Raw genomic sequence first — 72089 nt, 5'->3', positions numbered from 1 at the left:
TAGCCTATTCTGTCTGGCAGTTCTAGAGGTAGCCTCCACTTGTTCAGCCATATCTGTGAGTGCAGTGTGGGTGTAATTAACAAAACTTTGCTGATTGTAATAGATATAATTGATCCAGGCAGTTTGTTTAGCATCAACAATGGCTGGGCCAATAATGGGCAATAAGTACCACAAGCCATCATTCCGGTTTAATGCCTGGAATTCGTGAGGGACCCCTATTGGGACCCTCAACAGGTTTGTGTGAATGTTATCTGTATGCACATCCAACCTTCCCCGCAGCCTAGAGCAAAAGGGTGTGATGCCAGATTTTCCCTCCCCTCATAACCAGTTTCAGTGCCTAATTGGTCACTGTCTGTGATATATCCTTTACATTTATTACCTGTACCGGGTTCAATATTTTAGTTGGTGGATTTAGAGTTGGACCTGGTGTGGTGGAGTAGTTCGACTGTCCCTGTCCAGTGGGAGCTGGTGGCGGTTTTGGCAGCACGGTTATGGTTAACATTCCCATCGTATCCGCCCCGTTTCTTTCCAATCCCAGGGTATAGGTACCTGCATCGGAGAGCTTAATAGACTTGATGGTTAGTAGGATTTCATCACCTTTACAAACATCAGACTGCCCCTCACTCCTTCCCCAGATAATGGAAAACCTGTCCACTTTTGTCGGGTCCCCTATGCTGTACGGGTAACCCCTCCTCCATTCCCAATAAGGACCCGTATTTGTAATCATGTAATCCCAATAAGCACACCCATGCCCATTACACAGGTACACTGGCACCCTCCTATACACAGGTGTTAAAACCAAACATTTTGGCTCAATTCTCCTGGTTCCACAAATATCTCAATTTCTTCCCTGCTTATCCAGATTAAGTGATCCTTCATGCTTGGTTAATACAAAATCCTCATCGTCTAAACTATGGGTCAGGTTACCCTCTTTAGCCTTCTCGGGGGCTCATGGTGTATCAGGAATATGGCTCATATTGTATGATCTAGAATAGAGTACGAGGCCATTTAAATTGGGCACGATTTTTTCCAAAGTGAAAATAGCGCCCCCCTATTGACAAGAAGTTGAGTTTGGGTGATGCAACAAGACAATGATCCAAAGCACACAAGTAAATAAACTAAAGAATGGCTGAAAAGGAAAAAGATTTGTGTTTTGGAATGGCCAAGTCAGAGTCCGGACCTTAACCCAATTGAGATGTTGTGCCATGACCTGAAGAGGGCTGTGCAATCAAGACAACCCAGAAATATTGATGAACTGAAACAGATTTGTAGGGAGGAATGGTTCAAAATTCCTCCTCAACATTGTGCAAGTCTTACAAGCAGCTACAGGAAACATTTGGTGGAGGTTGGTTGCTGCTAAATGAGAATCTAAGTTACTAAATTCAAGGGTTCACTTACTTTTTCCGGCCTGCACTGTGAATGATTACGCAATGTATTCAATAAAAATTTGAAAAGTACAACTGTTTGTGTGTTATTAGTTTAGTCAGATTGTGTTTGTCTGTTATTGTGACTTAGATGAAGATCAGACTACATTTTAATCAATAAAGAAATCCAGGTCATTCCAAAGGGTTCACAAACTTTTTCTTGCAAATGTATATCACATGGATTTATTAAACTTTTTTAAAATGTAGATGTCCAAAGGTCTGCATCAGTGGCTTGTAGGCTGGAAGCCAGGAGATGCTAAATCTGTTTATGTTAATTAACGATCAATTACCGTGAGACCGACAGTTATTTGCTTGACAATCACTGGCTGACAACATTTTGTGACCGCCACAGCCCTACTCATACCTACTGTAAAATATGGTGGTGGATCTTTGATGTTATGGGGCTATTTTGCTTACACTGGTTTTGTGCACTGTGAACACCCCAAAGGAACTCAGACCCCTCATAAGATCCCCTGAATTCTGCGTTCTGTAAGCCTTTTTTAGGGCAATTTCAACGCAAAGCTTCCCAGGTTTGCTCGTCCTTATTCCCGCACCACACACTAGAATAATGCAACATCATTTCCCCTGCCATAACCCTCACATTGATGACACGAGAGAGGATGATGATATGCAGTTTCGCAGAAAAAACATTGTTTTTGGATACTGAGTAGCAATTGTCAAGGATGCACAGAAATGCCAAAATATGTGTGTAGTTTTTAGTTCAGATTATTTGTATGCATTATGTGATCTATAGGTGTCACGCCCTGACCTTAGTTTTCTTTGTTTTCTTTATTATTTTGGTTAGGTCAGGGTGTGACATGGGGGATGTATGTGTTTTGTCTTGTCTAGGGGTTTTGTATGTTTATGGGGTGTTTACTAGTCTAGGTGTTTGTATGTCTATGGTTGCCTAGATTGGTTCTCAATTAGAGGCAGCTGTTTATCGTTGTCTCTGATTGGGAACCATATTTAGGCAGCCATATTCCTTTGGGTATTTCGTGGGTTATTGTCTATATGTAAGTTGCCTGTGTATGCACTTGTTTAGTATATAGCTTCACGTTCGTTTGTTGTTTTGCATAGTTTGTTTAAGTGTTCTTCGTTTCGTTAAATAAATAGAAGAATGCATTCTTATCACGCTGCGCCTTGGTCCTCCTCTCTTCATCCAAACGACGAACGTGACAATAGGCTAAGGGAACTGTCACGCCCTGACCTTAGAGAGCCTTTTTATGTCTCTATTTGGTTTGGTCAGGGTGTGATTTGGGGTGGGCATTCTATGTTTTGTTTTTCTATGATTTTGTATTTCTATGTTTTGGCCGGGTATGGTTCTCAATCAGGGACAGCTGTCTATCGTTGTCTCTGATTGAGAACCATACGTAGGTAGCCCTTTTCCCTCCTTTCTTGGTGGGAAGTTGTCTTTGTTTGTTGGCACTATAGCCTTTAGCTTCACGGTTGTTTTGGATTGTTTTTTGTCGGCGTCATATAATAAAGGAATATAAACGCCCACAACGCTGCACAACGGTCCACTTCATTCGACGGCCGTGACAAGAACTTCAAGCTGTTTATTTGATTGTGGAGTTTGAATAGTGTGAGAAGACAATATATTGGGTGAGAATAACATAGGGTTCAAAATATAATTTCCCTAATTGTTCAAGCATACAATATAGCCCAGTATTTAAATGATTTATTTTATAGTCTTTTTTGCTCATCTTTATCAAGGGTGCCACATTTTTTGGGGAACAAGGCCTCCCTGGTGGCGCAGTGGTGTAAGGCACTGCATCACAGTGCTAGCTGTGCCACCAGAGATTATTTTGAGTCCAGGCTCATGGGGCGGCGCACAATTGTCTCAGCGTTGTCCGGGTTTGGGAGGGTTTGGCTGGCAGGGATGTCCTTGTCTCATCACGCACTAGCGACTCCTGTGGCGGGCCGGGCGCAGTGCACGCTGACCATGTCGCCAGGATGTACAGTGTTTCCTCCGACACATTGGTGCGGCTGGCTTCTGGGTTGGGATGTGCATTATCAAGAAGCAGTGCGGCTTGGTTGGGTTGTGTTTCGGAGGACGCAAGGCTCTCGACCTTCGCCTCTCCTGAGTCCATATGGGAGTTGCAGCGATGAGACAAGACTGTAACTACTACCAATTGGATACCACGAAATTGGGGAGATAAGAATGGGGAACAGGTGTGCGCAATGTGGGTTGCCAGGACCGGTGGTTAGTAGCCCGGCGACGTCTAGCGCCGGAGGGAGGGAGCAGGAGTGACAGAACCCACCACACTTGTCTGTAGATCTGTAACTCATATTGACAGTGAGTTATTGAACATTAGACGTATCACAGGAAATATTCATGTAAAATCAGATAAATTAAAAAGGGCATTTCTAATCAGTTTATTATGGAGGAGGGAAGTCAGTGAAAAAGTCATTTGTTTAAATATTAGAGGTCAGGGAACACACGTGTCTGTAGATCTCTAGCACATGTGGATTGGAAAAAAACATTAAATTACAATTAATATTCTGGGATCTTTAAAATGGAAATGGGTGTATATTATGGATTAGGGACATCAGTAACTTTGTTTCAAGTTATTTTAGCTATCTAGGTCATGCAAGTTGGCTACAGTAGGTTGCGTATGAATTCATAGGCCAATTTGTTTTTTCAGCTCATATTTTTACATAAAACCCATAAGCAAGTAACAATTTTTTTAAATGTAGTTGTCGGAAAAAACTAAGTTGGTTTAAGATCTCTAGATTATTTAATTGAGACAAATTGTGTCTTTCTGTAAACACCAGGTTTGGCTGATTGCACTTTTAAGACCGCCAGTGCATAATATTCCCCCATTGAAAACAACTTAGTCACTTTTAAAAAAACGGAACGTAGAAATAAAGGCTGTACCTTGATCTCTATCGTCATCTGATTGTAGAGATATCACCCTAAGCATCCTAGGGCCTTCCATCAAAGAGGTATTGACGAGCCAACTCCGAATAGCAAACCAATATCAAAACTGAAAACAAATTTACTGCAGCAGGTCCAAGGACCATACATATACTGACTGGCTCTGGCAGCCAAATACTCTATCTAAACGTGAATCGATTCTCAATTGCAATATGGTTCTAGAAACATAAAGCCCTTTAATTCTCAATTGCGATACAGTTCTCGAAACATAAAGCCCTTTACTTTCATATCACATCAAAATAATTTCACAAATGAAAAATATAACACTTGTACACTGTTTTAACCTGCTTTTTCACAGTTGCAGCCTTCATTTGTCAGTGACATCACTTTCTGGCGGCCTTCTTCCGTTACACACAGGTGTTCGGAGCATGCTAGATAGCTAATTAGCACAGGTGGTCTCTGTCTTCCGCCTGTCTTCCGTAAACATGCACTGTAGCAAGGAGATATGGCCGTGTGGGAATCCTAACCCTATAAAGGTGTGTGTATCAATGTAACCTTTTTTTATTTGCATTATTTCTCGCTGATATGAAAAATAAGTTCCTTATGTTTACACAACAGTACCGCAAGCGATGCGTGTTAATGTTGAGACCGAGCATCGGGGCACTTAACAAAAGTCCCCCGTACAGAAGACCCCTTCGTCCAATGACTCTCATGTGTAATGTAATGGAACTGGAGACATGATCAAGGGATAGAAGTAGGCCTAGCTAGCAGTAGTCGACATAGCTAGGCCATAAATGACTATAAATTATTATTGGCATTGGCCAACATAATAATCCACATCTTTAGCCAGATATATGGCTCTTGTGTTAAACAACAGCAGCAGCAACAACAACTTGCTAGCAGTGTGCAGCTCTTGAGCAATGGAGTAATGGAAAATGAATCTTACCAGTTTCAACACTAGGTGCCACTAGTGTTTACAAAGTTATTACTAGATGGTCAGAGAACAATACAATCAAACTTGTGTTGGCCTCAGGCAGAATGTGGTACGGGGAACAGCTGGAAAGCAATTTAGCTCTCCTGAAGGAAGAAGAATGTCAAGTGAAGACAAAGTACGCCTAAGCCATATCATGTGGTCTCTGAAAAAGTGCACCATTATGTAATAGCAAGGCCTTCTGTTTCTAGTTGTATATATGCTACATTTAAAGGCACAATGTTTAATTTGTTCTTCAGACAAATGACAGTCCCCACCACTTTCTATGTTTGATAAATCTCTCACTTTTGGGAGAGTAGGCTACTTTCTAATACATAGCCTAGTGCTTGGTGACAGGCTTCGACTCGGCCTGGCCTAAGCTTTAAAGGGATGAGCCACTAAAGCAAGTTATATCCCCCGGCTCTGCCTTTTTAAAATGCATTCCTCTCATGTGATGCAAATTTTATGAATCAATGGAGCATTGCACACATCCTGCAAGTATGCTCCAAAACAAGATACAAACTAACTCTAGGGCCAGCTGTCTGACTGTGTCCGGATTAATAGACTTGTCTCCCTGCCAAGTGGTTTCATAAGCACAGCCAAACACCTGTGAGTCTACAGACTCACAGTTAGGAACCTTCTATGAATGAGAAAGTACAGGTCTGTGTCCTTAGGAGCCCCTTGACTCTTGTGTGAGTGCAGAGTCAGTGTGCCTCGTGAGCCAACCCATACACTGTGTTATTGCCATGACGTAGCTGCACTGCCTTGAATCCAGACCAGTAAAAAAACAGTGGAATGAACAAGCGCCACAGAAATAAACCACGGGGAAACTCAGACAGTTCCAAAGCATCGGGAAAATAGCAAGATACACAAAATTATAGACCTGTTAAGTAATGACATACAATTTAGGATGCCTTTAGATGAATTGAAATATATTGCACATGGCAGAATTCAAGTCATGCCTTCTTATTAAAATGTTAGAGAAGACAATGTGACTGAGCCTAATATAGTCCAGTGTCCCAAAAATGAATCTGTAGACAGACCAACTGAAAGCAAGTAATATGAGCAACCACGTTGCTAACATTCTATGTGATTTGCACAGTGGGGTCAGCTAGGACAAAGGGAAGGGAGCCCATTTTTTGGATTGGAATGCAGCCTATGTCTTTTTTTTCCCAGTGACACAGAGCACCAGCAGGCAGACTGGGTACAGATCCATGAGAAGATCTTCCAGCTGCTCATCCCCATCCGCAGCCCAATGCCCTTCCACAGCCTGCAGGTGGACAGAGACCACCACCGCGCCCAGATACTGCACAGACAAGTGAGGAACAGACACTCACCAGGGTCTTATTCATTACGGCACTCCGCAGCAATAATTATTTTGTTGTTGTTGAGAAAACGAAAACCAACGGGTCTTATTGGACAAGTCCAGTTTGTCGGAGTCTCCCTGTTTCAGTAATTTTCTACTGTTTGTTGTCTAATATGAACCTGGAGATAGTTGGCCCCTTAATCAACGTTTTGTCAGAAGAAAGAAAATCAGTGTCCATCGATCTCAAATGATGTTTGAAAAAATGGCTGACAATTTGATTTTGGGTGGGAACAACTCAAAGAGAATCTGTTTGAAGGGAAGTACAAGGAGTACCAGACTGTCCGCCACCAGCATCACCGCAACCTGGGTCGCCTCTACACCGCCAAGGACAACCTGGAGGGAGCGCTGTTGCACTTTGCCAACGACATGAGTGTCAAATCAAATCAAATCCAAGTTTGTCACAAAGCCCTAACCAACAGTGCAATTTTTAAGTAATGCAATGCAAATAGTCCGGGTAGCCATTTGAGTACCTGTTCAGGAGTCTTATGGCTTGGGGGTAAAAGCTGTTGAGAAGCCTTTTAGTCCTAGACTTGACGCTCCGGTACCGCTTGCAATGTGGTAGCAGAGAGAACAGTCTATGACTAGAGTGGCTGGGGTCTTTGACAATTTCTAGGGCCTTCCTTTGTCACTGGGCTGTACGCACTACCCTCTGTAGTGCCTTGCGGTTTGAGGCCGAGCAGTTGCCATACCAGGCAGTGATGCAACCTGTCACGATGCTCTCAATGGTGCAGCTGTAGAACCTTTTGAGGATCTGAGGACCATGCCAAATCTTTTCAGTCTCCTGAGGGGGAATAGGTTTTGTCGTGCTCTCTTCATGACCTTCTTGGTGTCCTTAGACCATGTTAGTTTGTTGGTGATGTGGACACCAAGGAACTTGAACCTCTCAACCTGCTCCACTACAGCCCCGTCGATGAGAATGGGGGCGTGCTCGGTCCTCCTTTTTCTGTAGTCCACAATCGTCTCCTTTGTCTTGATCACATTGAGGGAGAGGTTGTTGTCCTGGCACAACACGGCCAGGTCTCTGACCTCCTCCCTATAGGCTGCCTCGTCGTTGTCGGTGATCAGGCCTACCACTGTTGTGTCATCGGCAAACTTAATGATGGTGTTGGAGTCGTGCCTGGCCGTGCAGTCATGAGTGAACAGGGATGACAGTAGGGGACTGAGCACGCACCCCTGAGGGGCCCCTGTGTTGAGGATCAGCGTGGCAGATGTGTTGTTACCTACCCTTACCACCTGGGGGCGGCCGGTCAGGAAGTCCAGGATCCAGTTGCAGAGGGAGGTGTTTAGTCCCAGGGTCCTTAGCTTATTGATGAGCTTTGAGGGCACTGGTTTTGAACTCTTAGCTGTAGTCAATGAATAGCATTCTCACATAGGTGTTCCTTTTATCCAGATGGGGAAGGGCAGTGTGGAGTGCAATAGAGATTGCGTCATCTGTGGATCTGTTAGGGCGGTATGCAAATTGGAGTGGGTCTAGGGTTTCTTGGATAATGGTGTTGATGTGAGCCATGACCAGCCTTTCAAAGCACTTCATGGCTACAGACGTGAGTTCTACGGGTCAGTAGTCATTTAGGCAGGTTACCTTAGTGTTCTTGGTACAGGGACTATGGTGGTCTGCTTAAAACATGTTGGTATTACAGACTCGGACAGGGAGAGGTTGAAAATGTCAGTGAAGACATTTGCCCGCAGCGCATGCCCGCAGTACACATCCTGGTAAGACGTCTGGCCCTGCGGCCTTGTGAATGTTGACTTGTTTAAAGGTCTTACTCACATCAGCTGCGGAGAGTGTGATCACACAGTCGTCAAGAACAGCTGGTGCTCTTATGCATGTTTCAGTGTTATTTGGCTCGATGCAAGCATAGAAGTAGTTTAGCTGATCTGGTAGGCTCGTGTCACTGGGCAGCTCTCAGCTGTGCTTCCCTTTGTAGTCTGTAATGGTTTGCAATCCCATCGGAGGATGAACCATCAAAGCTTCTGGGTTTTATAAGCTTCTGGGTTAGAGTCCCACTCCTTGAAAGCGGTAGCTCTAGCCGTTAGCTCAGTGCGGATGTTTTCTATAATCCATGGCTTCTAGTTGGGGTATGTACGTACGGTTACGATGGGTACAACTTCATCGATGCACTTATTGACGAAGCCAATGACTGATGTGGTGTACTCCTCAATGCCATCGGAAGAATCCCGGAACATATTCCAGTCTGTGCTAGCAAAACAGTCCTGTAGCTTAGCATCTGCTTCATCTGACCACTTTTTTATTGACCGAGTCACTGGTGCTTCCTGCTTTAATTTTTGCTTGTAAGCGGGAATCAGGAGGATAGAATTATGGTCAGATTTGCCAAATGGAGGGCGAGGGAGAGCTTTGTATGCGTCTCGTGTGTGGAGTAAAGGTGGTCTAGAGTGTTTTTCCCTCTGGTTGCACATTTAACATGCTGATAGAAATTTGTTAAAACGGATTTAAGTTTCCCTGAATTAAAGTCCCCGGCCACTAGGATTGCCGCCTCTGGATGAGTGTTTTCCTGTTTGTTTATGGCGGAATACAGCTCATTGAGTGTGGTCTTAGTGCCAGCATCGGTCTGTGGTGGTATGTAGACAGCTACGAAAAGTACAGATGAAAGCTCTCTAGGTAAATAGTGTGGTCTACAGCTTATCATGAGATATTCTACTTCAGGTGAGAAAAACCTTGAGCTGTTGTTTACAAATATACATAGACCGCCACCCCTTGTCTTACCAGACGCCGCTGTTCTATCCTGCCGGTACAGCGTATAACCAGCCAGCTGTATGTTGATAATGTCGTTGTTCAGCCACGACTCCTTGAAACATAAGATATTACAGTATTTAATGTCCCATTGGTAGTTTAATCTTTCTCGTAGGTCATCGATTTTATTTTCCTATGATTGCATGTTAGCTAGTAGAATGGAAGGCAGTGGGGGTTTATTTGATCGCCTACGAATTCTCAGAACGCAGCCCAACCTCCGTCGTCTCTTCACGCAAATGACGGGGATTCGGGTCTTTCCCGGGAAAGCAGTATGTCCTTCACATCGGGCTCGTCAGATTCGTTAAAGGGAAAAAAAGCTTCTGCCAGTTCGTGGTGAGTAATCGCTGTCTTAATGTCCAGAAGTTATTTTCAGTCATAAGAGACGGTAGCAGCAACATTATGTACAGAATAATAAAGAAATAAGTTGCAAACAACGCAAGAAAACGCATAAAACGTCAGCCATGATACAGTGAGTGTGCATGTGCTAGTGTGTGGTTTGTATTGACCCCCATGCAGATGAAGCTCAGCATATGAAGCGGACCAGATACTTGGGGCAATGCTGGAGGTTCAGGAGAGCAGACTCAGGCAGGATATGGCCCAGAACGCCCTAGTGGCCCACTCTCTGGCAATGCTGTGGTTCCTGGGTTGATCCCCAGACAAGGTGAGGTGTGATGACGACAAGTGCCCTGGATCTGGTGGTAACTGGTGACACCCTGACATTTCCCTGTTTCCCTCCACCGTGTGCTACCAATGAAGCGCTGTCTAGAGACGGGATTAGCTTCTAATTGGTAAAGCCTTAAACACTATAGCTCTTGCGGGATTTATCAGGACTTGATGCCACTGCCCTGATACTCTAACTCCCCTCCCCGGGCTTCCTGCCAGGGGAAATTCTCTCTGATCTCGCATAATAGTAGGGGAATTTGTAATTTTGGGCAGGCCTGGCCATGTAGTGCCCATATCTATGAGAAAGGGCATACGAATGGAGAGAATTATTTGCAAGGTGGAGTTTAATAGGTGACCTAGTGAAGGTGTGTGTGTGTGCGTGTAAACCCTCCTAGGGTTTACGAACGCCAACGGCCATTCTCTTTCATGTTGGCAAAGCGATCTATGGCTCTGTCATACAGTACACTTTTAGTTTTTGTTGTCATAGGCTATTTAGCTATTTAGCCTACTAGGCTCCATCTAGGCTACTTGAACTTCAATTGTCTCATATTCGTTGATGGTTAGATCAGAATCGCCGTCATAATCATTGGACTGTACAGAGAATTAAGACAAAACCACAAGTCCAAATCCCTGTCTCCATCCATGGTTTAGGAAAGGACTGATTTAAGCAAGATAGCTACTGCAGGACATCAACACAAGCAGACCATAAACAGACAGGTTTTCTGAAAATTATGTTTTGGAAAAGAAGTGATTTGATTGGTCTGAAGCCAAATCCAAACAGGCCTCCCTTGGGGGATGTTTTGCTGCACCAGGACAACCCACAGTTGAGCTCAGATCAACATTGATTGTTCAGTTATTTTATAAAAAAATACTTAAGGGGGGCCAAATGCTTGCTGACATCAATCAATCAAACGCTACGACGGCAACATGTTTGGACTCTTTTGGTCCAGACAGCATCAGATACATGGGCTACACATACAGTGCATTCAGAAAGTATTCAAACCTCTTGACTTTTTCCACATTTTGTTACGTTACAGCCTTATTCTAAAATTGATTAAATAGTTTTTTTTCTTCATCAATCTAAACACAATACCCCATAATAACAAAGCAAAAACTATTTTTTTTTATTTTGCAAATGTATAAAAAATAATCAACTGAAATAATACATTTGCACAAGTATTCAGACCCTCTACTCAGTACTTTCTTGAAGCACCTGTGGCGCACAGAAGGTCAGCCACCAGGGGGAGACTCGTCAAGGCCTGGTGACAGACGGAGTCGACATCACGAGGCGATGGCTCCCTCTGCTGGACGTGCCTGGTCTCGACCGGCTCTCCGGCCAGGACTAATTGGGGCTGATTGTAGTTAGTGAGTAATCAAGGGGCTGATTGCTCACCAGCTGGACGAGTCCCATAAAGCTGCCAGAAGGGCAGCACACAGAGAGGGGACTGGGGGAAGAGAGGTTACTCCCGTATAGTTGTGCTCAGTCCCAGGGATAACGGAGGGAGCTCAGTTTTGTTCCCCACAGGATACAGCAAGACCCGGAGCCAAGAAGATTATTTTTGTTTGTTATTTAAATAAACATCCTTGAAACTGAGCTAATCCAACCCTGTCCGTGTCTGATGTGTCTGTGTAAAACGTTTTGACCAAACCCTCTGGTCTGCCACACAGCTTTGGAGCACCTTTGCCTCGAGTCTTCTTGGGTATGACGATACAAGTTTCTCCCATTCCTCTCTGCAGATCCTCTAAAGCTCTGTCAGGTTGAATAGGGAGCATTGTTGCACAGCTATTTTCAGGTCTCTCCAAAAATGTTCGAATGGGTTCAAGTCTGGGCTCTGGCTGGGCCACTCAAGGACATTCAGAGACTTGTCCCAAAGCCACTCCTGCGTTGTCTTGGCTGTGTGCTTAGGGTTGTTGTCCTGTTGGAAGGTGAACCTTGGCCCAGTCTGAGGTCCTGAGCGCTCTGGAGCAGGTTTTCATCATGGATCTCTCTGTACTTTACTACGTTCACTTTTGCCTCGATCCTGACTAGTCTCCCAGTCCCTGCCGCTGAAAAACATCCCCACATGATGCTGCCCCCACCATGCTTCATCTTAGGGATGGTGCTAGGTTTCCTCCAGGTGTGACGCTAGATTTCATCACTTTCATGGTCAGAGAGCCCTTTAGGTGCTTTAGGTTTACCAAGGAGTGGCTTCCGTCTGGCCACTCTACCATAAAGGCCTGATTGGTGGAGTGCTGCATTGATGGTTGTCATTCTGGAAGGTTCTCCCATCTCCACAGAGGAACTCTGGAGCTCTGTCAGAGTGACCATTGCGTTCTTGGTCACCTCCCTGACCAAGGCCCTTCTCCCCTGATTGCTCAGTTTGGCCGGGAGGCCAGCTCTAGGAAGCGTCTTGGTGGTTCCAAACTTCTTCCATTTAAGAATGATGGAGGCCACTGGGTTTTTGGGGACCTTCAATGCTGCAGAAATGTTTTGGTACCTTTCCACAGATCTGTGCCACAATCCTATCTTGGAGCTCTATGGACAATTACTTCGACCTCATGGCTTGGTTTTTGCTCTGACATGCACTGTCAACTGTGGGACCTTATATAGACAAGTGTGTGCCTTTCCAAATCATGTCCAATCAATTGAATTTACCACAGGTGGACACCAATCAAGTTGTAGAAACATCTCGAGGATGATCAATGGAGACAGGATGCACCTGAGCTCAATTTCAAGTCTCATAGCGAAGGGTCTGAACATTTATGTAAATAGGGTATTTCAGTTTTTTTAGTTTTGTACATTTGCTAAAAAAATCTAAAACCTGTTTTCGCTTTGTCATTATAGGGTATTATGGGTAGATTGCGATTTTAAAAAATTTAATCAATTTTAGAATTAGGCTGTAACGTAACAAAATGTGGAAAAAGTCAAAGGTTCTGAATACTTTCTGAATGCACTATAGCGTAATATAATATTAACTCCTGCAGAATTATACAAACATTTTAATTTTGTCTCGGGAAGAGGAGTAGAGAAATATGATTTCTTTCTTTTAGCATTTTTTTTTGAAAATGTGAAGGTTCAGTGTAATGTGTTATCTTTGACACTGTTCTGCAAGCAGACAGTATTTCAACCACATAAAATATGCACCTAAGATGAACTGAAGTCTTCGCGCTTTCAAACCTCAATAGCTTTCAAACCACTTGAGCCACAGACTCCAAATAAGTGTCATTATGTTGGAAAAATTGCACACAACATTGCACAGGTCTTATTTTCACGATTTGGACATGAATTCGCTTTCCAGATCTAATAAACATGTGGAAATGTGAGCAGCATTTTGCATTCCTAGATGAATTAGTTAGGCCAGCTCTAGTACAAACTTTTTTTACATTTGAATTTCAATAGCTCATTGGTCATGTGACCTACTTGTCTCAAACAAGGTCCAGAATGTCCACTGACTACCCTACTATATTGCACACCCTTTAGTTTGTCCATTTTCATCTCACAAGATTTTACATGAATTTTTCAAAATGTAAAATTTCAATAGCTCCTTGGTCATGTGACTTAGGGACTTCAAACAAGGTTCAGAATGTCCACTGAGTAGGCCTACACATTGCAAACCCTTTAGTTTGTCTACTTTCATATCATGCTATTATACTTAAATCTGTAAGCTTTGCAGGCCTTCATTTCACATGGGTGTTAAAAAATGTTTTGGAATTTAACAAATGTTCCAGCCTCGCAATAACTATCTTTCACATGAACACTGAAAAGATCCGCAAATGGCTGTATATGGTATGGATCAAGGACAGGAGAGGTGTTCGAACAGAGGTGCTTAAAGGAAGGTGCACAGGTAGGCCTCATGAAAAACAGTGTTTCATATGCTCTTTTTAATCACAGTAATAGGCAGGGATTTGTCAGTCAGAATGAGCTTGATAAGGTGAAAGCATCCTTTTCATAGCATCACTTTCATATACTGTACATTAAGACAAATCCTTCTACGTTGAGTATTAGAACTAAGTTTCCATAACCTGATAATGATTTGATATTTGAGTGCATTCACAACAAGCCATGAACGGGGACATAGGGCTATAGTTTTTAATCTAAACCAGCCCTTTTTTACTGGAGTACACTAGCCCCTAATTGGGTCTCTTTTCTTGACACATAGTAGCAGTTTACCAGATAAGAGGTCAAGAAGATCAAAAAGTAGATTTTTGTAAGGGTGTAGTACGTCCTGTGCTGGCCACATTGTCATATCCATTCTGGATTCTGAGTGGTAAAATCATAGCTGAAAAATGCCTCTATGTACAGTATGTGTATACATTTTCCCCCAAGACAGAACTGCCAAAGGGGGTGGAGTTGCAATCTACTGCAGAGTTCTGTCATGCTATCCAGGTCTGAGCCCAAACAGTTTGAGCATCTACTTTTAAAAATCCACCTTTCCAGAAATAAGTCTCTCACTGTTGCCGCTTGTTACAGACCCCCCTCAGCCCCCAGCTGCACCCCGGACACCATATGTGTCACGACTCCCACCGAAGGGAGTAGATCGGCGGTCGTCGTCGCCGGTCTACTAGCTGCCACCGATCCCCTTTTCCTTTTCTGTTTGTTTTGTCTTATTGGTTGCACTTGTCTCTTATTTTGTTTTTGATTCAGGACTATTTAAGCCTGTTAGGCCCGCCTGTTAGGCCCAGCCCGCCTGTTTTTGTGCGGGCTTGTTTTCTGTTGGTCGAGGTTGTGCGTGTAGTGTTCCTGTCCGTTTGTGCCCTGTGTTGGGTTGGACATTTTTGTGATTATTTCGCCTGTTGTTTTGGGCGTTCGCATTGGAAACCGAAATAAAGTCCGGTTTCCCCAGTATCCTCTGCTCTCTGCGTTTGACTCCACACCCACCACTCCAGGCTTTGTGATAATATGTGAATTAATTGCCCCCCATTTATCTTCAGAGTTTGTACTGTTAGCAGTGGCGGATCTGGGGGGGCAGTGCCCCTGTGACAACAATTTTGGACCCCCTTGTGGCCCCCCTAAATGTGGAGTATGAAATCATTTTTACATAACAAATTTTTGCTATCGTACTTTTTTTACATCCGTTATTAGACAGTGGCAACGATGGTGATTATGAACATGGTCAGTTGCCTGCTATGCAGTGAAGAAAACGATGACAACAATAACGTCTAATGTAACTGGCCCCTCTAACAGTACAACTGGCCCCAGCTTGGCCCCCCCCAGTTGAAATGGTCTAGAACCGCCACTGACTGTTAGGTGACCTAAACTGGGATACCCTGGCCATCCTACAATCTAAGCTAGATGCCCTCAATCTCAACCAAATTATCATGGAACCTACCAGGTACAACCCCAAATCCGTAAACTCGGGCACATCCTGACCAACCTGTCCTCAAAATACACCTCTGCTGTCTTCAACCAGGAGCTCAGCGATCACTGCCTCATTGCCTGCATCCGTAATGGGTCCGCGGTCAAACGACCACCCCTCATCAAAGTCAAACACTCCCTAAAACACTTCAGCGAGTAAGCCTTTCTAATCGACCTGGCCCGGATATCCTGGAAAGGTATTGACCTCGTTCCGTCAGTAGAGGATGCCTGGTTATTCTTTAAATAAGCATGCCCCATTCAAAAAAATGTAGAACCAGGAACAGATATAGCCCTTGGTTCACTCCAGACCTGACAGCCCTTGACCAGCACAAAAACATCCTGTGGCGTACTGCATTAGCATCGAATAGCCCCCGCGATATGCAACTTTTCAGGGAAGTTAGGAACTTATCGGCAGACTCAACAGCCTTGGTTTCTCAAATGACTGCCTCGCCTGGTTCACCAACTTCTTCTCAGAGTTCAGTGTGTCAAATCGGAAGGCCTGTTGTCTGGACCTCTGGCGGTCTCTATGGGGGTGCAACAGGGTTAAATTCTCGGGTCGACTCTTTTCTCTGTATACATCAATGATGTCGCTCTTGCGGCTGGTGATTCTCCGATCCACCTCTACGCAGACGACACCATTCTGTATACTTCTGGCCCTTCTTTGGACACTGTGTTAACTAACCATACAATTCTCCATCTGTGGCCTCCAACTGCTCTTAAATGCAAGTAAAACTAGATGCATACTCTTCAACCGATCGCTGCCCACACCGGCCTGGCCGCCTAGCATCACTACTCTGGACGGTTCTGACTTAGAATATGTGGACAACTACAAATACCTAGGTGTCTGGCTAGACTGTAAACTCTCCGTCCAGACTCATATTAAGCATCTCCAATCCAAAATGTTATCTAGAATTGGCTTCCTATTTCGCAACAAAGCATCCTTCACTCATGCTGACAAACTTACCCTAGTAAAACTGACTATCCTACCGATCCTTGACTTCGGCGATGTCATTTACAAAATAGCCTCTAACACTCTACTCAGCAAATTGGATGCAGTCTATCACAGTGCCATCCGTTTTGCCACCAAAGCCCCATATACTACCCACCACTGCGACCTGTATGCTCTCGTTGGCTGGCCCTCGCTTCATATTCGTCGCCAAACCCACTGGCTCCAGGTCATCTATAAGTCCTTGCTAGGTAAAGCCCCGCCTTATCTCAGCTCACTGGTCACCATAGCAGCACCCACCCGTAGTACGCGCTCCAGCAGGTATATTTCACTGGTCACCCCAAAGCCAATTCCTCTTTGGCCGCCTTTCCTTCCAGTTCTCTGCTGCCAATGACTGGAACAAATTGCAAAAATCACTGAAGCTATCTTTAAGCATCAGCTATCAGAGCAGCTTACAGATCATTGCACCTGTACACAGCCCATCTGTAAATAGCCCATCCAACTACCTCATCCCCATATTGTTATTTATTTTATTTATATTTTTTTTAAAATTGCTACTTTGCACATGAATCTTCTGCACATCTATCACTTTCATGGTCAGAGAGCCCTTTAGGTGCTTTAGGTTTACCAAGGAGTGGCTTCCGTCTGGCCACTCTACCATTAAGGCCTGATTGGTGGAGTGCTGCATTGATGGTTGTCATTCTGGAAGGTTCTCCCATCTCCACAGAGGAACTCTGGAGTGTTAATTTACGAAATTGTAATTATTTCGCCACTACGGCCTATTTATTGCCTTTCTATTGATCTTTCTATTGTGTTATTGACTGTACGTTTGTTTATTCCGTGTGTTACTCTGTGTTGTTGTTTGAGTCACACTGCTTTGCTTTATCTTGGCCAGGTCGCAGTTGTAAATGAGAACTTGTTCTCAACTGGCTTACCTGTTTGAATAAAGGTGAAATAAAATTAAAATTAAATAAATAAAAAATACTGTATGTGGGAATGTCTTATGTCCGTTCTACATGTAGTGTTGGTACATGGAATATTACTCAACTGCATATATCATAAATTGCTATTGCAAATAGAAGTATTATGTTCAACAACTGACATTTCCAGATATTATTTAGACAAACACACTTTGGTGCTTACAATTCATTTTCTATTGTCATAGATTTGGTGGGCACTGTCATCTGTGATCTTTGTGATATGACTTTCTTTAAGCACGTACTGATGAAACTGTCACTTAATATTTTTTTCTTAAAGTCTACAAATGCTTGACATTTATTCACTCTGTGATAGTGTTGGATCCTATATGCTACTTTTTTTATTGTCCTGTAAACGGTTCAGTGCCTATAATTTAGGCTGTGTGTAGAATGGGGCATAAGGAAATTACCTCTACTACTAAATTACTACTAGATTATAGTGATAAGGAAAACTGCATACAAATTTGGCTTGCGTATTCATTTGCCTATAACTAATCAGAATTCCATTATGTTTACATAAAAAAGAGAATACTTCAAAATGAGAAGATCCTGCCATGGAAAAGACGACTGGGTGGACATAAAGTGAAAAGGAGGGGAAATAACTCCCACCATGCAGCAGGACACCTTCAGCTGCGGGGTCTTTGTAATGCAGATTTGATAGTTATATTTTCAATAATGAATGGTTAGCTGTTATGTGACAATTTATTGTGACAAAATATTTTTTGGGTGTAGATGGCCAAGGCCATAGAACTTCCCCAATATCCCAAATTGATATGGAACCTTCAAAAACACATGGAGCAACTGCAAAAAGAAATGGCTGAGGATATACTAAAAAGGTCTGGTATGTAATGACATTTAATTCAAAGTAAATGTAAATTCTTTATTTTTATGTAGTTGTGTCGGACAGCCATATGTTCAGTTCATGCCTATGATTTCAGAGTTCAACAAAGCCAACAACTGGGTTAGTAACTTTATTTAACATGTTTATATTCTTTTGACAACAGTGACGCCATGCAAGACAATTTATGATATAACACAATGGGTGGCTAATTCGTCATTCGTCATACTGCATTGATATTTTATATTATTTATAACGTGTTACGCTTTGTTTTGTTTTAGATTGAATGTTTTGCATGCCAACGGTGGTTCCATGTGCTGTAAGACAAAATAACTCAACAGAGTAAAGAACACAAACTGGAAGTGCAGTCTTTGTTGTTGAAAATGTATGCTCTACCCCATCCACACTGAAGAGGCTCTGAAATGTACATCAACCAGGGATAAAGAGAAAGTTAACACTGTGAAATGTTTCATACTTATTTGAAAAGATTAAAGGTCTACAATTTCTGTTTAATTTGTCAATACTGAGTGGACATTCTGAACCTTGTTTGAAGTCATTAGGTCACATGACCAAGGAGCTATTGAAATTTTACATTTTGAAAGATTCATGTAAAATCTTGTGAGATGAAAATGGACAAACGAAAGGGTGTGCAATATAGACGGCTAGTCAGTGGACATGCTGAACCTTGTTTGAAGTCATTAGGTCACATGACCAAGGAGCTATTGAAATTCAAAAATGTAAATAAATAATTTAAAATAGTATGTAAATCGACAAAAAATAAATGTGTGCAATGTGTGTCTATGCCATGGTTAAATAGCTATTGAAATTTGAAAAATTTGATTTGTCACTATGTTGACGGTCCCTAACTGCTGTTGGTGGACGTAAGGAAGACTACAGGCGAATATCCGTCGAATTTCCAACCTGAAACTGTCTTTACCTCGGTGCGCAAACCACGAAAAATAACAGTAAACGGGATAAGATGTTTACATGCCACAGTATCCAGTCTAAGATCAGCATATCCCAGACATCTTATCCTGGTTTCATATAACCGGGATACATGCTTTTTCGGGTTATTGTAAACGGGATATGATGTTTATATGCCTCAACTCAAAAACAGAATACTTGAGTATCCCGAATAGTAACGGGATATTAGTGTGCATGTAAACGTGGTCACCGATTGACCCTGTTTCTTCAAACAAAATTCTTGCATGACTCGAGCCTGCAGACTAGGGGCATGACATTAGCATTCCAAAACGTCATATCCATTTAGATTTTTAATATTTCATCAAACACAGATGGTTTAAAGGGGACATTTCTTGTGTTATGGAATATATTTAATTAGTATTTTAACCCACAAAGTTGAATTAGATCATGAACAAATGTGGTATAACAGAAGCAGTTTTTTATTGATCAACTTAATATATCAATCAATATTGTAAACCTTAGCGCAAACGTCAGGTTCATTTCTGAACACATTGATGGATGAAATGATCTGAAGGACTCTTTCAAGTCCTACATGTGTCCAGGTCATTTCTGACATGTCTTTATATCAAAACACAAAGAATCAATGTTAAGAACTTCACTACTAGTATTATAAGGTCTTGATTTTTACATCCATGCTTGTTTTTGGCATTCAGATTAATTACCAAGTGTTGAGAGACTGATAAACTCAGAAACACATTGGATTCCTTAATTGAGCCAAATATACATTAGCAGCGATTCAGAAATAAATAGTAACTTTGAATTGTGTTGTTGTTGTGTATGGTCACAGACCCTTCACTCACCACAGGTGAACTAGGACACTCGGAAATGTCTGATTTGCTAACTGGTTTAACACGGCACATGTATAACTACAACCAGTTAGCAAGTCGGAAGTTTACGAGTTTCCTTGTTCCAAATAGCACGTTAACGCGGCATCAGTACAGAACAGGCTGGAGTGCTACATCATCAAACCAAGACCATGTCATTACTTACCAATTACTAGCTATGTCATATATAGAATAGGCAGTGTAACCTGTTCTCGTCAATTGGTTCTTTGTCTCCTTCCTATGGTGGGCACTGATCAGAAAAGACCGGATAGATTAAATTAATGGCTGGTTGGGCGTTTTGTCAGGCAAATTTGAATCATTCAGTGTTTCCCTATCAGTGCCCACAAAGTAAATGGGATAAGGCATTTAAAGTTTTTTTGAACGCACATACTAAACGATACAGAGGAAATTAACCTAGATATGCTTTGTAGGTTATATAAATGTAGTAATTAGAACTATTATTATTATTTCAACAATGCATATGTTGGAGAAAATGGTAATCCCTTCATTCTTTCCTATGGCTGGTATTAAGGTCTAGACCAGGGGTGGGCAAACTTTTTGGCTCGAGGGCCACATTGGGATTTTGAAATTCAATGGAGGGCCACATTTTTTGTGGGACCAGTTGTTTGTTAAAATCAGTTTGTGGGGGCCTCCCAAGAGTGTTGCAGCGGTCTAAGGCACTGCATTGCTGTGCATGAGGCGTCACTACAGACCCGGGTTCGATCCCAGGCTGTGTCACAGCTTGCCGTGACTGGGAGACCCATGGGGCGGAACACAATTGGCCCAGCGTCGTCCGGGTTAGGAGAGGGTTTGGCAGGCCGAGATTCCTTGTCCCATCGCGCTCTAGCGACTCCTATGGTGGGCCGGGCGCATGCACGTTGACGCGGTCGGCAGGTGTACGGCATTTCCTCTGACACATTGATGCAGCTGGCTTCCGGGTTAAGCGGGCATTGTGTCAAGAAGCAGTGCAGCTTGGCTGGGTCGTGTTTCGGAGGGCGCACGGCTCTCAACCTTCGCCACTCCCGAGTCTGTACGGGAGTTGCAGCGATGGGACAAGACTGTAACTACCAATTTGATACCACGAAATTGGGGAGAAAAAAGGGGTCTCGCGGGACGGATTGAAGTGCCCGGCGGGCCATACTTTGCCCCCTGGTCTAGACTCTAGGATGTCTTCTCTTTACATACATTTTTTAAAGTATGAATGTCTAATGACACAGGCTTGATATACAGGACAACACATCAAACGTAACCTTTGGGAAAATAAAAGGGACAACAACAATTGTAGACCAGTCACCCAGAAACTGTGGAAGCAGGGTGACTTATTGATGATCAGACCCCCTGGCCCTATTACAAGTACAGGGGATTCAGTTTACTCAAATAGATATTTCATAATGTTGGACAAATCACAGTACTGTAAATGGTGTTACCTCCCAGTGGAGCTGCTGAAATACTTGACAGCATTTTCCCTAAAACTTTCCCAAAAATTCTTTGCCGTGTTCGCATTTGGCATACTTGTGATATCTTCCTCATGGAGACCCATTACATTCCAGATGGTTAGTAAATCGCCCCCCACAAAAATCATGCTTCACAGCGGCCTCACTTTGAGACAAGATAAGTGCACACAAACCACATCCTTAAAAAATACCAGAAATGAATTAGTGGAAAAAACACTGAACATTATAAAACAAGTAAGGAAAAAAAGTGAGTGTTAACCTTAATGGTACAACGCATCTTTTAATAGTTACACATCCTTTTTTGTTTGTCATCAATACACATTTTAGGCAGATCTGTAGCTAGGATGGATATGTCAGATGCCTTAGGAGTGGGGATGAGATCAAGGCTGCTTCCCTGAGTTATGTTAGAGTCAACGGTTTGACATCGAAGCCTTCTACATATGGGCTATATGCCTCAACACTATGCTGTAGCTAGTCACTAAGTGGCACCAAGTAGAATGGCTTGTGCTTTGGATGATTACTGCGAATGCTTTTTGGTTGATGATGGATGCCGCAAAGTTAATACCTAGTGGATAGGTATTTTTTGAAGGCTGAGTGGTAGATTTACCGCAAGTAACCAAAAGCTCAAGAAAGAAGCTCTAGGCAACAGATATCCCTGGAGAAGTTTTCCTTTTGAGGAATAAAAAAGTAACATTCTATCAAACACACTGTAAAAAAAGTAAGTATTGTTTTGCATTTTATTTGTACAACAGGTTTATGAAGTTTACCTCACTTGAGTTGAATAAACAGTAATTCATCACCGGTCAAAACATTGGGCTGATTAAACACATTTAGCCAAATCCACAGAAACATTAGCACTCGTGTTTTTTGTAAAACATTTATTTTTGACATTGCAGTTCTGTACAAACCAATCTTTTCTACACAAGTTTACCAAAATGTTTAAGTTGAGAAAGTTAGCAGTTATTTCAGCCCTTATGGTTTTCATATCAGCCAGAGACTAGTAAGCATGAACACTTCTAAAATTATTATTTACAAAAAATGTACTTGACTACAGTATATCTACGCCCTATGTACCAAGGGAGGTAAATCTTGTAAAGTCAAGGCTCACTTGAAACCACAAGGATGCTGGCTGATATGTATGACTCAAAGTAGTTTATTCTATGGCAGTGAGAAGTTTTCTGTATTGAGGTATATTTTTCTTGTAGGTGTAGTGACAGCTTCCGCACTGTTTCTAGACGGATTCAACTCGCCTCCCAAGTCCCATGAATATTGTTCTGGAGGCAGCTCTGCAGAATGGTCACTAGCTATCATAGCCACAAAATCATAACATCTCTAATCCTAAATTGAGACCAAAAAGCACATTTTAGTTTTCATGAATTTTTACAATATAGACAAATTTGACTTTGCAGCTAGCCTATCTAAGGGGAAATCACTCAGTTCTGCCTCCAGGACAACCCTCATGACAATAAACGTCAACCTGCTCCCGAGTATGTGGTTCCACCATGCAATTCATCGGTTTATCTTAAAGTGCTTTATTTCAGATGAAGAGAAAGAGTCGCCGTTTAACTATTGTTCTTGTAAAAATCCTAATAAAAACGAGCCGCTAAAAACATTAACTTGATAGCCAAGTGACAGTAGCGCTCGATTCTAGAGTTTCAGGGTCAACTATGCTTATGCATTTCTAGATGGAATCTCTTGAGAGGGTATCGTGTAGTGTTGTTACCATACAAGGTGCCTCTAGGCAATGGTGCTAGGTCAGTTTTGTTATTCTAATGATCCCGTGTTTAGGGGCTCCTTGTCAGCATTGGGTGGTAAGTCCCATTTTGATTACAGACAATTTGTGAATTTAATGCAAATTAAATGTGACAGCGATTTTTTTTATTTGTCAATTTCAATCATCCCATTTCCAGATTTAACTGAGGAAGAAAATGGAATTGACCCCAATCTGCACTTAATAGTCCCTGTGACGGTGAACCCGGTCTGTCCTCTGCTACATGGAGCTGGTGGGCAGTCTAACTAGTCCTCTGTATGTACCCCTCTCCCAGTTATGGAGAAAATCACTTGAAAAACACTTCATTTCACCACCAGTGAATCAAGCCTGGTTACTTCCTCAGTGGTTGATCTATAACGACGACCACGCATCATTCTCATTCTCCAAAATACAGTTTTGTAGTGTGTGTTCAGTTCAATTGGGTGACAGACTGGCGTGATTTTCATATCAGGCCTTGGGCTTCCAACCACACCTGCGAACAGTTGTTTTAAATGTGTTTTTATCTGTATTGTTGTCCATCACTTGTTTTCTTTGGTGCAAATAAATAAAACTTCGGTTGACTATGTGCTGATGTATGCAATGCTCTTTAGGGTTCTCCCAAAAAACACTCTTACTCAACTCACACTCACAATGCAATTGAAAACAAAAAGATTCAGTAATTCAGCTAACCTTTTGGATCCCACTTCTGCCACCACCCGCGGTTGTAAAACTGGGTTGTTCGCAGTGGGGGAGAGGAGCAGTAGAGTCAGGGGAGCAGCCTCAGATCTCTATGTGTTTATGGGGAGAGTTAGTAAGAGAAGGCGTGTGCGTCTATGTCTGTTCGTAATGTCAGTTTCTGTGGTCATGGCATTTTTCATTTCATTTTTGTTTGTTCAGCTCATGCTTTTGCCTGTGTAACGTGTATAGGAGTTTGTGTTTGTGCTCTGTAACAGGAATGTCCGTCGCCATGTGTTCAGGTGTGTGTTTGTAAGTGTGTCTGTGTGTGTAAGTGTGCATGTGTGCCGTGGCTGTATTCAGCTCACTCAGTCAATAGTTTGATCTCGTTGGCGAGGAGGGTGTTGAAGTTGTAGGCCGGGTCAGGGAGGTTGGGCAGGACCGGGCTGGGGCCAACTTGGCGGCTCGTGGGCTGCGGGGTGGTATCGGCCAGCTCGGGGTCGCTCTCACTAGAAGTGGACCCCACGCTCATGTTGCACACGGCCTCGGGCAGTACGTTGCTGGGCGCCGGGCACACCTCAGGCTCACTGCTAGTCTCGCTGGCACTGGACACCACCGAGAGCAGCGACATCTTGCGTGTCAGGCGGCTAGGCAGCAGCGAGAGGGCGTAGTCAGCCACGATGCCCGCCACGTCCATGCCGCACGCCTGATCGAAGGCAATGAAGCCCACATTGGCGTTGGCCTCGCACACCACGAACGAGCCGTCGTTGAGCTGCAGCAGGTCAATGCCGCACACGTCCATGCCAAGGATGTTGGACACCTGCACCGCCAGCTGCTTGCCCTGCTCACTCAGCGGGCACATCATCCCCACGCCGCCTGCGGGAGAGGAGGGCACAATGGAAAGACCGGTACGTCAGTACCACAGACACGCCAGTAACTGCGATCTGTGGACTGTTCACTGTGTGCCTTACATTCACATTATTCACATTCTCTGAGGCCTCTATGGCAAGGAATGACAGGACAGAGAAAACACTGACTCCCAGGGCAACTGTTTCTTAATGTATTGTGAAATGTGGAATTATTTGTATTTATTTTAGAACAATAGATAGAAATAGGATGGACAAACAAATAAATCATATAAGTAAGCCAGAGCAACCGAGAATCTATGCTTGCGTAAGACAAACAACATTTTGTTTTAAAACACAATGTGACACTTGTCATGTAACTGTGGAACAATTGATGGCTGATGACCCCAAAATGTCACAAGACATGAGTGTGTTTGCTAGCCTAAAACTGAAGACGTTATGACAAGCATAATCATGTCTGTCATCAAAAGCAAAGTCACATTCAAGACAACTATATTGTCCTTCTTTGGCCAAATTCAAGTGCAATGCTCCTCTCACTGTCCCCTGTGCTCTGGTGTGGTTTCCTAACATACATGAAGTAGCATGTTCAGGGTCAGTTCCATATGTTTCTTAAGAAATGATCTCATTCACTGAAAATAACATCAGTATATAAAAAAACTGATTTGGCCCTGACCTTGGTTCTCTTTAGCAATAACCAGTCTATAGACCTAACCACTGGAGACAAACTTTGCAGAGGACCCACCAGTGGGCTTCCTAGTGGACCTGCCTGTCCATTTCACTTAAGACTCCTTTCATTTTCTGTCTGTAAAACCCTGACAAAGGCTACAAGCCGAAACGTGTACATTTTGTAAATAAAGAAGCTTTAAAAAAAATGTCAATCCTATTGTCCTCCAAGAGTGACCAAATATCCTCCTCTCCTCTTTCCAGCATCACTCACCCAGGGAGCAGTTGCTTTGCATGCGTCCATCGGTGGAGCAGCGCAGCATGGAGCCGATGACGCGGTCGCCCACCAGCACCACCCGGACGTCGCGGCCGTGAGACTCCTTCACGTACTCCTGGAAGAGGTAGGGAGCGTCGTGGCGAATCAGGTGGCTCAGGTCGGCCAGGTGGTGCTTGTCCCTGGCCAGGAACACTGCCTTTCCTGTGGGTGAGACAGAGTGAAGGGGAGCAAGAGAGAATTATTTAATTTATATATAACTTTTCATTACATGAAGAAGACGCTTTAAAAAGAAAAAGAAACTTTGGCTATTGATGGTTCGTGGCCTGGACAGTGAATGAGAAAAGCAGAATGAGAAAGAGAGAGCGAGGAAGAGTTGAGTCACAACCCTTACAGAAAAAAAACATGAGGAAAATCCTGTGAACAGTAAAAAATTCACATGTATATTTTTCACGTGTTTTTCCCTCGTGAATGTTATTTTTTCTTTTCACATTATTATTTTTTACCACTTCCAGCTACATCTGAACTTCCATCAGAGGCAAAGCAGCAGTGGGATGTAAGGTGCTATGTTGCTGGAATGAATGTGCCAAAACTTCCCACCCATTTTACCACTCAGCGTTTTATTTAATTGCGTTATCATTTATTTTTATCACTGATTTTGTTGTATCCATTTACAATTGATTTTTGATTTGCTCTGCATAAAAAAACAATCTGTGCAATTTTTTTGTTTTGCTATCAATCATTTTGAGTTTATGTTTTGCTTTCAATATAATTTTTTTGTTCTCGACTTCAGAAGTTTTGCATGATATTAAAGTAACATTCTCAAAATGTGAACGTTTTTAAATTGTGAAACATGTTATTCTCCTCACATGTGAACTCTAAATTTAAGCTCAACATGTGAAAACAGATATTTCACATAAAAATGCGATTTCACATGTTTTTTTTGTCATGGAAAAGTCATAATTCCTTCACCTGACTATAGTCCTCTATGTTATACTCTACAGCATAACATTCAGTACTCTTCTGAAGATGACAGTGATAGTGTGAATATTGACACCTCTCACCTCAACACTCGGGACACTGACTGAGAAGCCATGGTGGGGAGAGAGCAGAATGCCTCTCGCATTGGTTTACAAAAATACCATGGCCCATTTTAATTAGAGTGGACTCTGTCCTCACTTTTCGCACCAAAGTACGTTCATCTCTAGGAGACAGAACGCGTCCCCTTCCTGAGCGGTATGACGGCTGCGTGGTCCTGTGGTATTTATACTTGCGTATTGTTTGTACAGATGAACGTGGTACCTTCAGGTGTTTGGAAATTGCTCCCAAGGATGAACCAGACTTATGGAGGTCAAGCCAGTTAGACCTCAGGTACACCTCCAATTAACTCAAATTATGTCAATTACCCTATCAGAAGCTTCTAAAGCCATGACATAATTTTCTGGAATTTTCCAAGCTGTTTAAATGCACAGTCAACTATAAGTGAAATAATCTGTCTGTAAACAATTGTTGGAAAAATTACTTGTGTCCTGCACAAAGTAGATATCCTAACCAACTTGCCAAAATTATAGTTTGTGAACAATAAATTTGTGGAGCGGTTGAAAAACGAGTTTTAATGACTCCAACCTAAGTGTATGTAAACTTCTGACTTGAAATATATTTTTTAAATAGTTATTTGTTTAGATAGAGTCAAGGATATGCTTTGCAAAATTCTACAAAGTCCTGGAAAAACACTTAGGCCTGTAGCCTATTCTCGTTTCCCTCACAATAAAAACATTACAGTGTAATCCATTTGATCAACTCTGTAGATTTGATTAGTAAGTAATAAAGTCCAGTTACAGCTTCATTTGAAAAAGTAGAAATTAAAAATATAATAAAACCAGCTAGGTGCACAGGTGAAATTATTTGCAGCATTCCTAAACAAAAGCACCAGTGCATGAACAATTGTAAAGGATGAATTGCATAAATATATATATTTTTTAATTAAAATATGCTAATGTTACTAGTTTTTGCTTCGTAGCCAGAGCAATGCTGCCGCGCGATTGGTCATGTGCTGAATGCATGGACAGCATGGATAAAGTGAAATCTGCACCTCTTGAATTACGAGAGTTATTTGACAAAGGTAAGTGTAATAGAAACTGGAAATATGCTCTTTCTGATACTATATAGAAATCAAAATGTTTCACCTGCATAATGACTATGAAGGATGATTTGATGAAGTGATGATCCTTTCTATGCATCTGTAAATTACAAGTAAGCCCATCTCTTCATGTACAATTTGACAGTTGGTCTAATATTGTCACTCATCAGACTATTGTCAACTTAAATCTTGTCTATAAGCTAACTCTTATTATGTGTGAAATTAGTTTGGGTATAGTTTAGGTGTAGTTTCGATGGGACGGCTGTGCAGGCTGACTGGCATTGTTTGTTTCCTGCTCATCAAGTTGGATAGAGTCAAGGATATGTTTTGCATTATTCTAAAGGCCTACTGCAACATATAGCATGTTTTCGTTTCTCTTACAATACATTCAATTAGTAATAAAGTAAGTAAAACAGTCCCATAACTGCTTCTTTATACAAAGTAAAATGTAAAAGAGAATGGTATCAACCTGGAGGGTCAAATTACTAAACACGAGCAGCAACGGTGATGAATAGGCATAACACAAACTCATCTTTACACTATTGTCTTTCTGAACTAAGTCAACCTCTTCACCCTCATTTCACCCTCCAGTTTGGCTTCATTTAAATTTGATTGTGAATTAACTTGCACAATTATTGACCATTCCATCCATGTGTCATTCATTCAGTGGGCTGGCATCGTTTGGTTCAATGGATAGAGTCAAGGATATGTTTTGCATTATTCTAAAGGCCTACTGCAACATGTAGAATGTTTTCGTTTGAATAAATTATGACGTATGAGCAGTGTAAAATACAAACATTTAGTAAAAGTCAGGCATGGTGTCACGTTCCTGACCTGTTTTCTGTTAGTTTTGTATGTAGTCTGTTTCCTGTTCATGCGTTCTTCACGTTATATGTAAGTTCGTGTCCAGGTCTGTCTACATCGTTTATTTGTTTTGTAGTTTATCAAGTGTATTTCGTTTCGTCTTCGTCTTGTTTAATAAATCATTATGTCACATAACCACGCTGCATTTTGGTCGAATCACTACTCCTCCTCTTCGTATGAAGAGGAGGAGGAATTCCGTTACACATGGAGCAGGACATACAGTGCCTTCGGAAAGTATTCAGACCCCTTGAATTTTTCCACATTTTGTTATGTTACAGCCTTATTCTAAAATGGATAAAATTGTATCTTTTTCTCAGCAATCTACACACAATATCCCGTAATGCCAAATAAAAAACAAATAACTTATTTACATAAGTATTCCGACCCTTTTCTGAGACTCAAAATTGAGCTCAGGCGCATCCTGTTTCCATTCATCATTCTTGAGATGTTTCTACAACTTTATTGGAGTCCACCTGTGGTAAATTCAATTGACTGGACATTATTTGGAAAGGCACACACCTGTCTATATAAGGTCCCACAGTTGACAGTGTATGTCAGAGCAAAAACCAAGCCATGAGGTCGAAGGAATTGATCTGGGGAAGGGCACCAAAAGATTTATACATCATTGAAGGTCCCCAAGAACACACTGGCCTCCATCATTCTTAAATGGAAGAAGTTTGGAACCACCAAGACTCTTCCTAGAGCTGGTCGCTCGGCCAAACTGAGCAATCGGGGGAGAAGGGCCTTGGTCAGGGAAGTGACCAAAAAACCCAATGGTCACTCTGACAGAGCTTTAGAGTTCCTCTGTGGAGATGGGAGAACCTTCCAGAAGGACAACCATCTCTACAGCACTCCACCAATCAGGCCATAGTAGAGTGGCCAGACGGAAGCCACTCCTCAGTTAAAGGCACATGACAGCCCGCTTGGAGTTTGCCAAAAGGCACCTAAAGACTCTCAGACCATGAAAAACAAGATTCTCTGCTCTGATGAAACCAAGATTGAACTACTGTCATTATTGAAAGAGATTGTGATATCTCACATCTCAAAATAGGGCTACTTAATGTTAGACCCCTCACTACCAAGGCAGTTATAGTCAATGAACTAATCACTGATCATAATCTTGATGTGATTGGCCTGACTGAAACATGGCCTGATTAACTTACTGTGTTAAATGAGGCCTGTCCTCCTTGTTACACCAGTGACCATATCCCCCGCGCATCCCGCAAAGGCGGAGGTGTTGCTAACATTTACGACGTCAAATTTCAATTTACAAAAAAAAAGACTGCGTTTTTGTCTTTTGAGCTTTTAGTCATCTATGCAACCTACTCAATCACTTTTTATAGCTACTGTTTACAGGCCTCCTGGGCCGTATACAGCGTTCCTCACTGAGTTCCCTGAATTCCTATGGGACCTTGTAGTCATGACAGATAATATTCACATTTTTGGTGACTTTAATATTCACAAGAAAAAGTAGACCCACTCCAAAAGGCTTTCGGCGCCATCATCGACTCAGTGGGTTTTGTCTAACATGTCTCCGGAATCACTGCCACAGTCTGGACCAGTTATGTCCCGTGGAATAAATATTGTGGATCTTAATGTTTCCTCATAATCCTGGACTATCGGACCACCAATTTATTACGTTTGCAATCACAACAAATAATCTGCTTAAAACCCAACCAAGGATCATCAAAAGCAGTGCTAGAAATTCCCGGACAACTCAAAGATTCATGATGCCCTTCCAGACTCCCTCAACCTACCCAAGGACGTCGGCGTACAAAAATCGGTTAACCACCTAACTGAGGAACTACATTTTACTTGCGCAATACCCTAGATGCAGTCGCACCCCCCCCAAAAAAACACATTTGTCATAAGAAACTAGCTACCTGGTATACAGAAAATACCCCAGCCCTGAAGCAAGCTTCCAGAAAATTGGAACGGAAATGTCGATCCACCAAACTGGAAGTCTTCCGACTAGCTTGGAAAGACAGTAACGTAAAATGTCGAAGAGCCCTCACTGCTGCTCGATCATCCTATTTTTCCAACTTAATTGAGGCGAATAAGAACAATCCCAAATGTATTTTTGATACTGTCGCAAAGCTAACTAAAAAGCATTTCCCAAGAGAGGATGGGTTTCACTTCAGCAGTGATAAATTCATGAACTTCTTTGACGAAAAGATAATCAGAAAGCAAATTAAGGACTCCTCTTTAAATCTGCGTTTTTCTCCAAAGCTCAGTTGTCCTGAGTCTGCATAACACTGCCAGGACCTAGGATCAAGGGAGACACTCAAGTTTTTCAATCATATATCTCTTGACCCAATCATGAAAATAGTAATGGCCTCAACACGGGGGCCCCTCAGGGGTGCGTGCTCAGTCCCCTCCTGTACTCCCTGTTCACTCATGACTGCATGGCCTGGCACGACTCCAACACCATCATTAAGTTTCCTGATGACACAACAGTGGTAGGCCTGATCACCGAGAACGATGAGACAGCCAATAGGGAGGAGGTCAGAGACCTGGCTGTGTGGTGCAAGGACAACAACCTCTCCCTCAACGTGATCAAGACAAAGGAGATGATCGTGGACTACAGGAAAAGGAGGACTGAGCATGCCCCCATTCTCATCGACGGTGCTGTAGTGGAGCAGTTTGAGAGCTTCAAGTTCCTTGGCGTCCACATCACCAACAAACTAACATGGTCTAAGGACACCAAGGCAGTCGTGAAGAGGGCACGACAAAACCTATTCCCCCTCTGGAGACTGAAAAGATTTGGCATGGGTCCTCAGATCCTCAAAAGGTTTTACAGCTGCACCATCGAGAGCATCCTGACGGGTTGCATCACTGCCTGGTATGGCAACTGCTTGGCCTCCGGCTGCAAGGCACAACAGAGGGTAGTGCGTACGGCCCAGGACGTCACCGGGGCCAAGCTTCCTGCCATCCAGGACCTCTATACCAGGCAGTGTCAGAGGAAGATCCTAAAAATTTTCAAAGACTTCAGCCACCCTAGTCATAGACTGTTCTCTCTGTTACCGCACGGCAAGCGGCAAGCGGTACCAGAGTGCCAAGTCTAGGTCCAAGAGGCTTCTAAACAGCTTCTACCCCCAAGCCATAAGACTCCTGAACAGCTAAACAAATGGCAACCCGGACTATTTGCATTGCTGCCCCCCCAACTACCCTCTTCTATGCATAGTCACTTTAATAACTCTACCTACATGCACATATTACCTCGACACCGGTACCCCCGCACATTGACTCTGTACCGGTACCCCCGGTATATTGCTCCGCTATTGTTGTTTACTGCTGCTCTTGAATTATTTGTTATTCTTATCTCTTACTTATTTTTTTGGGGGGGGGGTATTTTCTTAAAACTGCATTGTTGGTTAAGGGCTTGCAAGTAAGCATTTCACTGTAAGGCCTACACCTGTTGCAATCAGCGCATGTGACAAATAACATTTGATTTGATTTTAAACCTTCAAGCTGCATACTGGACCCTATTCCAACTAAACTACTGAAAAAGCTGCTTCCTGTGCTTGGCCCTCCTATGTTGAACATAAAAAATGTCTCACTATCCACCGGATGTGTACCAAACTCAATAAAAGTGGTAGTAATATAGCTTTCTTGAAAAAGCCCAAACTTGACCAAGAAAATATAAAAAACTATCGGCCTATATTTCGAATCTCCCATTCCTCTCATTTCTTTTTGAAAAAGCTGCCTCACTGAAGACAAACAATGTATAAGAAATGCTTCAGTCTGGTTTTAGACCCCATCAGAGCACTGAGACTGCACTCGTGAAGGTGGTAAATTACCATTTAATGACGTCAGACCAAGGCTCTGTATCTGTCCTCGTGCTCCTAGACCTTAGTGCCGCTTTTGACACCATCAATTATGACATTCTTTTGGAGAGATTGGAAACCCAAATTGGTCTATACGGACACGTTCTGGCCTGGTTTAGATCTTATCTGTCGGAAAGATATCAGTTTGTCTCTGTGGATGGTTTGTCTTCTAACAAATCAACAAAGTTTCGGTGTTCATCAAGGTTCCGTTCTAGGACCACTATTGTTTTCACTATATATTCTACCTCTTGGTGATGTCATTTGGAAACATAATGCACCCCTCCTATGCGGACGATACACAGCTGTACATTTCGATGAAACATGGTGAAGACCTAAAATCGCCCTCCCTGGAAGCTTGTGTTTCAGACACAAGGAAGTGGATGGCGGCAAATATTTAACTTTTAAACTCAGACAAAACAGAGATGCTAGATCTAGGTCCCAAAAAACAAAGAGATCTTCTGTTGGATTTGACAATCCAAATGACAATACCTACACGTATGCTACAGTCACAAGACGCAGGTCTCCTTATTGTCCCTAGAATTTCTAAGCAAACAGCTGGAGGCAGGTCTTTCTCCTATAGAGCTCCATTTTAATGGAATGGCCTGCCTATCCATGTGAGAGACGCAGACTTAGTCTCGACCTTTAAGTCTTTATTGAAGACTCATCTCTTCAGTAGGTCCTATGATTGAGTGTATTCTGGTCCAGGGGTGTGAAGGTGAACGGAAAGGCACTGGAGCAATGAACCGCCCTTGCTGTCTCTGCCTGGCCGGTTCCCCTCTCTCCACCAGGATTCTCTGCCTCTAACCCTATTACGGGAGCTGAGCCACTTGCTTACTGGTGCTCTTCCATGCCGTCCCTAGGAGGGGTGCATCACTTGAGTGGGTTGAGTCACTGACGTGATCTTCCTGTCCGGGGTTGGCGCCCCCCTCGGGTTCGTGCCGTGTGGGAGATCTTTGTGGGCTATACTCAGCCTTGTCTCAGGGTAGTAAGTTGGTGGTTTGAAGATATCCCTCTAGTGGAGTGGGTGCTGTGCTTTGGCAAAGTGGGTGGGGTTATATCCTGCCTGGTTGGCCCTGTCCAGGGGTATCGTCAGACGGGGCCAGTGTCTCCCGTCCCCTCCTGTCTCAGCCTCCAGTATTTATGTTGCAATAGTTTGTGACTGGGGGCTATGGTCAGTCTGTTATGTTTGGAGTATTTCTTCTGTCTTATCCGGTGTCCTGTAGGAATTTAAGCATGCTCCCTCTAATTCTCTCGCTCTCCCTCTCCCTCCCGGAGGACCTGAGCCCTGGAACCATGCTTCAGGACTACCTGGTCTGATAACTCCTTGCTGTTCCCAGTTCACCTGGTCGTGCTGCTGCACCAGTTTCAACTGTTTTACCTGCGGCTATGGAACCCTGACCTGTTCACCGGACGTGCTACCTTGTCCCGGACGTGCTACCTTGTCCCAGACCTGCTGTTTTCGACACTCTCTCTCTACCACACCTGCTGTCTCTAACTCTGAATGCTCAGCTATGAAAAGCCAACTGACATTTACTCCTGAGGTGCTGACCTGTTGCACACTCTACAACTACTGTGATTATTATTTGACCCTGCTGGTCATCTATGAACGTTTGAACATCTTGGCCATGTACTGTTATAATCTCAACCCGGTACCGCCAGAAGAGGACTGGCCACCCCCTCATAGCCTGGTTCCTCTCTTGGTTTCTTCCTAGATTCCTGCCTTTCTAGGGAGTTTTTCCTAGCCACCGTGCTTCTACTTTTGCATTGCTTGTTGTTTGTGGTTTTAGGCTGGGTTTATAGCTCTTTGTGACATTGGCTGATGTAAAAAGGGCTGTATAAATACATTTGATTGATAAATTTGATTGATTTGACCTGAATGCCAAGCGTCACATCTTGAGGAAACCTGGCACCATCCCTACGGTGAAGCATGATGGTGGCAGCATCATGCTGTGAGGATGTTTTCCAGCGGCAGGGACTTGAAGACTAGTCAGGATCGAGGCAAAGATTAACGGAGCAAACCTTGATGAAAACCTGCTCCAGAGTGCTCAGGACCTCAGACTCGGGCGTAGATTCACCTAACAGGACAACGACCCTAAGCACACAGACAAGACAACACAGAACTGGCTAAGGGACAAGTCTCTGAATGTCCTTGAGTGGCCCAGCTAGAGCCTGGACTTGAACCCGATCGAACATCTCTGGAGAGACCTGAAAATAGCTGTGCAGCAACGATTCCCATCTAACCTGATAGGATCTGCAGAGAGAAATGGGAGAAACTCCCCAAATACAGGTGTGCCACGCTTGTAACGTCATACCCAAGAAGACTCGAGGCTTTAATTGCTGCCAATGGTGCTTCAACCAAGTACTGAGTAAAGGGTCTGAATACTTATGTAATTTTTAAATATTAGCAGAAATGTCAAAAAAACAGTTTATACTTTGTCATTATGGCGTATTGTGTATAGATTGATTCGGGAAAAAACTATTTAATCAATTTTAGAATAAGGCTGTAATGTAACAATGTGGAAAAAGTCAAGGGGTCTGAATACTTTCCGAATGCACTGTAGTTTTTTGGGTGGGGCTGATTTTTTTGTATATACAAAATCAAACGTCAGTGGCCGTTTGCCTATGGCGGTTCTAGCGTTAACAATGCCCTTTCTTGATAGACTATCTATTCCCTGTCATTACCCAAAGTCTATTGTTATCGACACAGACAATGGGAGACCAATTAAAGTGTCAATGACTATGAATGAAAAGTTGATGGGCCAGGAGGCCTCTGTGAAATAGCGAAGGTTCAATCTCTTTCCTAACTTGACATTAGTCAAAAACTTCTCTGGCAATCCTACTCTAAATGAGAAATAAACTTGAAAAAATCAGCGAGTATGATAAAAATGGGTTTAAATAAGCAGTCGATGATTTGTACTATGTGCTTTCCTTTTCACAACGACATAATCACTTAGCACCCCTTTGTTAAATTCCTTACATGGGTGGACCAAAGCACACAATGGTGTAAGAGGATTCGAGAAACAGTTTTGCATAAATCGAGAGGCCTGGGCTGGTTTTGTTATTAAAGAGAGGAGTGAGAGAGGTGAACGGAGGGATGGTTGCGGTCAGACTGACCTCTGTGACCACGTGCGTTCTTCACCACCACAGGGTAGCCCAGCGGTTCCGCTTCATCAATCATCTTGCGGAAGTTTTCGTGTCCTCCTACGAATAACACAAGACACACACACACGTTACAATTTGTCCAATGATCAAACTCTCTCCATTACAGTCATTTGACTGTGCAAAATGGGGTTTGTTGCTATAGGAACCATGTTCTGACTTGTGAAGCAAGGAATGATTGCCATTGGGTGAGGATTGCTGTGGGTATGTCATTCTGTGTTCAAGGGATATTTCGGTATTTGGGGTAATTTCCTACTTACACAGAGTCAGATGAACTCAGATGAACTCACAAATACCATTTTTATGTCTATGCATGCAGTTCTAAGGAAGTTGAAGGCAGCATATCATTAGCTTACCGCAATTGCTGGAAGTCTATGGGTATCTACTATCCATCTCCTGGGAAATAGACATAACTTCTCCAAATCTGGGTGGTCGGTCATTTATAAAAACGTACAAAGCTATACTCAGTAATCAATATTTTATAAGTTAGTCAATTTTACTGATAATCATCAGAAATTACATTGTATCAACTTCCTCATTTACGGACTACTTTGGGTTCTTTCTGCCTGTGCTCTTTTCCCAGGAGACAGCCAGCTGTTGCGTACTCTAGTAGCTAGCTCACTTGCTTATTGGCAAATCATCCTAATAACATTTGATGAATCATGTCGGACTTTGAGGTAGTAGAAGAAATGTTTTATTCAGAGCCATATTTATTAGAGCCAGAATTTTGGAGGGAGGGGGAATCAGCGGAGTCGGTAGACGAACTAGCAGAAGCGGTGGCGAGACCCTGGTCTGAGGGGGACGGCGGGGCATATCAACCAATGGCAACCAACAAAGAGTGTTTGTGCTGTGCTGAGTGGGACTTGTTACTGCCATCGCGGGCTTGATACTCTACATGACCAAAAGTATGTGGAAACTCTTTCAAATTAGTGGATTTGGCTATTTCAGCCACACCCGTTGCTGGCAGGTGTATACAATCGAGCACACAGCAATGCAATCTCCATAGACAAATTTGTCAGTGGAATGGCCTTACTTAAGAGCTCAGTGACTTTCAACGTGGCACCGTCATTGGATGCCACTTTTCCAACAAGTCAGTTCGTCAAATTTCTGCCCTGCTAGAGCTGCTCCGGTCAACTGTAAGTGCTGTTATTGTGACGTGGAAACGTCTAGAAGCAACAACGGCTCAGCCGCAAAGTGGTAGGCCACACAAGCTCACAGAACGGGAACGGGTATGCTAAAGCGCGTATAAATCGTCTGTCCCTCGGTTGCAACACTCACTACCGAGTTCCAAACTGCCTCTGGAAGCAACGTCAGCACAAGAACTGTTCGTTGGGATCTTCATGAAATGGGTTTCCATGGCCGAGCAGCCTAAGATCACCATGCAAAATGCCAAGCATCAGCCTGAGTGATGGAAACGCGTTCTCTGGAGTGATGAATTACGCTTCATCTGACAGTCCGACGGACGAATCTGGGTTTGGTGGATGCCAGCAGAACGCTACCTGCCCCACTGCATACTGCCAGCTGTAAAGTTTGGAAGAGGAGGAATAATGGTCTGGTACTGTTTTTCATGGTTCGGGCTAGGCCCCTTAGTTCCTGTGAAGGGAAATCTTAATGCTACAGCATACAATGAGATCCCTAGACGATTCTGTGCTTCCAACTTTGTGGCAACAGTTTGGGGAAAGCCCTTTCCTGTTTCAGCATGACAATTCCCCAGTGCAGAAAGTGAGGTCCATACAGAAAAGGTTTGTCGAGATCAGTGTAGAAGAACTTGACTGGCCTACAGAGTCCTGACCTCAACCCCATCGAATACTTTTGAGATGAATTGGAACGTCGACTGCTAGCCAGGCCTAATCGCACAACATCAGTGCCCGACCTCACTAATGCTCTTGGGCTGAATGGAAGAAAGTCCCCGCAGCAATGTTCCAACATCTAGTGGAAAGCCTTTCCCGAAAAGTGGAGGCAAAATGGGGGGACCAACTCCACATTAATGTCCATGATTTTTGAATGAGATGTTCAAAGAGCGGTGTCCACATACTTTTGGTCATGTAGTGTATCTACAGCGAAGAAAGCAGCGCACCCAGAGACTAACAAACCGCAAGGACTTTTATACTTTCATCAATCCTAGATTCTTCTGTCCCAAAAATAAACTGGAAAAAGTAGCCCATACCTGCTGGACCAAATGGACAGCTGTCTTTCGAGTAAGTGACATTACTCTTGCTTGTCCCAGCACACAGTAACAAAATATAAAAGATCTGTTGATAACTTTTGTTTTATAATTTAATTCTGATCAAATTGTTTCCTGTTATTAGATTATTTGGCTCTAGCTACTCACAAATAACAACTTAGTTGTTCTTAGTCAATACAGGCTGGTTGCATATCAACTGGTGTTGGAGTAGGCACTGAAGGGCTATAGACCGGGACCAGAAGAGTCATGCATTCACGTGTTGTTTCTGCCATTCGCCTCAAATATCCCTCGCCCACAGGAGTACATGGGATTCAAGGAGAAGAGGATGTAATGGGCCTGTTGTAATTACACTCCGATGATTTAGCTTCACAGCCAGATATTGCCTAACTAATTTTGTCAAATCACTTTAATAAATGCTGTTTGAACCAGTACAACTTATTTTGTTCCAATTCTGTCAAATCACTGTAATAAATGCCATTTCTACCAGTACCATCTATTTTGTTAATATCTACTATAAGTGATTCATTACAGCATGCCACATGATAGTTGTGTGAATGAAATATAGCTGTCAAGTCAATGTTTCAGTAACATTTGAATACTAAAGGTAAATTGGTAAAAGCCAACAAAACAATGTTTCAGTAACATTTGAATACTAAAGGTAAATTGGTAAAAGCCAACAAAACACAATGTTTCAGTAACATTTGAATACTAAAGGTAAATTGGTAAAAGCCAACAAAACATAGTGTAGACCTATGTAATGACATGACAATCGATGAACCGGGAATTATTTATTTTATACAGCACAATACAGATCACTGCACATCATGTACAATACACAGTATAGACAAGTCATAGCAATAAAAAGTAAAATATACAATAAAATAAACATAGCGCTGCTGTTATGTACAGTGGTAGCCTAAAGTTAATGGATTTTTTTTTCATGCTAAAGATGCAGAGAGATAATGACTAGAGGCTAACAAATGATGTTACAATAAGTGTGTTTGTATTAGGTAGTAGTGCAAGGAGGACCATGTCCATGGATACCAGGGGAGTGTCAGAATAGCCCCAAGTGTACTTGAATCTTGATGTGTGTGCTGCAATTGTCTATCAGCGTAACAGTGTTTTGTTACTTGTCGTGTTTGTTTTTGTGTGGACCCAAGGAAGAATAGCTGCTGCTTCGGCAAAAGCTAACAGAGATACCAATAAACCAGTAATGACCTCCTCCTTGCTGGGTTTTTGCATGGGGTTATGTTGGCAGCCAAACGACAGCCTCTTCCACAGGATTTGGGCTCCAAGTATTAGTCCATGCGTCTCTGCAGGATGCGCTCCATCAGGTCATCCCTGAAACTTTGAGCGGTGGGTTGATATATCAGCCGTGCAATCCACTGTTTTGAGTAGACAACGTTGGATCTTGGAGTTCCTGAAATGAGGCAAGAGAAGACGATAAACCAGTGAATACAATCTAAACACAAGGAAGTCGTCGTACATATAAAAATAACATTTGGGACACTTCTTGGTTTGCTACATTGCAATCAGGCTGGATGCAGTTGATCAGATTAGTGTAGTGATTGACATAGTGTATATCCACTACATATACAAAAGTATGTGGACACCCCTTCAAATTAGTGGGTTCGGCTATTTCAGCCACACCTGTTGCTGAAAGGTGTATAAAATCGAGCACACCGCCATGCAATCTCCATAGACAAACATTGGCAGGAAAATGGCCTTACTGAAGAGCTCAGTGACTTTCAACGTGGAACCGTCATAGGATGGTAGAATTGCTCCAGTCAACTGTAAGTGCTGTTATTGTGAAGTGGAAACGTCTAGGAGCAACCATTGGCTCAGGCGCGAAGTGGTAGGCCATACAAGATCACAGAACAGGACCGCCAAATGCTAAAGCACGTAGTGCGTAAAAATCGTTTGTCCTCAGCTGCAACACTCGCTACAGAGATCCAAACTGCCTCTGGAAGCAACAAGAACTGTTCGTCGGGATCTTCATGAAATGAGTTTATGGCCAAGCAGCCGCACGCACACAAGCCTAAGATCACCACTCGCAATGCCAAGCGCCGGCTGGAGTGGTGTAAAGCTCTCCGCCATTGGACTCTGGAGCAGTGGAAACGCGTTCTCTGAAGTGATGAATCACGCTTCACCATCTGGCAGTCCGACGGATGAATCTGGGTTTGGCGGATGCCAGGAGAACGCTACCTGCACGAATGCATAGTGCCACCTGTAAAGTTTGGAGGAGGAATAATGGTCTGGGGCTGTTTTTCAAGGTTCGGGCTAGGCCACATTTGTTCCAGTGAAGGGATATCTTAAAGCAACAGCATACAAGAACATTCTAGACGATTCTGTTCTAACTTTGTGGCAACCGTTTGGGGAAGGCCCTTTCCTGTTTCAGCATGACAATGGTTTGTCGAGATCGGTGTGGTAGAACTTGATTGCACAGAGCCCTGACCTCAACCCCATCAAACACCTTTGGGATGAATTGGAACACCGACTGCTAGCCGGGCCTAATCGCCCAACATCAGTGCCAGACCTCACTAATGCTCTGTTGGCTGAATGGAAGCAAGTCCCTGCAGCAATGTTCCCACATCTAGCTGAAAGCCTTCCCAGAAGAGTGGAGGCTGTTATTGCAGCAAAGAGGGAACCAACTCCATATTAACACCCATGATTTTGGAATGAGATTTTCGATACTTTTGATCATGTAGTGTAGTCAGGCCACACACTAGAAAAAGGGTGCCTCTGAGCACACTTGAAAGGGAGCACCATCCCCCAGAGAAACCCCCCCACTTTCCCCAAATCAACCAAACTATCCTGGAGGGGCTACCTGTCCTTTTGTTAGACTAGATCTGTCTGGACAGGCCAATGATTGCATTACCATCCCAATATGACAAAATTTGTAAACCAGAAAAATTGTAAACCAGAACATTGATGGCATATTATGGTAAGAGTACTTACCAGCAACTGTTGAGGCTTGTCCTCCATTCTGGTTCTGAATGCGATATTACTCCAGCAGACATGGAGTCCGTTCCTTGTGGACAGTCCACAGCAGGCACGTCATCTATCTCAACTTTAGTGAAAAATAAAGGAAAAGGGTACAGGAAATGTTGGTATTCATAAACAAACGAGAACACACTTGAAGAAAGCCATAATAGCTGTTTTGTTATTGTGGCATGTAACACCATAAAGTCAAGCCAATTTATTTATTTCTAAAGCATGTGGAAATTGTATAATTAGTTGGGGAGTATTTAAATCAATTTGAATAAAGATGAAAACAATAGCACCACACAATTTTTAATAATGAAAGAAGGACATCACATAGTTTTGTGCATTTTAAGTTGTTTTGTTGTACTCAGCTATACTTTGGCTTTGAGAGGAGGGCATTCCATTAAATGTAATGGATGACATGGACAGTTTATCCACAAGAAAATTGACAGGCCTATCACATTTTATCATGAGAACAGCTAGCTCCTACTCAATCAATCAGATACTGTTAGATCATCATCACACTTACCCCATTCTACTTTGTTCTGGCGTGCGTAGAATGCCCACTGATGGGACCACTGTGTCTCAGGAAACGTCTCATCTTATGGCTCGTCAGTTCATCCTCTAAAAAAATGTCAGAGCAAACTAGCTACAACCTTTCTGAGGTCCTTGGTCAGCGTTGTCTATATTCACGGCAACTAGCCATAGTTTCAATCAGTCCGGATTATTCAATGGAAGTTTGTGAAAGATTATAGCCGACCACTTCCTTGGTTTGTTATTGCAAGCTTTTACAGCACACTCACAAACCATTTTCAATATTGGACAAGTGATAGTAGTCCGTTGATGTAACCCAAATCTCAACACACTCTGCTAATTACATGCGCTAGCTAGCTAGCTAGCTGTCAAGCTAACGTAAGCTAGCCAATAGCGTGAAAATACTTCGAGGAGTGTCAACAATATTCAGACATGGCTGCGAGGTAAAACTATAGTTTTGGACTGTTGATGTACTCTTCTTCTGTGGGTTTTACAATTGACGTTCTCTTCTCACACTTTGCCTACTTGATATCTAGCTAGCAAACTTGTTCAAAACTGCCGCTGTCCCGACGTCTCAGCTGGCCAGCTCGCACACAGCCCATCCTTGCGCCCACCGTCACAGCGGATGAATGAAATGCGTAGTTAGGAGAAAATAGTTCCAAAAATAAATAACTATTATTAAAATATTACAATTTCATATATACTTAGAGTACAAAGTACAAATTTCCCTGCTTTTACGAGAAGATGGCTAGTAGATATCCATAGACTTCCAGCAATTGCGCTAAAATAACGATATGCTTGCTACCTTCAACTTCCTTCAACTTGCACGCATACACATAAAAATGGTATCCATGAGTTAGTCTTACTCTCGGTAAGTAGGAAATTATCCAAAATACCGAAGTATCCTTTTAATACTTGGTTGTTCTGCCGTCTCTGACTTTTCATGTGACTATATCTGGTAATACGTCTAATTCAATTGACCAGCAGGACCATTTCTCGAAATCTGCTTAGTTTTGCTGTCTGGGCCTGAACTAATGTGGAATATTGAACACTGCAATTTTTGGGTGCTCTCTGTCTGTGGTATGGCGTTTTGACAGAAGACCAGATGTGAGCTGCCTTCTCCAAAAAGCACACGTCCACACTCTGCTGTGAGACAGAGCTGAAGAGAGCAGCAGCAAATGTCAGACCCGGCTCTACCACGTCACCGGCTGCTGCGGCAGGAGAGCCAGAGGAGGGTAGGGGTAGCAGGGAGGGATTTTTTTTTTATTGTCCAAGTCATGATGGTTGGTGGAGGGGCGCGTTACATAAGCACTCCAGCCTCTCTGTACGGCCTGGTCTGCCTGGCCTCTGTAGTCTGAGGAGTGTTAGATTCTCCCTGTTGCCCTCACCAAAATACACAGCACTAGATTTCTGCAGTGGCAATACATATATTAAAATACAGCTTTGCTATCAGCTTTGGTTTAGTCTTAAAACAAAATAAAAACACAGCGAGTGTGGTTTTGGCGTACAGGCCTGTATTATTCCACATCCTGCTTTGTCCAACGTAGAGAAGTCAGAGATTCTAGGCAAAATGTGACAAATAAAGATTATTAGAGTGTTTGAGAAAGTGGTGATGACAGAGGGGACTGGATGGGATAAATGCTTTTTCTTTTTTGATGCATTCTTAAGATCAACTATATATATATATATATTTTTTAAGTGAAATTACCGAACAAATCTGTGGTATTGCTTATGGTCTAGATTCCAAGCTAATGCACTAATGTTGCTATTTTGTAGAAAGCCCTGGTTGATAATAGCCTAGATAACTACCTAGTAAAATGACGAAGAAACAATTTAATTCACCCTCCATAACCCCATAATGCCAGCCCATAGCCAAATGTTTAGCTAGCTAGCTAATGTTAGCATATTTGCTAGCTACATGGCCGTGTGAAGAGGGGTGCTGAGACATTTGGGGGCTAATAAAGGTCCAGTGGACTACTTTTTTGAAAACAATATTTTTTCACAAAAATATGTTTTTCTTTCATTTATAATGATTGTCAGGGGGTGCTATAGCACCCTCAGCACCACTACTTCATGTGGCTATGGCTAGCTAGCTAAGGACACTGCACTAACTCGGTAGCTAACATGTCAATACAGTGGTTAGCTAGCTTGGAGGAAGTATTTAGTATTGTGCGCATTGTGTCTGTGCACCTAGCTAACTACCATCCCATAGCCTACATTGCATATGAAGTGTGGCTGGTTCACCATGGATGTATGGAGAAAAAGCCCTCTTTTCTCATTTAATTTTTTTGGCTACCCCAAGTGGGGGTTTGTGCTCTCTGATTGGATCAAAGTCAAGTTTTTGGCCACTGACGAGCCTTGCTAGGTTCGTCGCTACCGGGTCGGCCCACAGCAGGTACCGCTTTTGTTCAAGCAAGAGAAGGAACGGCCTCCCACTGTGATAAGTACTTTTCTGCAGTCTATCAGCAGTGAGATTCTCGGTGTGTTTCATGCTTTACCCACTCGACCAGACTCCGGTCTCTTGGGTGACTTTTTAAGTTAATCCTGGTTGTAGAACTTTGTAAGGACACTCTCAGACCAACTCAAGTGCATTCAAAAGCATGATTGGCATATATCCAATACAAGAATACACCGAACTTATTATCACTGCCCTTAATACACTGGATTTTCTAAGCTCAGGAATCAGGAATAATATGACCAAGCTTAGGAGCTCACCGTAGGAGAAGGTGTCAGGGAGTGGGACCCCATGGCCGGCTAGCTCCTGGAAGGTCCAGAACTTGTTGACGCAGTTGAGGATGGCCTGGGGCCGGTTGACCAGCCGGCAGCCCATCTTTTCCAGGTGGCGTAGCACCGTGATGTCACTGTCTGACTGCACCCAGGGGGTGGGAACTCGCACCACCGCCACCTGAGGGTAGGATGTCACCACCTCCTGCTCGACCCGCAGACCTGGGGAGGGAATGAGAGAGAGTGAGAGGGGAGAGAGAGACAAAATTGTTTTTTAGCGGGAAATATTCCGAATGTCACATTTCCCATACCATAAAGATTAAATTAAATGCAGTCTCAAATTGCCGCCTGTCCCTTTTTATTAGCCGGGCAACGGCACACTTTTCATCAAATAAAAGCCTGTTTCAAATAAATAAGGTTTAATAATGTTTTATTTGTTACATTAAATAATTCAGTAATGACTTAAAAATATGAAAATCATCTGTTTTTATCGTCAGTAAGAACTGCTAGCCATTAGCTGCTAACAGCTGAGAACGGCTAGCTAACTTGCAAGCACAAAAACAGTCAACAACTTCGGAAGTACAGAACCCTAGAAATCAGCTGATCGCCCTTTTGTGGTCATTTTAACAATGTTTACATATCTTACATTACTCATCTCATATGTATATACTGTATTCTATACTATCTACTGTATCTTAGTCTATGCCGCTCTGACATTGCTCATCCATATATTTATATATTCTGAATTCCATTCCTTTACTTAGATTAGTGTGTATTAGGGATTAGGGATTTGTTACGTATTACTTAGATATTGCTGCACTGTCGGAACTAGAATCACAAGCATTTCCCTACACCCGCAATAACATCTGCTAAACACCTTGTACGTGACAAATAAAATTTGATTTGAAGTAAGAATTGACAAAAATGTACAGTCAAAGAGGAGAATAATTATGGTCAAGAAAAGTTAGTTATTTTTTAATAGAGGCATACTAATACAAAAGAAACATGACAGCGTGTAAATGATAACACATTAGTGCAGGAAATGAAGAAATTGATTAAAATGCTGGAAGTGAAGGCTGGAATTAAACAATTAACTATGCAAATTAGTAAAAACTGTGCACATTAAAGAAATAGATGCCTGGCTCAAATAGAAGCCTGTCTCTCATAAGCGCCTGTTGTGTTCAATGATTTAAGTAAATAAACGCCCAGGCTATTAATTTAAGTTTTACGGTAGTTTCATATAGACATTATTGGATATTATTGATTAATCATATGAACACAGGCTACACTTTTACTAATGTCAAGAGAACACATTTCATTGATAACATTTTACAGAGCAACTCTGGTAGCTACAGTGGCTTGCATGTATCACACAACAACCAGACAACCTAAAAGTAGCATCCGTTTAGAATGTTCATGCCACCAGTCCCTCCCATGTCACATTAGTGTTAAGTTCATGTTTTAAGTATCCCTATATTTCTGTTATTACGGGGCTATCACTCAGTCAAGAGTGCACATGCGCAGGAAGTCTTGTCGTTGTTGGACCTAGCCTGGAGTGTAATGGCTACCTTGTAGTGTGTTCATATAGTAGAGTAAACTTTGTTAAACTGGAACCTTGTCGTTGTGTCATTTCGAGTTAACATTGGTAGCAGAGGATGGCTTCTAACTACAACGTGCCACCTCGCTTCGACGAGAATAGGTCGTACGAAAGTTGGAAAAATGAACTGGGAATCTGGACACGCGTTACTAATCTGGACGCGAAAAAGCAAGCACTTGCGGTGGTATTATCGCTCGAGGGAAGAGCGAGAGATACAGCACTGGAAATATCCGTTGAGGATTTGAACAAGGATGACGGTATGGGAACTTTGATCACAGCACTGGATTCTGTATTTCTCAAAGAAGAGAAAGACCGTGCCTACGAGGCATATTCAAACTTTGACAGTGTTACGAGAGATATTTCGGTTGCAATGGCAGACTACATCATTGATTTCGAACAGAGGTACAATAGAATGCGCAAGTACGACATGGTTCTCCCAGATGCAGTGTTAGGGTTCAAGTTGCTAGACACTGCTTGTCTAGATGTTAGGGAGAAACAGTTGGCTTTGACTGCTTGTACTGTGCTGACTTTTGCATCTATGAAGTCGGCACTAAAAAGAATATTTGGTGAGAAGACGTCTGTCGCGCCAATAACAGATGGAATGCAAGTGAGTGATGCAGCATATTACACCGAGCAGCACAGAAAAGGCGCCAACAAGTCACATTCTCAAGACAACCAGAAGAGGGCGCCATTTCCCGGCACAAATCCACTGGACAAATATGGAAGGAGATCGAAATGTGCAATTTGTCAAAGCACTTACCATTGGGTTAAAGACTGTCCTCATGAAAATGAACAAGTTAAACTAACAGAGGAAAATGTAAACACAGAGATAGAGCAGTGTAACATTACACTGTTTTCAAATGAATCTGCTTCTGATACTGAGATTTTTATAGTTGAATCCTTAGGATCTGCTGTGATTGATACTGCATGTACACAGACAGTGTGTGGTGCAAAATGGCTTGATAGCTATGTCAGTGAACTAAATATGAAAGAAGTACAAAATATGATTGACACACCAAGCAACAGAGCTTTCAAATTTGGAGACGGGAGAATTGTCCATTCTACCAAGAGAGTTAAGATACCAGCAAAAATTGGTCAGACTAAGTGTCACATTGAAACAGAGGTGGTCCCTACAGATATCCCCTTACTATTAAGCAAAGCTTCCCTCAAGAAGGCAGAGGCTGTACTAGACATAAAAAATGACAAGGCAGTGATGTTTAAACAACCAGTGACTCTTGAACTTACTACCTCAGGCCACTATTGTGTAAACATTTTAGACAAAGACATCACACAGAGTCCATGCAAAAATGAGATTCTGACTGACACAGAGCACATGAAGATTCTGACAGTCACAGAGAACATGAGCACTAAAGAAAAACACAAAGTATTGTTAAAGCTTTACAAACAGTTTGGACATGATACAGTTAACAGACATCAGAAGTTACTCAGCAGTTCAGGGAATAATGATGATGAGAAGTACGAAACTGGAAACAAAGTGTACTACAAACGAGTTGACTGTCAAGAGTGGAAAGGACCGGGAGTAGTCATTGGTCAAGATGGTGTGGTGATATTGGTGAGGCACGGAGGCATGATTGTCAGGGTGCATCACTCAAGATTGCGGAAAGTAAATGATCAACAAGATAGAGGGGCTGTTGCTGAGAATCAGTCTCCTAATGAAAATGACAAAAAGGACACAGTAACAGACACAAACCTACCAGATGTCGCATCCGATGATATGGACACCGAAACTAACACAGGAAATGGAGCAGAGACCTTCAACCATGCCACAGGTAATACTGTTGAGCGTTCAAATGAGGAAAACATTCAACAGCCACATGTGTTAAGAGAACATGGTTGTTCCAATCTGAAAACTGGACAAACTGTTAAATACACGGACAGAGAAAGTGGTATTCCACATACAGCAACCGTCATTGGACGAGCAGGAAAAGTAAAACACAAGAACTGGTACAACTTGCAGTACTCTGAACCAGCTACACTTTCTGGTACAACAGGGTCAGCTGACCTGCCACTTGTAGATAATATCAGAATTGAACCAATGGAAAATCGAGAAAAACAGAATGACATTCAAAATGATGATGTACTTGAAACAAAGGACGTGTCATTTGACTCAGCTAAGCTAGATGAGCTCAGTAATTGGAGGAAAAATGGAGTGTTTGAGGAAGTCAAAGACATTGGCCAAAAGTGCGTCTCAACAAGGTGGGTGTGTACCCTTAAAGAATCCTTAACTGGAATAGTGCCCAAAGCACGTCTAGTGGCTAGAGGTTTTGAGGAGCTGGCTGCTAAAGAATTCCCAAAAGACTCACCGACATGCGCCTCAGAGTCACTCAGATTGCTGATGTCAGTGATCTGCCAGAAAAAATGGAAACTTAATTCCATAGACATCAAATCTGGATTTTTGCAGGGAACAGAGCTGTCAAGGGACATTCACATCCGACCTCCGCCCGAAGCTAAAAGTGAAGGAACACTGTGGGGGAAAAAAAAGTGTGTGTATGGACTGGCAGATGGATCACTCTACTGGTACAACAAAGTCAAGGCAACAATGCTGAATACAGGTGGAAAAATGTCACAAGTGGATCCTGCAGTCTTCTATTGGCTTGATCAAGACTGCAATGTGACTGGAGTACTTGCCTGTCATGTTGATGACTTTATCTGGGGTGGCTCACAGACCTTTGATTCAACTGTGATTCCACACCTCAAAGCTGTTTTCTAGGTTGGCCGTGAGGAGCATGATCATTTTTGTTATGTTGGCATAGAGTTTATTACAGTTGATGGAAAAATACTGATGCAACAGGAGAGCTATATCAAGAATCTTCAACCTATCCACATGGATTCTTCAAGAGCCGTACAAAGGAATTCCCCTCTGTGGAATTGAAGCTGGTCAATTGAGGTCAAAGATGGGACAAATTTTATGGGCTGCGAGACAGAGTAGACCTGGTTTGATGGTTGCAACTTGGCATCTAACACAAAACACGCCACTGTACAAACCATTCATGAGGCAAACAAAGTTGTTCGTAAACTGAAATCACAACAAGTGACTTTAAAGTTTCAGCATGTTGGAAAAGATGACTCTTTGAAACTAGTTGTCTTCCGTGATGCTTCGCTAGGTTATCACTGGTGGGACAAAACGGCACTTCCTACCTGTAGTTTGTGTCACTGACAACTACTCATTAGTTGATGCTGTGAAGTCAACCAAGTCTGTCACAGAGAAAAGACTTTGAGATTAGCAGCATCAAGGAACTTATTCAAGCACAGAGAATCCAGCGGATTCTGTGGTAGACCACAAAGGAACAGCTTGCTGACTGTCTGACTAAAAAAGGAGCATCCGGTCTTGTGCTCCTACAGGCTCTCGCTCCTACAGGCTCTCAGTAATGGAAAGTGGCAGCTTGAGTAATACAAATAAGAACTGTCACACAACCCATTTGTAATGGGGATCTTGAATAATACTTGGACATTTAACTATGTTGTTGATGTTTTATTTGTCTTTAAAGAAAAGGGGGAGATTGTTAAGTTCATGTTTTAAGTATCCCTATATTTCTGTTATTACGGGGCTATCACTCAGTCAAGAGTGCGCATGCGCAGGAAGGCTGGTGGTTGTTGGACCTAGCCTGGAGTGTAATGGCTACCTTGTAGTGTGTTCATATAGTAGAGTAAACTTTGTTAAACTGGAACCTTGTCGTTGTGTCATTTCGAGTTAACAATTAGCATCCCACAAACAAACCCAGAATTTTGTTCCCACAGCCACAACACGTAGGCCTAGACTAGTTGTGAGTGGATCCTGCTGTGTTTGTATACGCACTACGCAGGTCCAGTCATTATCGAGCTGCTCTGGATGTGTGAGCTCTGAGCTAGCCCTGTGTAGCAGAGGTGTGGGTCCAGGCAGGGTAGCCTAGTGGTGTTAGTGCTTCATTTGACTGGGTCTGGCCCGTGTCGCTCACTCACATCACACCCTGCTCACATCCACATGCTCCCTGTGGCACTGCCAATTTCTCTGGCCTCAAGGCCAAGAGTCATCGCACCCAGAGGAGCACAGATCCCCAGCAGTATACTTAATACAGCTTATAGTCCAGTGCTTTCTCCCAATATAGGAAGGTATAAGCACATTCATTGTACCTTTATTTCAACAGGGAGTCCCATTGAGACAAATGTCTATTTTAAAAAGGGAGCCCTGCATTTTACACATTAGAATACAAGAAACAGTTAAAATACACACAAACCTAAAATACAATCATAGATACCATCTACATCTCTCAGCTACCAGGTCTATAATCAATATCTTAAAATGCCTGAGCGGCACCAGAACACCCAATTTCAACCCTGCAAACGTGTTTTGTAACTCATGTAGCCAGTCTTAAGCCTGGGAGATTGACTGAACCTAAATACACATAAGAGCTTTCTACAATCATACACGCAAGAGGTGCTACCAGCACCTATTCTCTGATAGTTCTTACACCAAATTTGTTTAAAGTATACAAGAGATTGGCTATAAATAGCTATCTATAGATTGCATACATATGTGTATTTATGTTGACATAGTTTGCGTGTTTGAACGTTATGCTCAAGGTTACATTCTCACTGTGAGATTTTAACTGGCAACTAACATGGCCGATTAATTAGGGCCGATTTCAAGTGTTCATAACAAATCAGTAATCTGCATTTTTGGATGCCGATTACATTGCATTCCATGAGGAAACTGCATGGCAGGCTGACCACCTGTTACGCGAGTGCAGCAAGGAGCCAAGGTAAGTTGCTAGCTAGCATTAAACTTGTCTTATAAAAATTAATGACCAAAGGCTCGTATTTCTGTGTTTATTATATTATAATCAAGTCTATGATTTGATATTTGATAGAGCAGTCTGACTGAGCGGTGGTAGGCGGCAGCAGGCTCGTAAGCATTCATTCAAACTTTACTGCGTTTGCCAGCAGCTCTTAGCAATGCTTGATTCACACGCCGTTTATGACTTCAAGCCTATCAACTCCTGAGATTAGGCTGGCAATACTAAAGTGCCTATTAGAACATCCAATAGTCAAAGGTATATGAAATACAAATGGTATAGAGAGAAATAGTCGACACGTCACAATTCCTATAATAACTACAACCTAAAACTTCTTAACTGGGAATATTGAAAAACTGGGAATATCGAAACACCAGCTTTCATATGTTCTGAGCAAGGAACTTAAACGTTAGCTTTTTTACATGGCACATATTGCACTTTTACTTTCTTCTCCAACACTTTGTTTTTGCATTATTTAAACCAAATTGAACATGTTTCATTATTTATTTGAGACTAAATTGATTTTATTTCTGTATTATATTAAGATAAAATAAGTGTTCATTGTTCATTCAGTATTGTTGTAATTGTCATTATTACAAATATATAATAAAAAATAAAAAAATAAAAAAACGGCCGATTAACCAGTATCGGCTTTTTTTGGTCCTCCAATAATCGGTATCGGCATTGAAATATCATAATTGGTCGACCTCTACAACTAACAGTACATATAGGCCTACTACCAGCCATTTTAATTCCGTAAGAACGACAATAAGGAGACATGCACAGAAATGTTAGCAACAGCACAACATGGTGGAATAGAAAGAAAATAAAAAAAGGGGGCAGCATTCGATGAAGGGATGAAAAGGAGAGGTGCTGTGCAGCAAGGTTTGCAGTAGGTGCTTTGGCCCAGCAGCTCAGCAGGAGAGACAGATGGGGTGATGATGGGACGTGAGGAGAAGCAGGGGCAGGAGAGGAGGGAAAAGAGGGGCTTGTCACTGACGCTGCACTATTTGCTCCACCGTGACCTGCTTTTCAGCCATTTTAAGATCTCCGCTCACTAAAGAGACAGCGTCAACGCTGGATTGACAGAGGTCACAGTGTCTGAGGCACACAAACAAAGAATAGGTGACAGGCTTCAAATACTGGCTCCTGATGCTTGAGAAGTCACAGAGAGAAGGAAGGAGATGGGCCCATTTTTGGTTCAAACGATGGTCAGAGATAAATGCAGCAGGACAATAGAAAAGGATGGAGATGTATGCATAAAGAACTGCAGGGGAGGTGGGGAGAAGTGTGTGTATGTGGCAGGGGATGAGTCAGAAGTGGAAAGCATTTGTTTAGGAATAACCCTGCCTGTACCCCCCTCCTCTCACTCTCAGTATTCAATTGGGGAATTCACTCACTGCATGCACCCTCCCCCCATTCATACTGGTTTGATTGTGCAGCTGTTGAGCGAGCCATGCTACACTGAAGTTTCAAAGGACACTGGCCAAGACAGTATTCGGTGTCCACATCACTTGTGTCGGTTTCCAAGGCAACTACACAGATCACATGGAAAACCCTGATGAATCTGTTCGCATCCAGTGTGCTCATAGTACTGTCAGACAGCCACATGATCATTTCGAAAACGTTTACAAAATGTTCTTATAACCCTCTATTCCCTTTGGCAGAAGGACCATCCGGGCATATAGTGTTTCTAATTTCTAGTGACAAACTGACGTTTACGGCCATCTAATCTACCAGTCATCTTTCCGTGTGCAGAGCCTTCCGTCCCCACGGGCGTTGAACTGTGTGTTATTTTCGTTGTGTCTGACAGGGCTGACTGGCTCCATAACTGCTGAGTGGGGGGCTCCCATCCCGCTCTGGCATTCTGTGCATTCCGCCATGACGTCACAATACGGCTGGGCTGACATGCCAACGCTCAACGAGCCTTGCCAGCCCTGGCCACAGCCCTGGCATGGGCCAGGCGGGCAACACTTCCTCTGGGGAAAGGGTGGGTGACTGGCTGGCTGGACACTGATCTGTCTAGTCTAGCGACAATACAGCCACGTAGCTGACACAAACACACACACACACACACATTAAACTGTGATTTTCAGCTGTTGTCAGATGGTGTGGGCTTTTGCAATGTTTATGTGAGAAATTACCATGCATTGGTGCATTCCAAATGTGTAGGGACTGGGCCTATTAAGCAATTGTATACAATCATTTAGAGAATAACCTATTGATTTATTCCTTGCAAGAACTACAATATGTGATTCGCTCATCTACAATAATAATAAATCTCTCAGTTGATGTTCTTTATCGCAATATGTGCTATAGGAGGTTATTTATTGTACTTCAGGTCTATTTAGCTGAAAACGCCCTCAATCACACACTGTGATTAGGCTGCTACTGAATGTGCTGCTGCTGGCCCTGTCAGCAAGGATCAAGCTGGACCAAAGGAAGTGTGCAGAACTGTTTTGCTCGCAAGGGGAGGGGTATGGATGTGGGTACGCAGAACCATGACCCTCTGCGACCCCTCATGATGAGTTCTGTTTTTTTGTGGCCCCTATCCCCATCAAAATTGCCCATCCCTGCTGTAACCCAACCAATACCACACCAATGCATCAGCTGATGGCGTACAGTGTGTGTCATTTAATTTCATGGGCCAGGTTTCAATCCTAACTGGTTGGTATTGACAACAGCGCCTCATGTGTTCTTAGGCAGGATTTGATGTGACATTAAGATGTGTTTTGTGACACACAGGGACGGCTTCGCCTATGCATTGTCTTATTGATTGGAGAGGACAGCATCCATGAGGCAGTGAGTGTTTCCCTTGATATAAAAAAATATAATAACCATTAATGCCCTGCGGCCTCTGTCATGTCTATCTAGAACTATGTAAACTGCTTTGCCAAATACAGAGTCATAATATGCAAATGCACCTTTTCCCATCACTTGAGAGCAAGCAAATGAGTTGTCGTGACACAGCTCGCTACAGTGGGAGAGGAATTATCAGTCTTTGACCGCCAGGGCGTTATCACATCATGAGATTAAAAAAAGAAACTCATAAAAACTGATATACTCTCCCCCTGACCTGCCATGTCAACTAGCATACGACATTAGTGTACCCTTCAACACTTCATTAAATAGGCTAAAAGTGTTGTAAACAAAAGATAGCATAAAAGTAGCTTATTTCTTTCTATATCTGTTTATAAAGGAAGGATTAAACACAAATCATATCAACCTATAATCTATGCATTTCACTTCCAAATACATAAAATGGGGATCATTATCCAAGCTAAATACAGCCTAATGCTGACATTATATTGGGAGACAAGTGAATTATCCATTCAACGTCAGCCATAGGCTAATAAAAAGAGGTGAAATGCTACACTGACTTCTCTGTTCCCTTCTAAAAACCAGCTGAACCTATTCTTCAGGCGACTTGGTGTTTCCTCACACTTTGCTCTTTGCCATTTCCAAGGCAGGTTTGTCCTTCATTTAATACAACATTTTACAGCTGACAATGTCTTGGGAAATAGGCTATTCCTATTTTTCAAATTTAGGCAAATTATTTTAGTTTAAGCTAAAACAATTGAGCTAAAACGGCCTTGTCAAAAGCAGAAATGTTCATATGCTCACATGGGAAAGCTGTTATAGTTCAGCATGGGGAGTCAATGGGGAGTCTTTCCTCAGTGTTCCGATGCCAAGATTAGGATTAAGGAAAAATAGGGAATTCCATCCTTGGTCTATTAATTATGCATCTTGTCTCACATTATATGACTGCTGGTGGAAAATCACAATTTGTTAAATTGGCCATCGCTCGTGAGATCCTACGTCCTATTGCCTTTTCTATCATATCATGGACATGTTATATTTGTCTAGCATTGACAAGTGTGTTTGTGTGGCCTCCACAAGGAAGGCCAAAGAATCCGTCATCAATTCATAACCTGTCTTCCTCGTGCACAACTCTTTATTTCTGAATCATGGGATGTGAGATTCCTTTGGATGACCATTGGGTTTGGCAGTGGACATAATAATAATTTGGTAGGTGCTTCTATTTGTACCATTTCCAAATGTTTGTCCTATTTGAACATGTGTTTTTTGCATATCCCAACTCCCCCTGAGACAGTGGGGTCAAGGCCAGAGTCTGCCGTTATCAACGTCAGTGTCAGAGGAATGCCCAAATATTTGTCAAAGTTTCCAGCCACCCAAGCCACAGATTGTTCTCTCTGCAAGCAGTACCAATGCACTGGAACCAACAGGACCCTGAACAGCTTCTACCCCCAAGCCATAAGACTTCTAAACAAGACTGATAAATAACTAATCAAATGGCTACCCGGTCTACCCGCATTGACCCGTTTTTGCACCAACTATCTTGAACTGACTCTATGCACACACGCTGGACTTTACCCCCCCACACACATAGCATGCACTCACACACATACGTACCAGTACTGTTGTCTATTGTCTATCCTGTTACCTAGTCACTTTACCCCTACCTATAGTGCATTCGAAGAAGTATTCAGACCCCTTGACTTTTTCCACATTTGTTACGTTACAGCCCTATTCTAAAATTGATTCAATTGTTTTTCCCCCTCAGCTTTCTACACACAATACCCCATAATGACAAAGCAAAAACAGGTTTTTAGAAATGTTTGCAAATTTATAAAAAATTTAAAAAGGAAATATCACATTTACATAAGTATTCAGACCCTTTACTCAGTACTTTGTTGAAGCACCTTTGGCAGAGATTATAGCATCGAGTCTTATTGGGTATGTCGTAGGGCCTAAAAGTAATATCTCAATTTTCAAGGTTTGGACGATTCACAATATATATCTCGATTTCTTGTTTTCTCTAAACAAATTTAAAAAAGGCCAAGACATAATTCTTAACTGAATTTTCTTTATTAAAATAAAACATATATACAGGCCTCAAGGCCTATTTGTGCAAAACAATTGAACAACACACATCAACACGTCTATTCTATTGTTTAGGAATGTTTGACCACTAGCTGTTTGAATATGTAATTTATATAATAATTTTGATTGAAATTGAATTAATTTAGGTTATTTGCTATTGGATTGGCAGAATGACACAACTACTAACACATCAGCCTACAGCTGGCCTGAACATATGCACTTTAATTATCCAACGTCACACTTACCGATGGCGAGGTGAAGCCTGTGCCCAAAGCACTGCAGGCGGGTCCAGTTGTTCAAGGGCAATGCTTTTATCATGTCGCTCCTGCTGTCAGTTGTCATGCACACCTGTTGATCTTCGCTCATCGTCCATGATGCCAGAGAGTCTTTGAGACCCTGGGCTATTACTTCACCCGTATGATCATCGGGGAAGTAAGACGTCTGGAGGCAGACATTTTGCAATTTCCAGTCTTCATTTATGTAGTGGACTGTCATACTTAGGTATGGTTCTGACGTTCTGCTCGACCACAGATCGGCAGTGGTGGAAAAATAAGAAACAGTAACCAGCTTCTCTGCGACTCTTTCGCGGGTAGCAGTATATAATCGCGGCAGGGCTTCTTCCGTGAAATACTTGCGGCTTGGCAGCTGATATCTGTGGTCATCTGTACCTAGCAGCTGTTTAAAGCCTCGCTTTTCTACTGTAAAGATTGGAACCATATCTTCCACTATGTAATAGATCACTGCATCCGTTATCTCCTTCCACCTCAAACTTTTCTCGTCATAAGGGATTACGTTTGAAAAGGATGCGGCTTTGGCAGTTTGTCTTTTAACAGACGTTTTTGGAATCGGGTGACTGGAATCGTCATTGCGTAGTCTCACGCATTCCTCCCATTCCACCGCTTGTTTCAGTTGCAGGTGATGGAAGGGGTTGGTTGTACTGCTGCTTTTCGTAGCAATTGTCTTTTGACACATTTTGCACAAGACATTCATTTGCTGAACATCAGACCTCTTAAACCCGAACCACTTCCATATTACTGAAAATATTGCTGCCCTTTTTGGGGATGATTTTATCCTCACAAGAGGCTGAGCTGGCTTCCTCACTTTCCATTTCGGTGGAACTCTTACCTCCGCTACACTTCTCCGGCGTGGTTACAATTTGTGAAAGGCTGTCTAGGGTTGTGAATGGTGGATAACCTCTGTGCACGTGTTGTCACGCAATTGCAACATGATTTGACATTGGGCTGACAGAGAAGAGACGCTGCATTTGTAAAATGTTACAACATTATAACAGAACCTCGATTCTTGCGATAGACATTTTCCATATCGCGCTAAAACATAAACACGATATATCGCCCAGCCCTAGTATGATGCTACAAGCTTGGCATATCTGTATTTGGGGAGTTTCTCCCATTCTTCTCTGCAGATCCTCTCAAGCTCGGTCAAGTTGGATGGGGAGCATCGCTGCACAGCTATTTTCAGATCTCTCCAGAGAAGGGCATTCAGAGACTTGTCCCGAAGCAACTCCTGCGTTGTTTTGGCTGTGTGCTTTGGGTCGTTGTCCAGTTGAAAGGTGAACCTTCGCCTTAGTCTGAGGTCCTGAGCGCTCTGGAGCAGGTTTTCATTAAGGATCTCTCTGTACTTTTCTCCGTTCATCTTTCCCTTGATCCTGACTAGTCTCCCAGTCCCTGCTGCTGAAAATCATCCCAACAGCATGTTGCTGCCATCACCATGCTTCACCGTAGGGATGGTGCCAGGTTTCCTCCAGACGTGACACTTGGCATTCAGGCCAAGATGTTCAATCTTGGTTTCATCAGATCAGAGAATCTTGATTCTCATGGTCTGAGAGTCCTTTAGGTTACTTTTGGCAAACTCCAAGCCGGCTGTCATTTGCTTTTTTCTGAGGAGTGGCTTCCGTCTGGCCACTCTACCATAAAGGCCTGATTGGTGGAGTGCTGCAGAGATGGTTGTCCTTCTGGGAGGAACTCTGGAGCTCTGTCAGAGTAACCATCGGGTTCTTGGTCACCTCCCTGACCAAGGCCCTTCTCCCCTGATTGCTCAGTTTGGACAGGTGGCCAGCTCTCGGAAGAGTCTTGGTGGTTCCCAACTTCTTCCATTTAAGAATGATGGAGGCCACGGTGTTCTTGGGGACCTTCAATGCTGCATTTTTTGGTACCCTTCCACAGATCTGTGCCTTGCCACAATCCTGTCTCAGAGCTCTACGGACAATTCCTTCGACCTCATGGCATGGTTTTTGCTCTGACATGAACTGTCAACTGTGGGACCTTATATAGACAGGTATGTGCCTTTCCAAATCATGTCCAATCAATTGAATTTACATCTCAAGGATGCTCAATGGAAACAGGATGCACCTGAGATACATTTTTATTTTTATACATTTGCAAAAAATTCAACAAAACCTGTTTTCGCTTAGTCATTATGGGTTATTGTGTGTAGATTGATGAGGGACAAAAATATTTAATAAATTTTATAATAAGGCTGTAACGTAACAAAATGTGGAAAAAGGGAAGGGGTCTGAATAGTTTCCGAATGCACTGTATATGCACAGTACATAGCTACCTCAATTACCTCGTACACCTGCACATCAACTCGTACTGGGTTGAATGGCTTAGTGTGACCTAAAGCTGCCATTATGGCCAAACTCTCCACTGGCCGTTAATCTGTGATGTCAACACTAACGTCTAAAGCCATATATGTAGATCTGGGGCCAGCTGGGATTAGAGGGCAGGCCCCACAGGACACAACCCTGCTCCAGTTGTAGCTCTGGCTAACCTAGACAGCTGTCTATTTACCTACCTATCTAGGCCAATAGTCCTACCCTCCCTTCCTCCTGGGTTTCTCACAGATTATCCAGCATTGAAGACTATCTACCAATTGGGTGGCTGACTCCTTGCGAAGAGCATGGGCCAATGATAAACTGAGTGGCTTTGACTTTAACACCATTTTTGTAAGATAAGTGATGTAGGTGGTGTACATCGTTAGCCTATCTCGTTTAAACTGTTGTAGAGTAGCACATTCGACATGTAGCCTACGTGGAGGATTAGGAGAGTGTACACTGGTTAACAGATTGGACGTGCTCCATTACAGGTGAAGAAAAGGCTGCTGGATTTGGATGCCGTTCCCAATCTCACTGCCACATTTCAAAGAGACAGCTCCCCCTCCCCACCTCCGGGTCTGAGTCAGCTTGCCCCCTCCCCCTCTCCAGTCAATGCCAACATGTAAGATGTGCTATAAAACAGCCTGCCACTTCATTGAGCTAAATGCCCCGCCCCCTTCCCAAGCTCATGTCTCACTACTAAATTCAAAGGGTCGCTTGTTCTTCCAATATGAACCTTCATAGCGACAAATCAAACAAAGCTTATTGAATCAACCAACCCAGGATTTGGCAATTAAAGCGCATTTTTTGGACAAGGATTCTAAAATTCTTGTCCAAAAAGACTCCACCCATTTACCTTTCCACATTGTTCACCTAAAACACATTTGATTATTTATTTAACTAGGCAAGTCAATTGTGTGCCGCCCTATAGGACTCCCGATCATGGCCGGTTGTGATACAGCCCGGGATCAAACCAGGGTCTGTAGTGACACCTCTAGCACTTAGATGCAGTGCCTTAGACCGCTGCACCACTCCGGAGCCCCAAAATTCAAAGAATGAAAGCATAAATTAGTTTGTGTATGCTAAACTGCTTATATTAATGATGCCCAATTGTTTTTTTAATTATCAGTTAAAGTGATAAACTTGTAACTATTGTTTTACTTGTTCCACCAGCCATCAGTGCTCCAGTCTGTGTTCTGATGCCTCTGTGCCTGTTGTCCCTGCATAACAAACCAAATTTCTACTATTTATTAGCAATTGTTGACTCGTGCATGACAAAAGAGAAGGCAGCTAAGAATGAAACAATCAAGCTAGCTAAACCCACTACAAACGTCACTTAGCTAATTACAAATCATTGAAAAGTGCACTACGTCCTCTGCTAACGTTACAGCTTAAATGCTTCCGTTTAATTCGTGTGAGTTAGCATAGCTTTGCTGGCCCATGAAGAATAGCCTGTATAGCCCTAGCCTTCATTGCTAGCTAGCCACTCTCTTTGTATTGCGATGCGCTTTTCACAACAGCTATCTAGCATAACGTTAGCTGGCCAATTATTCTACGGCCTACTGTACATAGATAGCTATGTAGCTAGCAAAGTACTGTACATCTCACCTCCAGATTTGGTATCGTGGAGTTGAGTATGGCTTTGTATATAGCCAATATTATCGCAGTGTTGACTCCTACGCATATTTCCTATTTGATAAAGTAGCTATTCCATGCAGCTATTGTTTTGCCTTGGCATCATTCATGCAGTATCTCCGTGTGAGTGACTACTCGAGGCTGTCTGGAAACTGGGTTAGGCGGTCACCGTCACACTGTTAGCTAGCTAGCCAGCAGCTCGCGCTGGGAAGCTGTGTGTGTGCTGTTTGCCGAACAATACCTGCTACTGCAAAACTTGGATAGTGGATACACTAACGTAACACTGAAACAGATCCAATAATAGACAACAAGAATACACGATTCAACCCCAATTCAAAACAGTTAATCGTATATATGTATATATATATATATATATGACTATTGTCTTACGGTAGTGCATGTGCAACTTCAAATCTAGTGATACTTGCCTAATTGTCCCTCGCTGATGGTGAGCACGATTTGGTCCATGAGAAGAGAGCGGAATTCAACATCCTCCTCGGAGCATCGCTGTTTCAGAGCCCGAAGGATCTGAACTTGCGGATACTCCTGGTGGATACGTCGGTCGGTCACAAACCAAACTCGAGAACACATGTTTATATCGAACTGTGTCGTGCCGATTAAAAAAATGGTAGTTAATACACAGCAGTGACCGAGGGGGCGGCGGGCGAGCGAGAGAGCAGGATCCTGGTCAGAGCGAAGAGAATAATAAAGATGTGGGGGGAAAAAAGCAAATACCACGATTGAGTCTGTTCGTTTAAATGGAGTCGATTAATTACTCGATTTCTACTTGCGTCCCTTCATTTGCAGGCCGTTATTCCTGGTCCCATCCAACATCCCGCTGAATCATAAGCACCACAAGACAAAAGCTGTGTAACTCTACTACAATGTTTATAAGGGCGTTTCTCATCTATATCAGCATTTATTATCTTCTACAAACAATACTTGTAGCAGTATTAGCTATGGCTCCTTGCACTTGCAGCCCTTTAGTGCAAACAAAGCTTGTGCAGTATTGCTTCGAATCCTCCGCTCATCGAACTCAACAGCTAGGCCTGCTATCCAGTGAACGCGGCAGCCGCTTGGCTGAATAACACAATTGTGGTAGTTGTATGATTATCGAAGAAAAGACGGATGCTGCTTGTATATCCACGCTTGTTTGGTCTGATTGATTAGCTGTTGGCGGAATGGACCTGTACGGCTATCCACGAGGATCGGGTGCTGAAAAGGTGCACGTTTATTTCCAGTTCTGCGTTTTTCTTCAAGCACGCGCCTCGTTTACAACAAAATTGTCCGCGTTCCCCGAAAACAGATGGAGAATGATAATCGAGTGTATGTCATCATACCGACCAATCGCAGCTTGTAAACCAACGGGTGCATTAATAGGTGCGTTCGTTTTAGCTCGCTCAGGACACTGAATGGGCCGAGTTCGTGTATTTTAGACAATTGGATTGGTTCTAAAATGAACCCCGGGGCGCCGGACGAGAACGAATGCACCCGGGGTTATTGTCCAATCAGGATGCTGATGCTGCGGAGGCTCGCAAGGCATGTGTGCGGATGAGAATGCGTGACTTAAGGGGTGACATAGGGGTGTGACCAACGAGGGCGCGCGGATGCTATGATACACTGCATGTCAAGAGGGACTACCACGAGTTCGCGCATCACCCAAACCGGTTCAAACCGGGTGCTGCTTGGAGGTTTGGTAAAACCAACGCCTCCGTCTTCATGTTGTGATGCTGAAATAAATGCCAGAAATTATAACATAGCTTAAACAATCGTATGGCCAAAATGGGTTTCTTAGCTGTAGCCTAATCGAAACATTGATCGACAGCCTACATTATAACGGTCCGCAGCATATTTAGCTCCGCAAAAGCAATAGGCTGCTATGTAATATCCGAAGAAGGGCGTGTAATGCCGTTGTGAAGCAGGCAAGAATAACTAGGAACTTCCTGTTCACGGATTTTTGGAATTAGCAATATAAATAATAATATAAATAATAATAATTTATTCAACTTATATAGTGCTTTTCAAATAAGCTCAAAGCACAAAAAAATACATGTAATTTAGAAAAACAACAATATAACATCATGAGATGAAAGAGCCATGATAGAAAGTTCATGGCTTGAGTCTACTCAGGAGCACTTGTACTTTCCAAATTGCCAAAGTTTACACCCCAAGGGGGTTCATTCTACTCTGCTCATTTTGTGGGCCTTAAACAGCGGCCAATCAGCTTAAATGCAGTATGTTTTTCATATTGGACATATATATTGTACCATACATAATTGCCTGTATGTTGTGTCGCAGGAAAAAGGGGGTCCATTATCCTCAGGAGCACTTCTACTTAAATGCAGTACGTTTTAATGTTTTTGGGCTGTTATTTGTATTATTGTATTACTGTTGTTATCATAATAACTATCTAGTCATCACACAATATTGTCAATGCTATAATATTAATTGTGCCATTAAGGCTATTAAACTATTTTTTCAAATTGTTTAAAAAAATTCCAAATATGCTAACATGTCCTAATAAAATGTCGACTATTTGTTTTATTTTACACCATCTTCATTGCGGAACTTTTATTTTGAAAGGAAATCGCCAAGGTCACGGTCTTATTCTTACTTGGTCTTGCTTTTTCTTGCTGGCTTCTCAGAGGTGGTGTGTATAATATGGTCAAAGATGGTGGAAATATGAAGTTCACTCAGGCTGTTGACCATAGAAAAGGATTGTCAGTTCCGATCTACTTAACCCGTAGACACCAATGCAAAGCAGCTGGGTCTGGTCTATTTAGTTCATTGACTTTCACTGAACCAGAAAAAAACTGAAAAAACTTTTGAGTAGGGTGTCTCGCTTCCTCTTCCGTTTCTGGTTTAAAGAAACAAGATCTCATGTAGTTTTTCTGGTAGAGCATCAGAATAGTTGGTTTTTGTAAGCCACCACATTTCAGATTATATGCATTCGCTTACAAAAAAGCATTAGCTCTAAAAGCCCCCCCCCCCCCCCCCTTTATTTCACATACATATGGTCAGTTACTCAAATGATAGTATAGGTTTGTTTGGGACTGGCTGCCCCCCCTGGACGTTTTATAATGTTGATTTGTTTCTTGTCTGTATAATTCAGAAAATGAATTAAGTTGTAGACTAAGCAGGCACACAGGTATAACTGCAGAATGAATAGACCAAGTTAAGAACCTAGGTCAGTTGTGCTAATACCAATCACCAGACAAACCATTATTTTTTATCACCTTGGTTCAATAGCACTACCCCAGTTCCATCAGAATCACATCCATCATGGACAAAACAGACACCAGCTCCACTGACCAATCACAGACCATCAAGGAGGAGGGACACTTGAGATGCACAGTGACAGTGTTCAATGTGAGCACATCAAGACACTGCAGAATGAATGTGTCAAGTTCTGAACAATAAGCTAACAACTGTGAATCACTACTATGCTCAGATTAGGTTTTTGTTGTAAATGTTGTAAGATACACAACACTTTTTGTGTGTGCCTTTTGAAGTGAATTTGATTGTAAGACATGGAATGAAAGGTAAAGCCCCTTTTATTGTGTTTATAAAGCCATATTAACTGTATTCACAGGTGGCTCATGGCTGCAATCAATGTTAGATGCCACAGTAACACTTTATCCTAAGGGGTACCCTAAGGGGGTTGTTAGGGCTTATCCTAGTCTATAAACATTTTTTGTTAACATGATGTTGATAAGTCACTGATGAACAGTTTTAACTCATAAACGTATAACTCGTTACAATTGTGGAATAATTATTTTGTTGCTTGTCAAATTAGTGAGCCAATATGCTGATGTATACAGTACTAAATTATTACAGTGCACACATTAATTTGCAAAGACCAAAATCACAAAATCACACTACTAGAAGGCCAGCATCCTGGAGTCGCCTCTTCACTGTTGACATTGAGACTGGTGTTTTGCGGGTACTATTTAATGAAGCTACCAGTTGAGGACTTGTGAGGCATCTGTTTCTCAAACTAGACACTCTAATGTACTTGTCCTCTTGCTCAGTTGTGCACCGGGGCCTCCCACTCCTCTTTCTATTCTGTTAGAGTCAGTTTGAGCTGTTCTGTGAAGGGAGTAGTACACAGTGTTGTACGAGATCATCAGTTTCTTGGCAATATCTCGCAAGGAATAGCCTTCAATTTCTCAGAACAAGAATAGATTGATGAGTTTCAGAAGAAAGTTATTTGTTTCTGGCCATTTTGAGCCTGTAATCGAACCCACAAATGCTGATGCTCCAGATACTCAACTAGTCTAAAGGAGGTCCGTTTTATTGTTTCTTTAATCAGGACAACAGTTTTCAGCTGTGCTAACATAATTGCAAAAGGGTTTTCTAATGATCAATTAGCCTTTTAAAATGATAAACTTGGATTAGCTAACACAGCATGCCATTGGACAACAGGAGTGATGGTTGCTGAAAATGGGCCTCTGTACGCCAATGTAGATATTCCATAAAAAAATCTGCGGTTTCCAGCTACAATAGTCATTTACAACATTAACAATGTCTACACTGTATTTCTGATCAATTTTATGTTATTTTAATGGATGCTTTTCTTTGAAAAACAAGGACATTTCTAAGTGACCCCAAACTTTTGAAGGGTAGTGTACTGTACTTTTGATTAAATGTTTTTGTTTTGTGATTTATAGAAGACAATCATGGCCAGCTTCTTGACCACCAGATTTGATATTTTACTATCTTCATTATTTTGACATGGGTGATAAGCTAATGGCTAAATAGTTATTGGAAAAGTGTCTGTTGAAATGTCTTACCAAGAAATAATAATTCCTAGTCTAGAGCGTCCTCTAGTGACATAATACTGGGTACAACATTGGCCTTGTCTGAATGTCATTCTGTGCCCACTAGGGTTGGGGTCAATCTGTATTTGAATGGCTGTTGGCCATTAGTGGCCATGAACCAGTATCCTTAAACTTGTCTGCTATGAAACAGGGCGTGTGCACTATATTTAAAGACATTGTGAGTTAAATGAAGAATGGCTAGGTCCTACATCCAAACCTGGCAGCGAAATTCAATACTTTTGGCTAAAGACAATGTAGAATCATAGAAATCTCTGCATTAATTCTCTAGAGTCTAGGATGTTGGGGAGATGGAAAAAAAGACAGTAAATGGCAAAAAAGACAGTAAAAAAAATAATCACAAGAAACAAGGTTTTGAATTGTCTGTCCTATATCTAGGACATATAAGAAAGCTCAGGATTATTTTAGTATTTTTTTTACACATATTTAACCCCTTTTTTGGGGTAGGCACAAAACTACCTTCATACTTCAATAATTTTTTTTTAACTGGTACCGGTTATCGTCCGACGAGTTCCATGACACTTGTGAAAAACGGAGAACACCATCCTGTTTGTGAGAATCTCCCCTTTCCACATTAGTTTGTAGGTCAAACCGTTCGGACGCTACAGATGTTACTACAGATGTTTTCACGAGAAGACCGATTTTCGCGATGTCTCATGGTCTGACAAACACCCACGCTCTGCCACCTTTCACAGCAGATGCGGAAGTGCGACACTGGCGAATAAAGTGGATTGAAACCCATCCAATGCAACAAAAAAAACAGATATCTCTAGCTTAAACTGACCAATTTTGATGGGGATTTTTTGTTAGGTAACTTGGATTTACGCACCAGTGCATCAATCGACTTTAACTTGCTTTTATCTGGATAAACATATGGGGTGTTTTCTCCTAGTCTTCCCTCATTTGGAATAATATTAATTAATGCCGAGGTAATAAGCCATTTGTATTTGATCCCTGGTCTAACAAAGCCAGGGTGTGTTTAAGTTCAAGAACTTCAGTTGACTTTGAATGCATTTTCCCTCCCAAGGCTTTCTTTTTTTCCTGAGATACAACTTGGGGGCTTATGGTGTATATCAATGGGTATACACTGAGTGTACAAAACATTAGGAGCACCTTAGACAGATTCACAGTCAGGGAAACATGGGAACAATTTAATGTTAACTGTTACTGAGAATGCTAACAGTAAAGAAATATGGCTTATTAAGTGCCGAAAAGTAAGTAAATATTCCTTCTTAAAATCAACTACAGCTAAGGTAGGTGGAAAATCATGTTAGTTTTGTATTCTGAGTAAACTATCCCTTTAAAGATGGTATAGTGTGTTTTTGAAACAAGAACACTTACCCTCAGATGGACAAAGAGGTTTGAAGTTGTTTTTGCCAAACATCCAACTTGCTGTTTGCATTTTTTGAAATGGCTTGAATTACTCTTCAGTATTTTCAGGTATCATACATTTATTGCAGCTTTCAACCTTTTCAGTGGCATATAGAAGGAGTCATACAATAGTTGAGCATTAGAACTTATTTATATTTATCTGTACAAAATATCATTGGTTATTTGGTTTGACTTGATAATGTACACCTGGGGCAATGGAAATTCAGGAGAAAGGACATTTAAAGAATGTTCGGATAGAAATGTATTGTGTAGATAAAATATGACTGTCAGATAGATTGGAATAGTATAGGACATTGTATTCTCTATTCATTATATTTCTATCTTCAATATGCAGTTCCAGATACATCCCTGACATTAGTTGAAGGCAGACAAAAGTAGTTGCATAAGATGTCCTGATATACAGTTGAAGTCGGAAGTTTACATACACCTTAGCCAAATACATTTAAACTCAGTTTGTCACAATTCCTGACATTTAATCAAAGTAAAAATTCCCTATTTTAGGTCAGTTAGGATCACCACTTCATTTTAAGAATGTGAAATGTCAGAATAATAGTAAAGAGAATGATTCATTTCAGTTTTATTTCTTTAATCACAATCCCAGTGGGTCAGAAGTTTACATACACTCAATTAGTATTTGGTAGCATTGCCTTTAAATTGTTTAACTTGGGTCAAACGTTTCGGGTAGCCTTCCACAAGCTTCCCACAATAAGTTGGGTGAATTTTGGCCCATACCTCCTGACAGAGCTGGTGTAACGGAGTCAGGTTTTTAGGCCTCCTTGCAAGCTTTTTCAGTTCTGCCCACACATTTTCTATAGGATTGAGGTCAGGGCTTTGTGATGGCCACTCCAATACCTTGACTTTGTTGTCCTTAAGCCATTTTGCCACAACTTTGGAAGTATGCTTGGGGTCATTGTCCATTTGGAAGACCCATTTGCGACCAAGCTTTAACTTCCTGACTAATGTCTTGAGGTGTTGCTTCCATATATACACATAATTTTCCTCCCTCATGATGTCATCTATTTTGTGAAGTGCACCAGTCCCTCCTGCAGCAAAGCACCCCCACAACATGATGCTGCCACCCCCGTGCTTCACGGTTGGGATGGTATTCTTCGGCCTGCAAGCCTCCCCCATTTACCTCCAAACATAACGATTGTCATTATGACCAAACAGTTCTATTTTTGTTTCATCAGACCAGAGGACATTTCTCCAAAAAGTACAATCTTTGTCCCCATATGCAGTTGCAAACCGTAGTCTGGATTTTTTATGGCGGTTTTGGAGCAGTGGCTTCTTCCTTGCTGAGCGGCCTTTCAGGTTATGTCGATATATAGGACTCGTTTTACTGTGGATATAGATACGTTTGTACCTATTTCCTCCAGCATCTTCACAAGTTCCTTTTCTGTTGTTCTGGGATTGATTGGCACTTTTCGCACCAAAGTACGTTCATCTCTAGGAGACAGAACGCGTCTCCTTCCTGAGCGGTATGGCGGCTGCGTGGTCCCATGGTGTTTATACTTGCGTACTATTGTTTGTACAGATGAACGTGGTACCTTCAGGCGTTTGGAAATTGCTCCCAAGGATGAACCAGAATTGTGGAGGTCTACCATTGTTTTCTGAGGTCTTGGCTGATTTATTTAGATTTTCCCATGATGTCAAGCAAAGAGGCACTGAGTTTGAAGGTAGGCCTTGAAATACATCCACAGGTACACCTCCAATGATGTCAATTAGCCTATCAAAAGCTTCTAAAGCCATGACATAATTTTCTGGAATTTTCCAAGCTGTTTAAAGGCACAGTCAACTTAGTGTATGTAAACTTCTGACCAACTGGAATTGTGATACAGTGAGTTATAAGTGAAATAATCTGTCTGTAAACAATTGTTGGAAAAATTACTTGTGTCATGCACAAAGTAGATGTCCTAACCGACTTGCCAAAACTATAGTATGTTAACAAGAAATTTGTGGCGTGGTTGAAAAACCAGTTTTAATCACTCCAACCTAAGTGTATGTAAACTTCCGACTTCAACTGTATATACAAAAGTATGTGGACTAGAGGTCGACCGATTATGATTTTTCAACGATTTTTTATGACAATTACAATACTGAATTAACACTTATTTTAACTTAATATAATACATCAATAAAAACAATTAAGCCTCAAATAAATAATGAAACATGTTCAATTGGGTTTAAATAATGCAAAAACAAAGTGTTGGAGAAGAAAGTAAAAGTGCAATTTGTGCCATGTAAGAAAGCTGACGTTTAAGTTCTTTGCTCAGAACATGAGAACATATGAAAGCTGGTGGTTCCTTTTAACATGAGTCTTCAATATTCCCAGGTAAGAAGTTTTAGGTTGTAGTTATTATAGGAATTATAGGACTATTTCTCTCTATACCACTTGTATTTCATTAACCTTTGACTATTGGATGTTCTTATAGGCACTTTAGTATTGCCAGTGTAACAGTATAGCTTCCGTCCCTCTCCTCGCTCCTACCTGGGCTCGAACCAGGAACACAACGACAACTTCCACCCTCGAAGCAGCGTTACCCATCGCTCCACAAAAGCCGCGGCCCTTGCAGAGCAAGGGGAACAACCACTCCAAGTCTCCGAGCGAGTGACGTTTGAAACGCTATTAGCGCGCACCCCGCTAACTAGCTAGCCATTTCACATCGGTTACACCAGCCTAATCTCGGGAGTTGATAGGCTTGAAGTCATAAACAGCAGAGCTGCTGGCAAAACGCACGAAAGTGCTGTTTGAATGAATGCTTACGAGCATGCTGGTGCCTACCATCGCTCAGTCAGACTGCTCTATCAAATCATAGACTTAATTATAATAAAATAACACACAGAAATACGAGCTTTAGGTCATTAATATGGTCGAATCCGGAAACTATCATCTCGAAAACAAGACGTTTATTCTTTCAGTGAAATACGGAACCGTTCCGTATTTTATCTAACAGGTGGCATCCCTAAGTCTAAATATTCCTGTTACATTGCACAACCTTCAATGTTATGTCATAATTACGTAAAATTCAGGCAAATTAGGCGGCCCTAACTGTTGCATATACACTGACTCTGCGTGCAATGAACGCAAGAGAAGTGACACAATTTCACCTGGTTAATATTGCCCGATAACCTAGATTTCTTTTAGCTAAATATGCAGGTTTAAAAATATATACTTCTGTGTATTGATTTTAAGAAAGGCATTGATGTTTATGGTTAGGTACACATTGGAGCAACGATACGCACCGCATCGATTATATGCAACGCAGGACACGCTAGATAAACTAGTAATATCATCAACCATGTGTAGTTAACTAGTGATTATGATTGATTGATTGATTGTTTTTTATAAGATAAGTTTAATGCTAGCTAGCAACTTACAGTGGCTTACTGCATTCGCGTAACAGGCAGGCTCCTCGTGGAGTGCAATGTAATCAGGTGGTTAGAGCGTTGGACTAGTTAACTGTAAGGTTGCAAGATTAAATCCCCCGAGCTGACAAGGTAAAAATCTGTTGTTCTGCCCCTGAACGAGGCAGTTAACCCACCGTTCCTAGGCCGTCATTGAAAATAAGAATGTGATACTGATTTCCGATTGTTATGAAAACTTGAAATCGGCCCTAATTAATCGGCCATTCCGATTAATTGGTTGACCTCTAATGTGGACATCCCTTCAAATTAGTGGATTCGGCTATTATTGCCACACCCCTGCTGACAGGTGTATAAAATCAAGCACACCGCCATGCAATCTCCATAGACAAACATTGGCAGTAGAAAGGCCTTACTGAAGAGCTCAGTGACTTGCAACGTCATAGGATGCCACCTTTCTAACAAGTCAGTTCGTCAAATATCTGCCCTGCTAGAGCTGCCACAATCAACTATAAGTGCTGTTAATGTGAAGTGGAAACATCTAGGAGCAACACCGGCTCTGCCGCGAAGTAGTAGGGCACACAAGCTCACAGAATGGGACCGCCGAGTGCTGAAGTGTGAATGCAGTAAAAATCGTCTATCCTCGGTTGCAACACTCACTACCGAGTTCCAAACTGCATCTGGAAGCAACGTCAGCACAAGAACTGTTCGTCGGGAGCTTCATGAAATGGGTTTCCATGGCCGAGCAGCCGCACACAAGCCTAAGATCACCGTGCACAATGCAAAGCGTCAGCTGGAGAGGTGTAAAGCTTGCCGCCATTGGAAGTTAGAGAAGTAGAAACACATTCTCTGTAGTGAAGAATCACGCTTCACCATCTGGCAGTCCGACGGACAAATCTGGGTTTGGCGGATGCCAGGAGAACGCTTTCTGCCCGAATGCATAGTGCCAGCTGTAAAGTTTGGTGGAGGAGGAATAATGGTCTGTGGCTGTTTTTCATGGTTCGGGCTAGACCCCTTAGTTCCAGTGAAGAGAAATCTTAACGCTACAGCATACAATTACATTCTAGAAGATTCTGTGCTTCTAACTTTGCGGCAACAGTTTGGAGAAGGCCCTTTCCTGTTTCAGCATGACAATGCCTCCGTGCACAAAGTGAGGTCCATACAGAAATGGTTTGTCGAGACCGGTATGGCAGAACTTGACTGGCCTGCACAGAGCCCTGACCTCAACCCCATCAAACACCTTTGGGATGAATTGGAATGCCAACTGCGAGCCAGGTCTAATCGCCCAACATCAGTGCCCGACCTCACAAATTGTCTTGGGGCTGAAAGGAAGCAAGCAATGTTTCAACATCTACTGGAAAACCTTCCCAGAAGAGTGGAGGTTTTAGCAGCAAACTCCATATTAATGCCCTGTAATGCCCGGGGTGTAGTGGAGGAAGAAGTCAGACACAGGAGACAGAGAGTTCAGAGTAGCGCTACTTCTTTATTCACCACACAGGTGAAAACGACGCCACTCAAAACAAATGCCCCAAAACACAGGGGAACTAAACAGTCCCGAAAATAACTCACGTACACGAACAACCGTGACTTACAGGCGTGTACACGAGTACACATAAAACAATCCCGCACACCCAGCAGGCGGGCCGGCTGGATAATAAAGCCCAACTAATTAACCTAACTAAAAACAGGTGTAACTAATAAACAGACAAGGAGGGGGAGGAAAAGATCAGTGGCAGCTAGTAGGCCGGTGACGACGATCGCCGAGCGCCACCCGAACAGGAAGGGGAGCCACCTTCGGTAGGTGTCGTGACATGCCCATGACTTTGGAATGAGATTTTCAACGAGCAGATTTTAATGAGCAGCAGGTGAAGCTGGTTGAGAGAATGCCAAGAGTGTAATTTTTTTTAATGACAAACAGTTACATACTAGAATGACCTAAAATGATAAATCCCTTATTGGTCTATCACAATCAGGCTAACCCAAGCTGTACTGTGCAAGTAGGTTAATAGTAGGCCTACGATTGAAATAGACGAATGAGGCCGTCACAGGTTTCAGATTTTTTTAGGTTTTCGCTCTCAAACTCATTTATTTTTATAGAAAAATAACCAAATTGGATGTTATAAGTCCACAACAATGCTTCATCCACATCAGGAGACCAGAGGTGTCACGTTCCTGACCTGTTTTCTGGTGTTTTGTATGTGTTTAGTTGGTCAGGACGTGAGCTGGGTGGGAATTCTATGTTGTGTGTCTAGTTTGTCTGTTTCTATGTCAGCCTAGTGTGGGTTCTCAATCAGAGACAGATGGTAGTCATTGTCTCTGATTGAGACTCATATATAGGAGGCTTGTTTTGTGTGGGGATTTTGTGGGTGTTTGTTACCTGTCTCTGTGTTTGTGTTCTGCACCAGATAGGTCTGTATCGGTTTTGCACATTTGTTATTTTGTATGTTGTTTGTAGTGTTTCACTTGTTCTTAATTAAACATGTTTAACACTAGCCGCGCTGCACTTTGGTCCTCTCCTTCACCCCAGGAAGAGAACCTTTACAAGAGGTCTGGGAAAGGTCTGGGAGGTCTGGAAAAAATCTGAGAAATGTAGAATTTTGAGAGTTGTTACCCTTTAAATCAACTGTGCAGGAATCTAGCACACTGTTGCTTGGTTAGCAGCAGTGCTTAATTTGTAAATTGGAAGGTGCCGGAACAAAAAGTGAGCCTGAGAGGGGAGTGACCTGGGGACCTCTGAGGTACCTGAACACATGAACGAAAAATCACTTTTGCATACTGGCATAGAACAGTGCATTAGAGAGAGGCGCTTGCAGAGGTGGGCAACATTTTTAGTGGCCTAGGGTCTGGGCAAAAATGTGCCTTTATAAACACATTTCATACAATTCTATATAATTTTAG

The 72089-nt window shown here is 42.4% G+C and overlaps 1 protein-coding gene across 3 annotated transcripts; it reads right to left on the bottom strand.

The window, feature by feature from the left end:
* Positions 1-21309: 21309 nt before the first annotated feature.
* LOC120060966 (beta-citrylglutamate synthase B-like) lies at positions 21310-60977 on the bottom strand. 3 transcript variants are annotated; one of them, XM_039010418.1, is made up of 5 exons: positions 60027-60977; positions 44046-44276; positions 35582-35668; positions 25637-25840; positions 21310-24709 (listed from the first exon to the last, which is right to left on the bottom strand). In XM_039010418.1, the coding sequence occupies exons 1-5, from the start codon at positions 60187-60189 to the stop codon at positions 24198-24200; spliced, it is 1197 nt and encodes a 398-aa protein (XP_038866346.1). In that variant the 5' UTR covers positions 60190-60977; the 3' UTR covers positions 21310-24197. The 3 variants fall into 3 exon arrangements, 1 of the variants encoding a protein (XP_038866346.1); XR_005478291.1 differs by lacking the exons at positions 21310-24709; positions 25637-25840; positions 35582-35668; positions 60027-60977 and adding exons at positions 38585-39231; positions 40770-40881; positions 41326-41420 and having other exon boundaries at positions 44046-44155; XR_005478290.1 differs by lacking the exons at positions 21310-24709; positions 25637-25840; positions 35582-35668; positions 60027-60977 and adding exons at positions 38585-39231; positions 40770-41420 and having other exon boundaries at positions 44046-44155.
* Between the last annotated feature and the right edge of the window lie 11112 nt (positions 60978-72089).

This window comes from Salvelinus namaycush, chromosome 16 (genome assembly GCF_016432855.1).
Source record: "Salvelinus namaycush isolate Seneca chromosome 16, SaNama_1.0, whole genome shotgun sequence".
NCBI classification, from domain to species: domain Eukaryota; kingdom Metazoa; phylum Chordata; class Actinopteri; order Salmoniformes; family Salmonidae; genus Salvelinus; species Salvelinus namaycush.
Note: the sequence above shows the minus strand (reverse complement) of the source record. Positions and strands in the feature narration are given on the sequence as shown.

What these genes read in the sequence shown, in the direction of transcription:
- LOC120060966 (XM_039010418.1), bottom strand. Translation starts at nt 60,189, where the DNA reads ATGTGTTCTCGAGTTTGGTTTGTGACCGACCGACGTATCCACCAGGAG. An exon ending in CCCTGACACCTTCTCCTACG is followed by an intron (nt 35,669 to 44,045) that starts GTGAGCTCCTAA and finishes TGTTATTCGTAG; the next exon opens with GAGGACACGAAAACTTCCGC. An exon ending in GCAAAGCAACTGCTCCCTGG is followed by an intron (nt 24,710 to 25,636) that starts GTGAGTGATGCT and finishes CCTCTCCCGCAG; the next exon opens with GCGGCGTGGGGATGATGTGC.